The sequence below is a fragment of the Sebastes fasciatus genome, chromosome 1, assembly GCF_043250625.1.
Source record: "Sebastes fasciatus isolate fSebFas1 chromosome 1, fSebFas1.pri, whole genome shotgun sequence".
NCBI lineage: Eukaryota > Metazoa > Chordata > Actinopteri > Perciformes > Sebastidae > Sebastes > Sebastes fasciatus.
In genome coordinates this window covers 20,291,444-20,363,532 of record NC_133795.1, presented here as the reverse complement: position 1 = coordinate 20,363,532, position 72,089 = coordinate 20,291,444, and the positions used below count along the sequence as shown (strand labels likewise).

Sequence of the window (72,089 nt, the reverse complement as noted above, 5' to 3'; positions counted from 1 at the left end):
TTTCTTAAGTTGTTGCCATACTAGCTCGTTGCGAAGGAAGCTAAATATCAGTCCAAACTTGCGCTAAACTGGCATGGCCATTTTCAAAGGGGTCCCTTGACCTCTGACCTCAAGATATGTGAAAGAAAATGGGGTCTATGGGTACCGACGAGTCTCCCCTTTACAGACATGCCCACTTTATGATAATCACATGCAGTTTGGGTCACGTCATAGTCAAGTCAGCACACTGAAACACTGACAGCTGTTGTTGCCTGTTGGGATTGAGGTTCAAATATGAACCCTGTTGGGTTCATATTTGTATGCTAAATGCAGTACTTGTGAGGGTTACTGGACAATATTTGTCATTGTTTTGTGTTATTAATTGATTTCTAATAATTATATTCATATATTTTAATAAATTAAGCATATTAATCATGTGATTAATCGTAATTGAATATATTTAATACATTTACAGCCCTAATATTTGTTCATATATTTGTCATATAAAATTTGGTGTAACAACATCTTTATGGCACTTTCTGTATTTTGTCACCTTCATCTTAATGTCTAATCTGAGTTTGTGACAAAGGAAAGAGTTATTCCTTTTATAATGACTACATATTGAGAAAAGGAAAAAAAACACATAAAGGAGAAATAAGGTGGATTTTGCAGGTATTATTATTTTTACTCATGCAGCATTAAGGTCTGTGGGACTGCAAACAATGACGAAGTAAAGCCGATGTCAACAAAACGTAAGAGGGCACATTCAATAAATAAACACACACACACACACGCACACAAATAAGCATGAACAGTGAGCACATAACATACTGAAAATGCATCATTTCTGTTTCACACACAGAAGCAAAGTACACAGGTTCCCAATCACCTTCTGTTTTTCTCTTTCTCAAATGTGAACACGACAAATCACATGCGTAAACACACACACACAGGGCTGAAACAGGAAGCCGGTGCTTCCCCCTGCTGACCCTTTTCGGGTAATATTACAGAGAGAGGAACATGACAGGCAATATGAATTCACTGTGGTGTGTGTGTGTGTGTGTGTGTGTGTGTGTGTGTGTGTGTGGGCAGTATAACAGAATTACATAGAAAATATACAAAATACTAAAAAAAAATCATTTTAAATTTAGAAAACAGTTTGTGTACAAGTGCCTTGACACCCTCAGACGAGCTACAGCAGTTATGATGTCACACGCACACACACACACACGGCAGTGTCTTGTGATTTCAATATGTATTTCATGTAATAGACCTTAGAGAGGCCGGTGGGAGAGACACATAGAGAGAGGAAGAGAAGTGAAAGCTGAAGAAAGAAGAGGGACAAAGACATAATACACGGATATACACGTGCCCATGTGTACAAAGCACTGGCAGAGGAGCAGTGAAACTGCGTGATTGACAGCAGCAGGTTTGTAACACTGAGCCAAGTGTGATCTCATACAGGGACGCTGCTGTGTGAGAAACTGCTCAACTCTAAAATTCCCATCAGATTAAAGGAACTAAATATGGTCACGGTTATAACCAAACATGGAAAACAGGATGTAAGAGTTATTCCACCGACAGGATACGTTTGTCAGTGTTACATAAGATGTCGATCAAATCATACACACAAGGAACTTATTTTCAGATTCCTTTCTGCAATTGTCACAGTTGTTCAGTCAACCTGTTCTCACTCCCAACCCGTCAAATACCGCCGATTGGGCAGCATGTACAAATTGAATAATAGGGGCGAAAAATGAGGAATAACTTCCCATAAGATATCATATGAGCCATTTTACGAGGACACATTGAGTTGTTTTCTCTTTTTGACAAAATAGGAACTTTTACTCCCAACTTGACAATAAAATCAAGTTGTGTATCACTTAACAGCAAAGACAAGAAACCAGAAACTATTCATAACATGATAATACACTGTATATTATATACAGACGAGCCAAAAACAGAAGAGCAGACAGCAGCTACAAAAAGAGCAGACACTGCCATGTATCTTGCCAGTCAATATCAGCAATCAGACTTCATTATGGACACAGCATGGTGCCAAGAGCAAAGCAAAAGTGTTTTGTAAGTAGTTTTGTGCTATCTTATGTTCTGCGCTGTAGTTGAAGGGTTTTCTGCTTTGTGCTCTGCCTCTCTGAGTGGCTTTATTATGGTTTCATGATCAGATTTATAATGTTGCTGCCTGTTTTCTGTATTGTTCTCAGTGTCTTTGCGAAGTCAGCTGGGAGAAATCCGTGTAATATATAACTGAAGTGCTTTTGATGTGATAAGAGAGCCTTTCAGTTATGGTAATAGGCATGTAAACCTTTGATCTTTCCAATATTAATCACTTAATAATATTTTAATTTAATTACAGTTTTTTTGTTATGCAATAACTCACATCTTTTAAACAATCTTTAAAATAGCTTTTTATTAATGCGAGCACATCATTTTATTTCCAACATGTCTTATTACCTCCGCCAAGGCCGAAGGCCTAGGAAGGAGGTTTTCACCGGCGTTGGTTTGTTGGTTTGTTGGTTTGGATGATTACTCCAAAAGTCCGCGATGGATTTGAATGACATTTTTTGGAGGGGTGGGGTGTAGCAATCCAGATCATGATCTGGTTTCTGGAATTTTTTTTCATAACTCCGCTCAGCCTGTGTATTAATGCCACAGGCTTTAAGACATGCGCAGTGTAACTAATGACGCGTTCATGACGCGTACACCTCATCTCAACATAAACAAAAACACATATGGATGATATGTGGGGGAGAGTGACGTACATGAAACCTGACTTGGTCTGAGCTCTCCGAGTGTGCCTCTAGTTTTTTAATGTTATTGACTTCTATTTTTTTGATATTACTTTTGTGCATTTTAGTTCCATTTTAACTTGTATTGTTGTTGTCTGATTTTATTTAATTGCAGACCTGAAATGTTTTTTTTTTTTTTTTTTATAATTCCTGTGTCAACCATGTAAAGCATTGGTTCCCAACCTGGGGTCCGGGCCCCCCTTAGGGTAGCACCAAAGATCACAGGGGGTTCGCCAAGATTTGTCTGCTCTGAGTTTGTCAAAATTAGATTTGCTCATGTATAACTAAAATCTTAATAACACACTTACTGGATAATATATACAAAAGTATGTTTATGAAGCTACTTAAACATATGTTTAATTCATTCTTAGCTACTTAGCACAAAATCTAACAAAATATTTTGCTTCAATCCATATTTGTTGGCGTTTAGCCTTTCAAAAACAATATTTTCACTGTGGACAAAAACGTATTTGCTCTTCCGATTGACGCTGACAAAGGGAATCCCGTATCTGTATTGACGAGGCAGTCTAGCAGCAACCTAACAACACCATAAATTACATTTATTTAACCACAATAACAAAAAATCTATTTTGGCTCTAATGCTGATATAGTAAATAAATTAAATCATTAAAAAAAAAGATCATATCATGTATCTGCAATTGTTTAGCCAATCCATCAAGACATCATTACTTTATTTATGTTGATGAGACTGACGAGTTATGGTCATTAAAGAAAGTTGATTTAATTAAAAAAAAAGAATAACTCATTCAATACATTGAATCACTTTATTCAAATTGAGGATTTTGATCAAGGATTTGTAATTTATTTTAGGTGATGATGTATGTGAGGCTCAGTTTTTCTTAGATACAAGCAGGGGGTACTTCAAGGAAAACAGGTAGGGAACCACTGATGTAAAACACTTTGTAACTTTGTTTTGAAAGGTTCCATATGTATAAATTTTATTAGTATTAGTATTAGTATTATTATTATCTCTTGGTGTGTTCATGCAAACTCTAACATTACTGTGTCTGTTGCTTCATTAGTATGTGTCGGCCTCTGTAATGTGGTCGAACCGGTGAGCACCCGGTGTGTAATTATCTTGTGTTTATTTTTAGAGGATCAAGAAGCATCAGCCAAATACCACAGCGTTCATAACCTGAGCTACTTTTCAACCTGTCTTTACATGGGCCTGTATTTACATGCCCTACCTGCATGTCTACCTGTGTGCACTCTGCTAGAGACTACTGGAGTCTTCCACAAGCTGCAAGCTTGACTGCTGTGAGTGCTAACAAAAACCATGATGGTGACTTTCTTTCAAGATTTAGGGACTTTTGGAGCTAGTGCTGCTAGCTACTCTCATTGGAAAAGAGTTTTTTTCAGTTGAATCACTTTCAAAATGTAGCGTAGGGTGCTCTTGCTAGTTTCCCAACAATACTAACCCCTTGATTTAATGTGCAGTGAACAGCTTGCTCCCCTTTACAATTAACGTTCCTGGGTGGAAGTCAGTTTAAGCAAGTCAATGTCATGAGCTGCTGCTTGAGGCAAGACTAAAATCAAACAGTGTCTTTAAGTTTCATGACTATAAAAGTCATCTACTGTGAATGTCATTCTGTCCTCAGTTCTGCACCACACCCGCTGTATATACCTGCGTACGGCAAATAACATACACAGTGTAAATAAAAGGAAAGGAGTAAAAAAACAGAACCTGGAAATATGATGTAATTTCAGCCAGAAGAGATGAAATGAGTAGAACGAGAGGAGGGCGATGAAGACAGGAAGTGGAAGATCAATTGCTCAAATCAAATGCTCAATCATTATTTGTGTGTGTGTGTGTGTGTGTGTGTTAGTTTACTTATATCTTATTAATTAATTAAATCATTTTAAATCTAAACATAATCTCTCATTTTACACCAAAAGTCAGCTGTAGTTGTCATGATAAAAGACTGAGAAATTAATAAAAATAATAAAGACTTCAGTGAAATATGTAGTCTTTGGTTCTTTCTGTATGTCCTGGATCCTATTAAGATGCTCGTAGCCACCTGCGAGTGGATAGGAGGCTAATCTACAATCATTTCTAAGAGTATCTTAAATACTGACACTCCACAGCTTAAGAATGTCTGTATGATGGATTTTACCATCATTTTAGCCTCAAGACGCTGTTGGGAAACGAGGCCCTGATCTTTTTGTCAAAAACTTTTTCAACTTGAGTTTAAAATGATCCCATTTATCGATCATTTAGAGCTCTGTGGGGGATGACTTCCACATATTGATCCCCCAAAACTGAGACAAAAATAAGCTTTTATGAAAGGGAATCTTACATGTCCCCATAGATGCACATGCACTTCCATATTTCTTTGAAACATTGTGTGCATACGTCTGTAAATGTGTGATTGTGTGTTCTTGTGCTCCTCGTATTGTGAATACAAGCTTGAGTTTTAGACTATGGCTTGTTTCACTATAAGGGCAAAAGCATGTGGACACCCCCCGTCTATACGTACAGTCTGGAGCTGTTTTTCATGGTTTTCATGGTCCAAATATGGGAAAGTCTTACAGCATATAATGATATTTTTGGCAATTCTGTGCTTCCAACTTTGTGTCAACTGTTGGAGTATGACCTCTCAACGAGACAATGCCCCTGTGCACAAAGCCAGCTCCATAAAGAAATGTTTTTGGTGTAGCAGAACTGGACTGGCAGACTGGTTTCACTTCCAGGGCGTCACATACCAAGGCTTGGGCAGTGGCCCGAGGCGTGTTGATACCAATGCACAAGGCACCCTTTAGTGTCTGTATGAGACGCACCGGGATTTCAACTATCTCCAATGTAAACACATCCGTGTCATTATTAGATGCTCAGAGCAACAGACGGAGTATAACTATTGAAAAAAAAGTCTGCTAATGGCGGTAGGGATGGGTGGTGGATGGGTCAAACAAAGACAGGACTTTCACCCAGGGGACCAACATTTGTGTCTCGTGTGAAACCATAAGTTCAGGGTTTGGACTGATGATGTTATGTCACGTGACGTTATGTAATTATTATTACAAGAGTATTTATGTTAAGCCAAACCATGAAGTTTTATCTAACCCTAACTAAGTGGTTGTATTGCCTAAACCTAACCGCCACCGTTTCACTATGTTAGCCACACATTCAGTGTCAAGATATTATGCAAAAGGCTTCTGCCCAAACGGCAAAATATTATGAGTTGGAGTGAGCCTTGTCACGGCCGTTGACTTTACAGCATTTCCGGTGTTATTTAAACCCAAACCACGATCTTTTCCTAAACCTTACTTCGTAGTTTGTTGCCTAAGCCTAGTCAAGTTGATCTATTCCTAAACCTAATTAGGTAGTTTTACGATGAAAAGACCGGAGCAGAAATTGACAAGAGTTGCTGGACAAAAAAAGCATGAAAAAGACGTTGTTGAAAGTCATGCTGTACATCACGAAAAAAAAGGGAAATTTGTGTCTATGAACACGAATCAATACATTTTGTGACTATTTCACGAACTGCCATGATTCTGTCTTGGGCTTTATGGGACCTGCAGCCTGGTTTGAAAAGCTTGTGGAAGTCCATTTTATTTTAGAATGAGATGTCCACATACTAGTGTAACCTTCAGGTGTCCACATACAGTGTACTGTAGTTCAGGATCGATTAGATTTAGCTAACAATAACAATAAACTTAAATAGAATTAAGACCTTATAGGTTTGAAGAACAAATGTGGATTTGTTGATGTAACTTCCATTCAGGGGTTTCACCCTGCTCCCCCCTCCACCTGCACCACCTCACATCTAACTCCCGCCCTATCCTCCACCTCCCTCCTCTCTCGCTGGCACATCAATAGGAAATCGATGGCTGTCTGGGAGAGAAGGGGCGAGAGGTGGCAGCAGCAAAGCTATTGCTCCACCTGCTGAATGCTGCGTGCCTGGAATACCAAAAACCAGGGAAAAAGATGGAGGGGGAGAAGAAAAGATAAGTGTGTGGGGGGAGAGACAGAGAGAGAGAGAGAGAGAGAGAGAGAGAGGTGGTGCTTCAAAGCTTTCTCTCCACGTGGCGAAGGAGAAAAAGGAGAGAGATAGCTTATTGACTGAAGAGGATATACTGTACAAGGAGTAAAGATTATCTCTCCCTCAAAAGACTTCACGTCTCCATGTCTCTTTCCCACTGTTTGTCTTTCAGTCCCATATATCACTCGCTGTGTCTCCACAGCTGATGGGGGGGGGGGTATCAGAATTGGATTGCAGTGATCCCTGCATGATACCGCCTTTCTCTCTCACAAATAATGAAGGATGCTGGAAGAGATGGAGGGTGTGAAGGAGGTGGTCGCTGTTAGGAAGGGGGAAAACATTAAAAGATAAAAGGTAGAAGGCTAGGTAGGAAGAGAAGGAGAAAGAAAGAGAAGGATGAAAAAATGTAAGAGAAATAAAATATGGAAAGTGCTTGATAGAATAGGGAGAAGTGACAGAAAAGAGGAGGGAAAGGTTGGAAAATGAAGGGAAGACAGGTACGGAGATACAGAGGAATAGAAGGGTAAAGGAAGGGAGGGCACACTGTATATAAGAAGTGGACGTAGTCACCGTGACGTCACCCATTGGTTTGTGGACTGCTGTTTTGAAGCTTTGAGTTTGGCATTTTGGCACTCGCAATCTTGTTTTTTTTTGCAATCAGAAGTGACACGAGAGGGTGGAGCTAATGGTGCCCTTAAATGAGCTTGGGTTTACCGTGTTAACGATTACTTGTGGTGTTCACAATCTTGTAAGTGTAAAGTTTCTGAAAGCGCAGAGTTCTTGAGTTGTGACGTGTTGTTGACGTTGTCAGAAATGGGAGGTCATGGAGGTTAGTTTTTTTTGTGCATATTAAGTTAAAATATTGTAATTTTAGTTTTATGTTGTTTTTCTTTGTAATTTTATAATATCTCCGAGGAAAATGTAGATATTCGGAATTGCCTCATTTTTTTCCCCTCTATCATTATACCTTTGCATTTCCTGCATTATGTTACCCACTTGCTAGCTTACTAAATTGTTAGCCTCTGTGGCTTCATTTGAAGGCACCACATGTACAACCGAACGCTGAATAAGATGTTTTCAGGCAAGCAAAAAAGTTAATTAACTTTCATGAACTGAAAACACATTGTGAAAGGGTAAAAGTTCCAAAACGGAAACCGTGGTAGCGACCTGTCAATCACAAGGTAGCCACGCCCTAAAGCATCCCCTGCTTTATGGTCTATTGGACTCTAAATGGGTCCATAATTTATTATGTTTACCATGTTAACTGAGGTTATAAATCAAGTGAGAAGTAGGCTCATTTTCTCATAGACTTCTATACAATCAGACTCCTTTTTGCAACCAGAGTCGTCGCCCCCTGCTGGCTATTAGAAAGAATGCAAATTTAAGGCACTTCCTTATTGAATTCACTTTTCAGAGGATGCCCACTGGGAGGGAATGAGGGTCAAGACAAGAGGAAGGTAAAGATAAGGGCAGATAGAGGGTGGAAAGGAGGAATAAGTATAAAGGGAAGAAGGTGAAGAGGAATAGGTAGAAGAGGAAGAGAAGGAGGAAGGACAGGAAAGGGATGGACTGAGCAGAAACACTCAGGAAATAGATGGACAAACAATGATTGATGAGAGCGAAACTGAATTAGGAATGAGTATGAGAAAGGAGGTAATGAGACATAGATAAAAGGACACAAATAGGGGGGAAAGAGTAAGGAGTAAAGAAAAGAGGAGATAAGGGCAATGAATGTAGGGTTTTAAAGTAGAGGAGAAAGGAAGGAATGAGAGAGGTGGACGAGAGCAAGGGAGAAGACGGATGGACGCAGGGAGAGAAAGACCTGAGGGAGTGAGGGGGAAAACGTACAGAGTAAAAGAAAAAAAGCTGCATACTGCAGTATTATCACCCGATTTTCCAACCGCATGAAGTCAGACTTCAAGTTTTAATTTGTTTTTCCACAGAATTCTCAGAAGAGACGAGCAGACTTGGGAGGATTACAACCATGCAAGCATATCAATTGGCTTCCATGATGTTAATGACGAGAGAGAGAGAGAGAGAGAGAGAGAGAGAGAGAGATCTAATGTAGCGTCACTATTTTACAGTAATGACAGACTCAAACACAAGCCCAGTGGATGTAATGGATTTGGTTTGATGGGGACTAATGGAAACTTGCTAAAACTTGGGGAAATGAGCACAGTGAAGGCTATCTCTTTAAACATTTTTTTTTTCCCAGATTACCATATGTGAATCTTGTTGATGTGCTACACATCAGTAGACATCAAGGGGGCAAAGTTTCACAGGAAACTTGAAAGCACATATCAAATTATGAGCCGCTTCTTTTGATCTAGTTTACTGATGCACAGGATGTGCTGCAGCTATCCAATGTCTGTTATACCAAGGTGTACAAAATTCAGTTTCATGATGTAGAAAAGTGTTTCTGGCTCAGAGCAGGTGTGTAATCCATGTCTGTGTTTAACAGGTAGATCTTTTCTATTAATAATGGAACTTCCACTCCTTCTTTATCAGCCCTGATCACAGACTCCACCTGCAATGCGCTGACACTGCACTTCCACTTTAGCCTGCAACATCTCACTCAATAATTTACAACTTCACCTCCACTCTTAACAAGAAGAGGCCAAAGGGAAGCTTAACCCCGCTGGCTTAAAATGGCCCAGTCAGCTCTCCAGAAGTATTAACAATCACAGGGAAAGTCGGAGCTACACGGAATTAAAATTTTATTTAACAGATTTTCCTTTTTTATCACCCTCATGCTTCCTGCAGTGACTGATTTTGTTTTTCTTTTTATTGCATGAATAGGATGTACAACGCGTTCCCATCCCAACTGGTCACATACTGATGCTTTGTCAGACCACTCGGCGTCACTTTTCGGTAGCATGTAAACACGTGCGTAATGTTGTGAATTAAACAAAAGCACTCGCTTAGGATTAGGCAATAAAACTCTTTAGTTAAGTTTAGGAAAAAACAACATGGTTGGGCTGAAAACTACTATGTTTTTACAGTGCAAATTTGACTTGACATTGTGAACATGGGACAGGAGCGAATAGCTGATTGCAAAGTGAAAGTAAAACGCAACGCACGGGACATGAACAGCAGTCTCCTGGATGAAAGCCTTGTGTTGTTGAACCCATCTACTTCCCCTTACTATACCACACAACTTTCAATAATGCCTGCAACAAATTGCTCTAACCAAATGCAAAAAAAAATTTAACCACGTATCCGTGGTTTGCAGGACTGTGCAATGCCAACATTTTTTCCTGGCATAAGAAACTGATAATCAAGGTCCATTGAGTGTATTTTGGAGTATCTTTTAGATTTGATTACACTCTGCTTTAATGCCATTCAACACAACAGTGTGATAGCAAGAAGGCATGTGACTGTGATATATACTAAATAGAGCTGTCTACATTAACTAGATAATAACACTTTAATGCAAATAAGTTTTAACGCCACTAATTTCTCCAATGCATTAACACAACTTGCAAATTTTCGGTTGTAGCGGGCTCAGTGTTAAAGCTAGAGAGAAGATACTGGCATTATATGAAACTAGAAAACCTAAGGAATCAATTGGTACCAACCATGTCATATGTTGTCGCAAAGGAGGCTAAATTACGCTCCAAACTTGCGCAGAATTTGGGGTGAGGAAAAACTGGCAATTTTCAAAGGGGTCCCTTGACCTCTGACCTCTAGATATGTGAATGAAAATGGGTTTCCATGGGTACCCACGAGTCTCCCTTTTACAGACATGCCCACTTTATGATAATCACATGCAGTTTGGGGCAAGTCATAGTCAAGTCAGTACACTGACACACTGACAGCTGTTGTTGCCTGTTGGACTTGAGTTTGCCATGTTATGATTTGAGCATATTTCTACCTGTGAGGGTTTCTGGATAATATTTGTCATTGTTTTGTGTTGTTAATTGATTTCCAATAATAAATATATACATACATTTCCATAAAGCAAGTATATTCCCCCACTCCCATGTTAAGAGTATTAAATACTTGACAAATCTCCCTTTAAGGTACATTTTGAGGGGATAAAAAATGTAATTAATTTGCGATTAATCGTGATTAACTATGAATAATCAATACATATTTTAATAGCTTGACAGCCCTATTATATACAGTATATATATATATATACAGTAGTAAACAATAAGAATTTATGAAATATGTATAGTGTAGGCTACATGAGACAGTTGAATATGGTCAGACGTAAAACAATCATTTATCTATAAATAACATGAGTCTGGGGAGTAACAAGGGTGTTTGGTCTAAAACCCCTGACAGCTTTAAATGTATAGTGCAACATTATCAAGGTCAGTTATTGATTATATCCTGGAAATTGAAAAAAAAAATGCATCAATGTCAGGAAGGAAAACCATATATTACATTTCTGCAGGACGTCTGCACAGTAATGTGCTGCAGTTTGCATTCTAGGGCTTCAGTTGAGATGGTAAGAATGATGGACAGCTGGGGTTGTGCAGGCACACCACCATGCAACATTTCCTGTGTAGCTTCCCTGTTAGTGACTAAAAACGTCTGTCGTTAAGAAGCAAACTACACCAGTGAGAATCATTCTCACTCGATGTGGCTCGAACCGCAATTCATTTGAATCTGGCTGTGACACCCTCACATCCAGCGCAGATAAATCTTTGTCTCCTCTGGGAACGTGTATGTGTGTGTGTGTGTGTGTGTGTGTGAGGGTGAGACCATGCACTCGAGGGAGACAGAAGGTCCTTCATTAGCCATCTAATTATTGTGGAGATGTGTGACAGAGGGAAGAGACGAAGAGATAAACAGAGCTCTCGTTGAGCGCCTTTTCAAAACATGCTACTCCAGTGTCTGTGTAAATAACCACACTGTTCATACACAGTCTCACAGCAGTTCGTGAAAGTGACAAAATTGAATTTATTTGATTTGTGTACATAGACACAATTTTTTCTTTTTTCGTGATGCTTAGCACGACTTTCAACAACGTATTTTTCATGCTTTTTCCTACAAATGTCCAGCAACACGTGACTCACGTGCAAATTCAGCTCCAGTCATTTCAAAATATAACTACTTAGGTTTAGGAAAAGATAGCATTTTGAGTTAAAACAATACTGGAAGTGGCGCAACTTAAGTGCGGATGTTACATGACAAAAACTTCATAGTTAGCTTTAGGAAAAGATTGCGGTTTGTGTTAAAATGACTCTGGAAGCGGCTGAAGTTACGTGACAAAAACTACTTTGTGAGCTCCAGGAAAACTTTGCGGTTTGGGTTAAAATAACTCCAGAAGTGGGGTATCTTAAGTGCGGAAGTTACATAACAAAAACAAATTAGTGAGCTTTAGGAAAAAAAATGCGGTTTGGGTTAAAATAACTCCAGAAGTGCTGTAACTTAAGAACAGAAATTCTGTGTTTTTTGACCCACCTCCTCACTACGCGACTTGCACCACTTTCTATACTTCCCGGTTCACAATTATTTGGATTACATATGAATTGATTTTATGCTGACCATCACTAAAAAATTTGAAATCCGTGTCTATGTACACGAATCAATACATACAATTTTGAGACTATTTCACAAATTGTTGTGTGACTGGGCTGGATACACAATAGCATAAGTCTTTACATGTTTTTCAAATATGTCTTTTGAACATTTGAATGGTGGATTCTGGATTGTTTCAGTATTACGTTTGAAAATACTTTTTTTTCATAAAAGTTGCTGTGGTAATCAGTAGGCGTTATGATGGGGGATGCCATCCCCCTTGTTAGTAAATTGACCAAAATGCATGCCAATTGTTAACCTGCCATCTCCCCCCTCCATCCCTAAGTAGCAGAGAGAGTGCATGGGTAGAATATGTTTGTCTAGTCCGCCTGACTCATTGATCCTTTATCTGACTGAAGTTTGAGCAAGTTAGAAACTATGGCCCCGACTATGGCTCTGAAATATCAGTATAGCCTAACTGTGCTGTGCATTGATAAGTCCATGGTGCTGTCCGTGGTGCTGAAGTAGAAGACGGCTTTTTCTGAGTCCTGCCGTTCTGTCAGTTGTCATCTTTTTCCCACCAAAATTAGCTTTAATATACTTTTTTTTTTTAAAACACGGGAAAACCTGCTAAAAATAGGCAATAGACTCCTTCCCATTGCGAGTATGCTGTGCCATTGCACTGGCCTCTCTGCTTTATTGCCGTGTGGGTCGCGTTCTACATCACATTCCTGCCTTTTAGTAAGAGATATTGTGAATGGGGAAATAGAGTGATTTAATGTGACATTTGTGCCAGCCGGCACCCAAAGCAGGGTTAGTAAATAGTGAAAATTTTACAGCGGCTTCTTCTTTTTATATCTGTTACTTATTCAGTCTCTTTCAAACCAGAGTTGGTGCTTCTTGGAACAGTGGAAAGACCAACAAAGATGGTTTGGGTGAGTTTTATTTTGTTTCCGTCGAGTTTGAATGAACCGTGGTTTACAATAATTAGCAAGGTAAAATTATTGTTTCTGTCAATGGAGTCTGGTAGCTTTGATGAAAGCATATAACAGGTGTTTCCTTTCGCATCTAACTCTGTGAATTAAGGGTTTATTTCAACCAAACAAGAGCCGATGATTGTTGGAACAGTGGAAAGACTAGCAAAGACATTCTTTTTGTTTCTTTTGAGTTTGAATGAAGTGTGTTTCAATGATCAGCAAGGTGAAATGACTGGAGTCCGGTGGTTTTGAGGCGAGCATATTAATTGTGTGTTTTGTACTTTAATAAATTATAATAATTATCTAAATACACCTGTTGATTTAATTTATTATATTCACTTCAACATGTGGGGAATTGTAGCATCGCACCAGAAAAAGGGGCTAAAATATATGTGTACACCCGGGTGTCATGTTTGCATCACTGCCGATCCGACAGTGGACAATTCTGAAAAACCCAGGATAACATTCAATGCCAACATTTTAAAATGATATATATATATGTATATCCTATCCACACTTTTACTTCCCGTCTCTCTACATAAGGACACACTACGTCTTGCACTGCCACTCAACGTTGGTATTGGATGTAGATTGGAGGTGCCGGATCACCCAATATGGATGTAATTCAAAGGAATACTGAGCTAAATATATCACAACTGTTTGTCCACATGTACAGGCCACTAACAGCTGACAGTCCTTACATCAGCAGCTAATCCCTCCAGGTCTCACAGCAGTGAAAAGGTATACACTCTTTGCCATCCTGCCTCATTTTAAAGGGGGTTAAAAAAAAGTTAATAACACCAAATCTTCCCTCACCACGGCAGCAAAATCAGTTTATAAACTGCAGTGAAAATGAGGACAGTAATCGGCACCTTCCAATGCTATAACCTTTAGCAGCCTGATGTAGCAGCCTGCAATACTTTATCGTGGAGAACGAGACTGGAAGTGTGTGTGTGCGTGTGTGTGTGTGTGTGTGTACAGAGAGTAAAAGAGAGAGAGAGAGAGAGAGAGAGAGAGCATGTGTGTTCTACAAGGTGAAAAATGCAAACAGACAGCCTGACTGAATTGCTTCCCTGGACTACAGTATATGCAGTCTGAGAGCACAGCCAAACACACTTACATACACACACAAATACGCACACAGGGACAAAGCAGGTGACTTTCAGAAATTTAACAAGGTGAATAGTGAGCAATTTCTTTTTTCATTTGCTTTTTTTGCCATGCTATGATTTGAGCATGTTTTTTTATGCTAAATGCAGTACCTGTTAGGGTTTTTTGGACAATATCTGTCATTGTTCTGTGTTATTAATTGATTTCCAAGAATACATATATACATACATTTGCATAAAGCCAGCATATTTGCCCACTTCCATGTTGATAAGAGTATTAAATACTTGACAAATCTCAAAAGGAACATTTTGAACAGATAACAATGTGGGATTAATTTGCAATTAATGGCGATTAATTATGGACAATCATGCGATTAAATATTTTAATGAATTGACAGCCCTAAATACTATAAATATAGTAAATACAATACATTTTCAATTTCATTTATTATATACAGTATGTGATATAAAGTTATCCACAATAAATCACATGAATTCCACTAGAGTCAAAGGCTAAAATTGGCAGTACTGCTACACAAAAGCCCAGCTAAAGCTAAGGCTGGTCTCTCTTAGCTTTAGCTGGGCTTTTGTTCTGCATCATGATTAGATTTCGCTGTTGCCTCATTTAGTTATGTGGAATAAGAAACTGATAGCGTGGCTATCTCACCAGTTAGCCTTCACTTGATAGAGCTATCTTGCTTTAGCTGTCTAGTTGACTGTTTCTCTGCAACACAGGTGCAGTATCATGATCAAGCCTCTAATAGAATTGCCTGTCCACCAGAGGATAGTGTGTCAGTGTCACGTTTTGCATCGTCGAGGCGTGAATATTGCACACATACAGTATATGAAGGTGCAATACCAGCAAGGGGCAACCAAACCACTTTGTTAGGTTTAGTAAAAACATCATGGTTGGCCTTAAAATAAATACGTAACCTAAGTACAGAAAACATGTCACTATCGTAACTTACAAAACAAAACACCAGTCTCCTGGTTAAAAGTCCTGTGTTTGTTGGACCCATCCGCCTCGCCTCAGGCCCACCATAGTTTTTCTCCCTTTTTATTCTACGTCACTAACTCTGAGTGTAGCATATTCACATGGATGCATTTACATTGACGTCAGTACAGACTACATGGCGTACAAATGACACACCAAAAGCAACAACGGCATTCTTATTGCACGCTTTTGCCTTGCACATTACCATGCCATTCACACACGTTTTCATGCGACCAGGCTGGCAGTATAGGCCCACGTGTGACAGCAGTTCTCGATTAGTGTAGTTACTGTGGTTTGACCACGCTGTTAGCTGTTTAAACATTTATATGGTAAAATAATTTGGTAAAACATACTTAACATTGCGGTTTTAACTCAATTTGTTTTGTCTTGTCTTTACAGTGCAGCATAGGAGCTCAATTGGGTTGAGATCTGGTAACTGTGAAGGCCATATTCATATAAGTCAGTTCTGTTTATCACATACAGTTTGCTTGTTAGCTAATGGTGTACGTCAGCTATGAGTCAAAGAAATACAATGAACGGTAATACACCATATATCATGATATTACGATACGAGTGCTGTCCAAGTCTTAATACTGATAATAAATCTAACATCAGACTGCACGTACAACAATATGCACATAAAGCCTGCTCGTGTGCCCAAACACACTCAATGACACTGCTGCAAAAGAAATCATTGGCTTTTATAGACCCTAAGATTTGTTTACCACTGCCTTATACTGTTTTATCGATTTGGCAAACAGCTAAATTAATTAAAGCATGTCAAGTAGAAGCAGGAAGGTAAAAGGTTCAGAAAGACACATTTTAGAAAGAGCATGTTTATTGACTGCAACCGCAGCAATAATAGCATTAAGACAGATGTTATGCAGTAAATCTGTTTTACTGTTTTTGGACGGATTTTGTCAACACTATAGCATCACAACCGTGCTATATACAGTCACGAAACTTTTCAGGTTTGTAGTTGAGATCAAAATGAAGGCAGAATGCAAAGATGGGGCTGGTCCCATAGACAGCCAGCCCGTTCTCGTTCCCAGGTCGTTAAATACCGCGGCTTTGTTACAGCCATCGGTGTTTTGGTACCGCCACACTCGGCACCCTTTAGCGCCGGTAGAAAACACACTTGGGTGTTCCATTAACTATAATGTAAACCCATCTGCAGCGACAGTAAATGCTCCGAGAAGTGCGCTGGGAGACTGGTGACATAGTTTGAAGAGCAAAAGAGACACGCCAGGATTGTGTCATTTTCAATGTACAAATGTAGTAGTTTTAAGCCCAACTGTGTTGTTTTTGTTGCCCAATCCTAAAGTAACATCAAGAGTAATTATAGTGGTTTTGATGCCAAAAATAAAGTGACGCCATGGGGTGTGACAAAGCAGCGGTATGTGACGAGATGGGATGAGAACCTATTGAATCACTGTGACGTTACCCATTGGTTTGTGGACTACAGTTTTGAAGCCTCAAGTTTGGCAATTTGGCTGTCGCCATCTTGATTTTATGCAACCAGAAGTGATACAAGAGGGTGGAGCTAAGAACAACTGAACGCTGAATAAGACATTTTTAGGCAACCAAAATGTTAACTTTCATGAACTAAGAACACACTGTGAAAGGGTGAAAGGTCTAAGACAAAAACACAAACAACTCCCAGACCGGACAACGCCGTGGTACATACGGCATCCCCTGCTTAATGGTCTATTTGACTCTAAATGGGACCAAACTTAACTAAATGAACATCATGCTGTATTGAAGAAGACTTGAAACTAGCGTTTGAGACGATAAACTCATGGTTTTTGACGTCACTGCTGGTGTGATCCATTACAAGACAGTCTCTAATCATTAGATATGTTTCCCTATTGATGTGCTTTCTACTTGCCCTCTGCTTACTTTGTCTTCTGTTCACTTTTCTCCCCCTTCTCTCTTTTTCAGTGTCTCGTTCTTTGCGTTTCTCAACAGAGGACAGTCACATTGTCAAGCTTGACTGCCTAGCTAGCTGGGAACATCGCTTCACACCAATATGTCACTCAAGAGATAGAGAGAGGGCAGGGGGAGAAATATGAGTGAAGTACTGGAAATGAAAAATGACCCAGGGGAATGAAAAAGAGAAGAATCAAGACAAAAAAAGACAAATACACAGACAGACGTCACATGACAATAACACTGTGACAGTATGCCAAATATGAGCTCATGTGAAGGCTGTCATTCTAAAATGATACTTCCAACCCATTAGTCTAGATAGATAGATAGATAGATAGATAGATAGATAGATAGATAGATAGATAGATAGATACTGTAGATAAATAGATAGATTGATACACTGTAGATAGAGTGAGAAACAGAAAGACAGACACAAGTTTGATTCAAGTCCTTGGTGTCATCCATAGAATGAAGTTCGGCATTTTGGTCTTTGCCATCTTGTTTTTTTGGCACCAGAAGTACTACCAAACGCTGAATAAGACATTTTTAGGCGACCAAAATGTTACAATTAACTTTCAAGAACTGAAAACATACTGTGAAAGGGTGAAAGTTCTAACACAAAAACTCGGACAACTCACAGACCGGACAACGCCGTGGTAGTGACCTGTCAATCACAAGGTAGCCACGCCCTAAAGCATACCCTGCTTTAAGGTCTATTTGACTGGGACCATAATTTACTAAATAACCATCATGCTTTATCCTCTCAATTTTTAAAAGCAATCAATCAATCAATAAATAAATAAGTGAGGAATAGGGTTATTTTCTACGACAACGTATTAAATTTAAGGAACTTCCACATTGGCTTCACTTTTCAGAAGCGCAGGTTGCCCACTGATGTCACCATTATTTAAGCCCCGCCCCATCTTTCTTTGACTTATTTAGCCTCCAGCCTCAGTTAAAGCTCAAAGTACAAAAGGGCTGAGTACAGTAGAATATGGATCGGAGATACCCTCCGATCCATATTCTACTGAACTCAGCCCTTCAAATCAAAAATCAATAATTTTCTTAAAAAATATATTTTCAGATTAAGAGAAAGCACATTTTAAGATCAGACACACATTTTGTGGACACTGTGTTTCTTTTAGCTTGAAACTAGACTCGTTTGAGATGAACGACGCCTCGCTTGGAAAGTAGACGAAATCAGGCAGCAGCAGCAGGGGGCGTTGACAAAAAGCTGCTGTCAAGTCAGATAGTTTCCAGCAGCCTTCACTGAATTTACAGGAAGTCACAGAAAAAGTGACTTCCTGTTAGATCCGACCTGTAGGCCACTTGTAGTTTTCAGACCACGTTGGGATTTATTTATATTTGTTTGTAAATATATGGGTGCTTGTATCTGGCATTGGATCGTATCCTTTATTATGTTTGTGTCCGCCTTGTAAAGCACTTTGTAAATGGCACTCGTTTTGATAAGTGCTTATAAATAACCTTCATTATTATAATTATTATATTTATTATTATCAACCACACAAGATATGTTTGTTAACATGAGACTAATATCCTACGATAAAGTGTTAAATATTACAAATACACAGAAAGTTTGGACTTTCTTGGTGGAATGAAATAGCTACTTTGGAGACTATCATCATCACCCATGAATACAATTGAGCTCATTGGATCCACAAGAGTGTGAGCTTTACAGGGATATCCAGTGTATGCAATTCCAAGACTGTTTAGGGACCCCAGTTTGTAGAAATATTCAAATACACCATTTTAGTAAGTGAAAATAACAAAACTAAAAAAACTGCATAGTTTTATCCCAAAACTGCACCGGACTGCACTGCACTGGAACCAGTGGATAACTTAGGTTTTTTAGTTGTATATGATATCTGTACCTGAACCTGCTACAGCTTCTGAAAGACAGTAAAGTCGGTCAGGATTGCTGGCTTCAGAGGGGTTAATAATATCAATAAAGAATAAGATTTTATTCATTGAATTATAAAATCACCTTTTTCTGTGCTATTTCTGAAAGTTTCACTTCTGTCTAGGGTTAGGATATTCAAATTTGAAAGATCAGAAGTGCAGAAGATCAGGCTAAGGCCGGAAATATGGTTTTGTAGTGGGTCAAGGCACAAAATGGGACTATAAAGAACATGAAGGGTCTGTGTCATCTTTACAACCAGAGGCCGCTGATCCCTCCAGGCTGCTGAAGGGTATTAACAATTGAACACTTAGGTCCTCTTCAGGATCACTGAGAGTTTCTGACAGTGGGAGCTGGAAACTCAAAGTGTTTAACAGTGCAGATAGATTGTGCCCAAGGCGCCAGAGAGAGAACTCACCAAATTGAGTCCTCTGGAATTAATTTGAATTTTGCCAGACAGTCAAACATTAATGCATGTCCCTGTTTCAACTGAAATCAGTCTCTGTTTCTCCCTCTTTGTCTCTCAGTGTTGCCCTCTCTCTCCAGCCTGTTGAGGGCAGATAATTAAAAACACATTCAAATGAGCCAAAGATGGAAATTTAGCGTTGCACGGAACAAATCTGCACACACAAACACACACACACATGCACACACACACACACACACACACACACACACACACACACACACACACACACACACACACACACACATAAAGGACAGACAGGGGCCCAGATCCCACCAGACACTGATGTAATCAGTGACCTTTGGATGTGTCCACATTTACATTTAAACACAAGGTAGGGGTGAATTCATTTGCCGTTTTAGACAAGAGGGAAGAGGGAAAGCGAGAGAGAGAACAACAGAGGTGATGGATAGTGGCACGAGGGAGGGCGGCGTCGGTAGAGACCAACTGAGCAAGGAAAGCTGAAAGAAACAAACAGTAAGCAAGAAACACTGAGAAATAAAATAAGAAAAATGTTGAAATGTTAAAAAAAAATTGTTGTTGATATTTTCCCTCCTGTCATAATCAAGTTATTCTTTTATTTTTTTTTCAACTGTTCACCTCCATCCCTTGTCTTTGTATGTTTGAAAGAATTTGACTTGATAAAGAATGCCAAATCAATAAAGTGGAGGGGACATAGAGTGGAACATGTGTGTTTGTGTGTGAATTTTCGTCTTTACTAGGCACTGTTGTATAACTCCTTATTTCCAATTAATTACCACAAATAAAACTAAATATTAAATTATCGTTTTTTTTATAAACCCATACAACTTGCAGAGGAGTTTGCAGTATTGTTCCTACCGTCAGTGGTGTCTGCAGTCCTCCATTGAGGCTGCAGCAGGAGTGACAGTAGGCTGGTACGGTCTGGTACTCCGTACCACTAAAAGATTCAGAACCGGTAGGCAGTACCAGCAAGAGGGGACAGCTTCTACCTGTCAAAACCCAGATACAACCCGTCACTCACGATTGCATTTCCAACAAGAAAATACTTCTGCTAACATCAGGTCAATATCCAGTTGGTTACATCCACCGAGGAGTTTATGACTGTATTGGAAACTGGCTACTACATACTACTGACGGACGCAGTATGCAGTACACAGTACATACTGCGTTCCTCAGTAGTATGCATTACAAAACAGTTAAAGCTAAATATTTTGCAGTATGCTAGGCCAGGCTTGAACCTTTAAACCAGCACTTAAATCACTGGACAAAAAAAATAACTCGTACCACTATAACTCGTACCACTATTGCAATAAACAATACAACTTAGAGGTCCATCACCCCTTGTATAACAGTGGACTGTTATCCCTACAATTATTAGATTAATGTTAAAAAGGGTCGTGTTGTCTCAGCAGGTATCTCTGTCCCGTCAGAGGCATCACTCTGCTGCTCTGTAGCCGGTCTGTGAGCATTCCTGGCTGGCTCTCGAGCCAGCTACGCCCACGGACGATTGTGGAGCTTCAACTCTTCAACTCTAAAAATGCAGATATTCACAGGTTCCAGTTAATTTATAATGGCCATTTGTGTTCATTATTTCTGGAATACTTGGATTGAGGCTTATTGGCATGGGTAACATACGTTTACATTACTAAGCAACTATGAATTAAAAACAAAAATTGGGTTCTCTCTCAAGGTTCTATGGTAGAGAGGAGCTTTTTCGACATATTATACTATAACTTTTTTCGACAGATTATACTAAGACTTTTTTTCGACATACTATACTATGACTTTCTTTGGCAGGAGGCGATCCCAGCTGACATTGGGCGAAGGCGGGGTACACCCTGGACAGGTTACCAGACTATCACAGGACTGACACAGAGACAGACAACCATTCACACCTACGGGCCATTTAGAGTCAACAATTAACCTAACCTGCATGTCTTTGACTGTTGGAGGAAACCGGAGAACCCGGAGAAAACCCACGCTAACACAGGAAGAACATGCAAACTCCACACAGAAGGGCCCCAAGCTGGATTCGAACCTGCGACTCTCTTGCCGTGAGGCGAGAGTGCTAACCATCGTGCAGCCCATGATGCGATTAATCACGATTAAATATTTTTAATCTATTTACAGCCCTAGTAGATACTTAAAAAAATGCCATTAAACTTTGTTGAGATAATAAAGTGTACAAATGAAAAAAGGAAGTACTGTAGTTCCTACTTGTTCTTACACCACAGAACAAAGTTTTACTTTTCAAACAGGCCGATGAAATGGTCAATGATTATTGCAGTGAGTTACAGAAGCAAGAACATCAGAGAGCCTGGATGTGACATCAAGAATTTAGTCTTCAAGACGAAGGCAGGGTACTTCTAACTGTAGTTCACACTCTCTGTGTCACTGTCTGTGTATAAATCTTTATACGACATTTAAACAGACAGACAGGCTATTGTACATCCATCCTGCCAAGCATTTAGCTTAATCAAGGCACAAATGGCACAAATGAAAACAAACTACAGGACACGACTACATTAATCCATCTAATACATTTACACCACACACAGTCATTTTCAGATACTTACAGAAACAGTATTTCTCAATCTCTTATTCAACACTGACATCTTAGCTTTTAATAACTCAACTCCTTTTTTTCACCATCATTTGTCTTTCCTTTTAAGGAGTGGAGGGCCTGCGACTGTTCCTGACTTGTCAGCTGTGATTTACCGCACCATTATTGGACCCAAGTATAAAACACAGGGCTGATAACAAATGCATGGGAAATAAAAATCTGCAGGTGTTTGCACTGGTGGGTTTGTGTGCCTCTCCAGGCGAAACAACTGACGGAGTTCCCAAGACCATTTCTCTTCTTCTTTGACGATGCCACCAATCTCTTTCTCTCTTTTCATCTCTCTTGATGCCATCTCTTTTTTCAACCCCAATCTTTCATGGTTTCTCTCTTCCTTGCACTCTGTTCTCTCTCCAAAAGCAATGTGCATTCTTCATTGGATGATTAAGAGGAAGCAGCAGTCAAAAATAGACCAAGACATCACTGAAAAACCACAAAGATAATACATTTGCCAGAGGGGAAAACAATAAAACATTGTTAAAATATCTTTTTCAGTGTGTGACTTTGTGTAAATGCAATCCGTCTATTAAATTGGGAGGTTGAGTGAGGGCATGGGGGAATCAACTAGCATATTCTAACAAAGCATATTCATCTTGTTAATGTGTGTGTGCCATAAATAGTACCATGAAGTGTTGTGTTTCCTCCATATATTCAAGTCAGTACCTCTAAATATATCAAACTTTTCTGGGTTTCTGAGTATTAAGTTTTGTATACACATTTCACTCCCAACTCATCAAATACTGCTGCATTGTCAGTGCCGCTTGGTCAGTGCCCCTCTGCATCGGAAACTGACGCACAGGGTATCCGTTTTGCATTACGTTTGGACGGACCAGGTACAGCGTGTCAATATACACTTGTTACATGCATAGTGCCAAAGGAAGTTAGGTTTAGGCAACACAACCACTTAAGTAGGGTTAGGAAACGGTCGTGGTTGATGTTAACTTCAATGACTAGCGTCTCATGTGACTGCTGATACTAACGACTCACGTGACTCACTGAACTGACAATACTAATGAGTCACGTGACTAAAGACTGACCTGACAAAATAAGTCAATGTTACTTTTAGTTTCACATAGGACACGAACATCGGTCTCCTGGTTGAAAGTCTTGTGTTTGTTTGACCCATCCACCCACATTGTACTGTACTACAGTGTCTTTGCGAAGTTTTTAATGTTTAAACCCGTTCAAAGGTTATCAACCGGTTGAATGGGAGTTATCAGCGGTTATCAGGCTCATAGATATGGGATATAAGGGGCCTGCTACACCTACTAGTAGGTTCAGAAGGCCGTTATCGTCTATTCACATGGTTGATCACCGATACAAATGTAAGAAGACCATGCCGACCTCTAGTGGGCATAGTAATTTTGACGGGAGCAAAGGAAGAAGACAGGTTACGTAATATAAAGAGCGACAAATTCTGCATTGGGTGGCAGCAAGCCCCCAGGAAGAGCGCCTGGCTATCAAGCCAGTTGAACATAGTGGCCAAACCATGGAATTACAACTTCTGGGCCCATCACATGATGCCATTGGGCTCAAAAATACTTTTTTGCATAGACTAACTTTTGGAAAGACACGTCGGTAAATCAACTTCCCAGTACGAACACTTAAATAGCCCTCATTTAAATCATCAGGTCCTAAAAGTTGAATATTCAGTAATAGCTGAATCTAGAGTTATTTTGTTCCCGCAACCGAGCAGCTGGAGGCGAGGTTAAAGGAAACGCTAGTGCGCTGGCTCTATGGGCCCATGGATGTGGAAGATCCAGGTTATTTTATACCCAGGAAGTTAACATTTTTTGCTTCATGTGCCATTGAGCAAAATTAACAGGGATGAACGGGGCCCCCATCTTCAACGCTGTATCCAGTTCTCTTTATACTGGGTGCCAGTCGGGGGAAATGCATGGGTCAAACAAACATAGGCCTTTCACCCGGGAGACCACTGTTCATATCTCGTGTGAAACCAAAACTCAATGTTGATTTATTTTACTTAATTTATGTAACAAGCGTATTTATTTAAACCCAAACCATGATAATTTCCTAAACATAACCAATCAATTATGTTGCCTAAACCTAAAGTTGTTTTATTTCAATTCACACCATTAAGTTTCACTTTCACAATGGGATAGGTGCAGTTTGGCCCGTCTGAAACATTTCAGTGGTAGTGGTAACCACTGATAACGCCCATTCAATCAGCTGATAACATTCAAAATGGGTGAATGTTTCCATTTTGATTTCTGTCAATATGCTGTAATGTTTCTTTACACAGGTGTATAGTGTTTTTTATGATTGAAGTCTATTTTCTTCCGTTTTACTCACATTACTACAATGGTTGTGCATTGGGATCTGAGTGCTGCCAATATGCATGTGACCTACACTCAATACTGTGCCTTACCGCATCCTGTGTAAACACTGGTTGAGCACTGAAGCTGCTGTTGTGTAGATGTTGTGTTAGAGTGCGAGCATATGGCTACTTTATTGAGGCAGACCCCGAACACACCATATTCAAAGAAAGAGTCAGTACAAATGATGAATGGGTTAGGTTCTCTGCCAGCACTACTTATAAAGTGTCTTGGAATCCCATCATTTAGATTTTGAGCTTTTGTGAGGGATATAATTTAGGTTCTTCTAAGTAAAATGAAAACAAATTAACTATTTTAATTTGTCTCTTTTTAATGGAGTTCATACTGTAAATTAACAATATATCAATGACTCGACATAATCTTGTCATTGACTGTATGCCAGAGATCCTCAACTTGGTATCATTAAATACCTTTCTTTCTTAGAGTGCTTTTCGTTTCATGACAATCAATAAAGCCTTAAATCACATGAGTCTTAGCTCGGCATTGCTGCAGAGAGGTCCCTGCAAATCATCAAGGTGTTAAGAAATGTTGATGGGGAGGAACATACACTGAGGAGGTGGCGGGTAGTGGTGCTGCCAAGCCTGTTTAATTCTGGGATATCTGTTTTCATACTATGCCATGTAACATTTAAAAAAATATGTAAATTGCATATAAAAGAAAGACAATATGTACTTTGCAGATTTTGTGACAAAAATATCTATAAGGCCTGTTAATTGATTAACAAAATATTTAATTAATTAATTATTCTGAAAGGTATGAATGAGAGGAGTGGATCTGATCTATGCTGCCTCTTTCAAGCTTGAAAGGAGTCTTGTCTTCAACTCTTGTTGTTTTGTCTCAACTGGTTCTGCACAACGTGATTGGTTGATGCCTTTATTTGCGGTGCTAGTTCAGAAAATCGCAATACATTCTCACTCCCAAGTAGTCAAATACCACTGCTTGGTCAGTGTCTGTCGGCATCTGAGACCGACCTACCCCTCTTGCGTTACTTTTGGACGGACCAGGGACGGAGTGTCAATATACGCTTGTTACATCTATATCTTGTCTTTTCAAAATAAACTTCCATTTTCACAGGAAGTTTGGTTTAGGCAACAAAACCACTTAGGTAGGGTTAGGAATCTGTCGTTGTTGATGTTAACTTCACTGACTGGTAACTCACATGACTCAGAGGGCAGACAGTATTGACGAGGCACGTGACTAACCACTGATGTGACACGATAAGTCAACTTTTAGTTTCACTTGGGACATAAACACCAGTCTCCTGGTTGTAAGTCTTGTGTTTGTTGTGACCCATCCACCACCCCTCCCGGTGGACACTCCAATATTAAGACTACATAATTTACTGCAACCGACAAAACGGCGGTAATTGACGAGTTGGTAGTGAGAACTTGTTGGAAAATCGACCTTGTTCGGCAAAAAAATGACGATGCTTTTTCCTCCGGGTAATATTCACAGCGTAACATTCACGTTCTCTGTGATATCACTCATGACAAAAGCAATAATTCAGAAAAAAAACATTGACGTTCGAATTAATTGCACAAAAATAACGCCCCCAAGGTGTAAAGGCCTTAAGAGTCGCTCATTGGCAAAAATAACAAAGGCTTTGTTGGCTGAACTTGGCCATTTTCTTTTCACAAAAAACACTGGGATGGAGTGAGATAAAAGTCTTGAAGAAACACAATATCAGTCTTGTTGTAGAAATGACAAAAAAACTTAAAGAAAAAACCTTGACATGTCCCTTTAATGAGCCCACTGTGTCCGGAGGCAATGCTCCAAAGCCACAGATCGATAGCAGGGGAGATGGGTCTGACAAGGTTGACTCACTAAGGTTAAGACAATCACAGCATTTTTCAATCTGCAGGCCAGAGCTCACTGATCTTTAGAATGAAACGGGGACTTGTCTGCTCCTTCAGAGCTCTTTGTTACTTGAATGGTTGTTTCTGCTTTTTCCTCTCCTGTGCTTTCTGCTTTACTGTCATAGCCCTCATCAAAATCTCTCACTTGCTGCACTACTGTGACACTCTCACAGGAAGCAGACTGACATGAAATAACATGGAAACAAATTCTTTGTTTCTCTCTGTTTTGCCATATGAAGCTTAAAGTGAAAGTTCAGACAGGAAGACCCTCTTTACACTCTTTCATTCACAACCTTTCTGTCTCTCTCATCTCTACTGGCTCCTACTCTATCAACTGACTGTGTTCATTCTTAGATAACCAAACAGATTCTGCTACGCCCTCTCTGAGCCAATCATATCATTGCAATCAAATTTTAAAACTGTTCTCCTCTCTGCTGCTGTCAGTTGTCATTTCAGTGCGACTCGATGCAAACGGCAAACTCGCACTGGTTAATGGGTCCTCGTTCACACATCATGGGGTTATGCCGGCATAACTATAAATATTTTACTTTCAAAAACTTTTCTTCCATGTCTAATATCTAATTCTGCTTAGGAATCCACAACTGCAGTAAGGCAATATATTTTGTAGTGTAGAAAAACCTCCTTTGTACACTACTTCTTTTGGAGGGAATATACCCAGTCTCATCACGGCATCACTACCCCCTTTGATATACTATGTCACTATGGAGTCTAATCGTCAAAGACTTTGCATTATTTTTCTATCATGCATCATGTAATAAATTATTGTTCATTCTATACGGGGTCTCTCCTGATTGAATTACAGTTAACCAACCAAGTCTCTCCATCAATCTCAGAATCTCTGTACTGCTGACAAAATTGAAATCTGTTAACTGCAGAAATAAATTTCCACCAGTTACCTGCAGATAACTGTTTCTTTGTCAGTCCTCTTATCATCATCAGAGAATGAATCGTATCATACTTCATGCTGCCTAAATGGGATTACCAACTGATGAAGAATTTCATGTCAGGGTATAATCACCCAAAAGCTTCAACTTGAAATTACAGTTATATTCTCTCTTGGTAGAAAACTGTCACTGAGAAACATTTTTTAAAACTCTTTGCTTGATGCGCATTTATCTCCAGCATATTAGAAAATAATCTTTGGAAAAAACATCATGAACATGTTGTGATGCAGCCCAGTCGCACAGCATTTTGTGAAATAGTCATGAAATTTGTTATATTGATTCGACTCGAATTTCATATTTTTTTCATGATGGTCAGCACAAAATGAATTCATATGTAATCCATGTAATTGTGAACCAGGAAGTATTGAAAGCTGCGGACAACGCGTAGGCAGGAGGTCGGGGTGGATGGGTGGGTCAAAAAACACAGGACTTTCGCCCAGGAGATTGGTGTTCATGTCCCGTGTGAAACCAGAAGTCAATGTGGATTTATTTGTCACGTAACTTCACTACTTTTTAAGTTACAGCGCTTTCTGAGTTATTTTAACCTAAACCATGATCTTTTCCTAAAACTAACTAAGTAGTTTTTGTCACATAATTCCGTACTTGACCTAAGTAGTTTGTTGCCTGAGCCTTAAGCAATAGATCCTTGGCCTAACTAAGTAGTTTTTATTTTGAAAAGACTGGAGCAGGAATTGACACATGTTACGTTGTTGAAAGTCGTGCTGAGCGTCGTGAAAAAAAGGGAAATTCGTGTCTATGTACATGAATCGAATAGCTAAAATGTCATGACTATTTCACAAACCGATGTGAGACTGTGTTGTGTGATGGACTCGACAGGACAGTCACGTTATTATCGCATTAACTTTGACACCCTAATAACAACATAACGTAACAACCGTAATAATGTAACTACTGTTAATAAACAACATTACATGAAAGTCCTAAGGGCGGTTGTTAAGTAACAAGCGTAAAGTCAACATTTACTTTTGGTTTCACACCAGACACGAACAGCAGTCCCTGGGGTAATGTCCTGTGTCTGTTTGACCCATCAACCACCTCTCCAACCTGCCCTTTGTGGACTTTCATGCTTGTTATACTTATTATACCACGCAACTTTCAATAATGGGCACTTGATGTACTACGTTGTCTGCTCTACGCGTCGCTTGTAGTACACTTGCTGCAAAGACGTCAACATTCAACATATCCATGATTTGCGGAAACATGCAGTACCAACTCTTTTTTTCCTGGTGACTGGGTTGAAATTATCATGGGCAATGCAGCTTTTGAAATTGTTAAAGTCAATGACAATTTCATACTTTTAAGTTTTTTGCAGTGAATTTCTGTATTAATTGAGGACAGATGCAAGGCAGATACATGATCACATATAGGAATGATCAAATAATGACTAGATTATTTCTCTTTAAACCCAGGGACACACCCTGCAGGACTACAGCATGACTGAGCTCCGGTTTTCTGCAAGCTCTTTGGACTTCAGATGGTCTAAGAATATTCACTGACATGCCAATCACGTGTATCCATAAAACATGCAGGCCTATATACATGAAAGATCTGCACCCAATCTTCTTGTGTTAAGAACCCCTCGCTTCTTTTGTACAGCCATGTGGTATATTGCAGCTCTTGTAAATGCCAAGATGTGATTCCAGGAGTGTTTCTGTGAAGAGGTCAGGGTGCAACATAAACAACCAGAGTCTGTATAGTATAAAAAATGCATGGATGTGTGTTGTGTTTTTGTACTTTTTTTTCCTGCTCATGCATTTTGTATATCATAGTAGTCACTTGCTGTCCAAATGTTTTGCTGTGGGGCAATAAGATATACCTTATCTAATCTAATCCTCTTTGCTTCACTTAATCTTTACTGTGCTGCTTCATGCTGTTTTATGTTTGTGTGTGTGTGTGTGTATGTGTGTATGCAGTGGCATAAGAGGTTTTAAAGGGGCCAAGGTTGAACAACTGCTGTCAGGCCTCTATAACTACACGGTCCCCTTTAACCCAGCTGACCTACATCACAAACTGGTTGGAAGGCAATTCAGTTTAATGACAGGGGCATCATTTTTGTCATGATTATTTTTATCTGTGAGTATAAAATTGAAAGAGCTGTGCAGGGATACTGTTGTATTTGGAGGTCGAAGATGGTGTCTTTGTGTGCCCGCTATCCACAACGGAGTCAAGAGTGACCCTGTTTCTCATTTCACGATTTTGTGCCTCCTCGCTCCTCCAACATGTGACTCGGAAATTGATCTCAGTGATCCATCTTGCAGTACATCCAAATTCCTAAAATGCGCCATTGTGAAGTGAATTAGTAATAGTAAATATAGCCTATAAGTTGTTATGAGTACTGTTCAGCTCATCCGACAGAGATCATGAAATACAGCAGTAGAACAAAACAATGGACAGCTGATCCAGCTGTGCCACATGTCATATTTAATTGACGTTGCTTTAAAATGACGGCTCCAAGGCAACGATGTCTCATTTGTTAAACGCCTGTTGCCTCGACTCCTCTCTCCTCGTGTCTCTTGAAAGGAATCGCGTAGGTACAAGGGAACAGTGTGTAGCATTTAGGGGGATCTATTGGCAGAAATGGAATATTAATAAGTATGTTTCTTTTAGTGTATAATCACCTGAAAATAAGAATTGTTGGGTTTTCGTCAGCTTAGAATGAGCCCTACATGTCTACATAGGGAGCGGGTCCTCTTCACGGATGTTTCTACAGTAGCCCAGAACGGACAAGCCAAAACACCTGTTCTCACTTCCAACTCGTCAAATACCGCTGTTTGGTAAGTGCCCCTCGGCCTCGGAGATCAACACAAGGAGGCACCCTTTAGCAACAGTGTGTGACGAACCGGGCTTTCAACAAACTCCAATGTAAACCCAACTCAACTCAACTGTTATTCAACGATCAGAGAAAGTGACGTAGTATTAACAGCGTGAGAGTCTATTCAGGGCGGGCGGAAATGGTGGTAGAGGTGTCAAACAAACACAAGACTTTCCACTGCCGGCCCCGTCCACAGCGGTACGTTGCTTTGCTTCCGTGCTGGTACTGTCTGTATCTCCAAATTGGGGGCATACCGACCATCATCTACTGTAGGTAACACACTGACTATGGATAAGTACCTCATACAACCCCACTTCAAAACACCCAAACTATCCCTTTAAGGTTAAAAAAGTGTAAACATTCCAGACTGTAGAGAATTAATTAAAATCTGCAGCCATAATTTCACTTGTGTATAATACTATTAGATTTTAGATGTTTTCCAATGAACAATCTCTATATTTTTTATATTTATGGAAAGCAGTTGGTATTTATTAATTTATCATAAGGTAAATCATTGAAGTTATAACTAAACTGAATGCTAATTTGACAGTAATTAAAGTCAAACTCAACAACTCTTGATTTTCCCCAGAGTTACTTTTGTTTTTTTGTTTTGTTATTTGTCCTGTTACATTTTTTAATTTTGTGAATAAACTCAGTGCTTCTCTTGAAGCTTTTACTTTTTCATGTTTATTATATTTCTTATCTCTCCGGTACAAATTTGTGATTGTTGTTTCTCTTTGTCATGTGTATTTCCTTTGGATTTCATCATTGTGTTTTTGTTCTTCCACTTAAAATTTTTTTTTATCACTTTAACTCCTTTGAAATCAAGCACTGTCAACTTTGGAAGTCAGCATTTTTTTTCTCCAAAACCAGCTCATAAAGCCCTGAGACTATTTCAACTTTGAGCTTTCTCTGCACCAACTGGATCCATGAATGACTTAACGCTTTAAATTGAAATTATTTTTAATTGTTTTCACAATTCTGGCACCTTAAAATGTGTCTTCTTGTAATTTCACCATGCCAAACATCCTCTCCCTCCCTCCTCCTTTTGCTTTCATTATCTCAAGGTTACCCTCTGTTGCTCAAAGGGTAAAGCAGCAGGGCTTTGTCAATTGCATGTCTATTACATAAGAGCGACACCTCAGTGGTGCTCTTATGTAAGAAACATATCATCGACCGGGCCGAATGAATTTCCTCTCCCTCCCCCGTCTCAGAGGTGCTTTACCCAGCAGGGGACACAGCATCAAAAACGAGAGAGAGGGAGACGGATAGAGACAGAGTCTCCACAGCGCAGGAGAATATCCTGGTTCTGGTTTGTCTGGCTTAAAAACAAGTTCTTATCGTGGAGAAACCAGACAGATGGCACTGACAACTGGCAGATAGACACACGGACTGACAGAAAAAGAAAAGCAAGAAAGGAAGGATGAAAGAAAGAAGGACGAAAAGACGGAAGGAGACAGAAAAGAACAGAGATAGACGGACGCCTAGGCAGACAGGGGTAGGGGTCTCAGAGATAAAAACCCACTGGATGTTGCTACTTGGACGGGTCTACTACTCTCTCCTCTGTCCCCCTCCCTCCATCCCTCTCTATCTCTCTCCCTGTGCCTCCTCTAAGCCCCTGCAGCTACACGCTAGCTTGTGCAGACCATCTGGGAGAAAGGGGATTGTTTTTGCAGAGGGACCCACGGTGCCAGCTTCCCACACTGACTGATCTGGGGGCTTTGGAAAGCCCTACTCCCCCAGCTTCAAACACAATAAACAGAATGGATGAATGTACGCCATTGTACTGTATCTCGAGGGGGGGTGAGAGAGTGGGATTTTTTTCGAGCTGGAGTGATAGCAAGACACAGATATAGAGGCTGAGGAGAAATAACTGAGAATCTGAGTGACAGCTGCATTGAGACACAGCAGCACTTCACTGCTGTCTACACGGACATAAATTTGAAGTGTAACATAATCATTTCAAAAACATTATAATAAAAGGGAAATTAACAAAGATGTTTAGGCCCATTATTTTGTTTGAAAGTGTTGAACCAAATCTCACAGGAGCTGTTTTACAATTTCGGTGCCGTTATCAGGCCATTCAATAAGCGTTATCAGTGGCTATAAGCACCATAGATGTGGGTCATTAGAGGCCTACTACACCTACTACGTTGTAAAGTGAAACTTAAAGCAAAACATTCAAACGTGTTGTAAAACTGAATGAAACGTTACATTTTGAACACAAACAAAACGGCTTAGATTTAGGCAACAAAACTACAACATCTAAGGTTTAGGCAACAAAACTATAACTTTATGTTTACCAAAGAAAACAGTTAGGTTTAGGCAATAAAACTATAACTTCTTTAGGTTTAGGCAAAAAAAACACAAAAAAACAGGTTTAGGCAGTAAACCCCTTTTGGAGTTTCACACTGTTTATACTACAGCACCTGACTTCCACTTCTGCTCCTGTCATAATTACTACAGTCGCTAGAGGTTGCTGTCGTTTTCTTTTAAACCTTCTTTCAGTGATCTACCATGTGAATAGATGATACAACCTACCAGTGGGTGTAGTAGGCCCCTATTGACCCACATCTATGGGGAATATAGCAACTGATAACGCCTATTTAATAGCCTGGGCGTGAGTGGGGTTTCTTCGAGCTGGACTGATAGCAAGACACAAATATAGAAGCTGAGGAGAAACAACTGAGAATTTGAGTAACAGGTGCAGTGAGACAGAACAGCAGTTCACTGCTGTCTACACGGACATCACATTTGAAGTGTAACATAATAATTTAAAAAACATCATAATAAAAGGGAACTGAAAAAAAGATGTGCTCATCATTTTAGGCCCATTATTTAGTTTGAAAGTGTTAAACCAAATCTCACAGAAACTGTAATGTGCTGTGATCTGAATAGGATATCTGATATTTAGGTCAAAGATCTGGGTCATTAGGGGCCTACTATGCCTATGTTGTAAATCGTACCCATATTTTTTGCAACATGTTCTAACGTGTTGCAAAACTGAATGAAACGTTAAGTTTTGAATAAAAAAAAATGTCTTTTTTAGGTTTAGGCAACAGAACTACAATTTCTTCAGGTTTAGGCAAAAAAAAACAGTTACGTTTAGGGAAAAACATTGTGTTTTGGGTTAAAATAACTACAAACTTGGACTGTCAAAGTTAACGTGATAATAATGCGTTAACGCAAATTCATTTAACGCCACTAATTTCTTTAACGCAACTTGCGATTTTTAAGTCGTAGCGGGCTCAGTTTCAAAGGTACTGTGGAGTGAAAATACTCGCATCATATGAGACTAAAAAAACTAAGCAATCCATTGGTACCAACCATGTCATATTAGCGTACAACACTACAAAGTTACGCAAAATTTTGATGAGGAAAAATTGTCATGGCCATTTTCAAAGGGGTCCCTTGACCTCTGACCTCAAGATATATGAATGAAAATGGGCATCGGTACCCAAGAGTCTCCCCTTTACAGACATGCCCACTTTATGATAATCCCATGCAGTTTGGGCCAACTCATAGTCAAATCAGCACACTGACACACTGACAGCTGTTGTTGCCTGTTGGGTTTGAGTTTTCCATGTTATGATTTGATCATATTTTTATGTTAAATGCAGTACATGTGAGGATTTCTGGACAGTAGTTGTCATTGTTTTGTGGTGTTAATTGATTTCCAATAATAAATAAATACATACATTTACATAAAGCAAGCATATTATATATATCCTAAATAATTGACAAATCTCCGTTTAAGGTATATTTTGAACAGAAAAACAAGTGTGATAATTTGTGATTAATCATGATTAACTGTTTTAACCAAATGACAGCCCTACTACAAAACACAAAGACAACCACACATTGTTGGTTTCACGAGGGATGTAAACTCCGCTCTCCTGGGTGAAAACCCTGTGTTTTGTGTCCCATTCTTTGTCTCCAATATCCACGCCTAATGGAGTTTCACACTGTCAATACAACACCTGACTTCTGCTTCTGCTCCTGTCATAATTACTACAGTTGCTAGAGGTCGCTGTTGTGATCTTTTATATCTTCCTTCGGTGATGTGAATAGATGATACATTTTTTAGTGGGTGTAGTAGGCCCCTATTGACCCACATCTATGGGGCTTATAGCTATTTAATAGCCTGTCTAATCAGTTGAATATTTGGTGTTTGAGTTCCTGGTGCATCCAAGGTGATGTAAGCTAGATAAAAAGCATATCTTTCTGAACTGGATGTTTTGTCTGTAAAAAAACAACATGTACCTAAAATCATATCTTCCTATCTTGTATCTATCTTGTCCTCTGGGTATCTTTCAGTATACTGCTTTGATGGATGTGAACTGATTATCTTCAGGGTTATTAAACTGTCCACTCAATTCACAGACCCAATATTCTCCAGTGCGTGTGGAACATCAGGTAATTTATCTTGTTCAGATTTGATATGAAACATTCTGGAAACCTTGTTTCAGTTTTACAGGGGTATCATTACAAGGCCACAGAGAAATAACACCTGATTTCTGCTGCTGACTGATAAAGCCATAGGTGTGCTGTCTCACCCTGATACCACGGCTGCACACCTGAATCTCATTTTGATGGGAGATTGTGCCTGGTGGGGATGAACGTGTTTTGGGAGATGAGATGTTTTCAGAGGGGAGATGAGATGTGAATGAGGTGATGAGTTTAGTGGAGGAAAGGCCTTTAAATTTGAACACACTGATTGTGTGATCGAGGTCTAATACATGGAGTAAGCCTGCCCTCTGCTGTAGGCGTTTTGTAATAACGTGTGTTTATCTGTGGAAAACTGCAGCAGCTTAAAAAGTTCAAAAAGCATAACTGGTATGAAAGGGAAGTATTAATCGTTTTATGGCCACATCCAGAAAGAAAAAAATATATACATATATTCTCTTAGTTTTAGGTATAGGTCATAGATTTTTCTCCATCAAAGTGAAATAAAATACTAATTTGTTTCCAGAAGATGAGCGGGAACACTGATGACATCAAGCCTGTGAACTGCACAATCAAATTTCCTAAAATAAAGGTTCTTTTAGTTTTAGGTATAGGTCATAGATTTTTCTCCATCAAAGTGAAATAAAATACTTAAAAAATAAATACATACTAAAATAAAATAAAAAAATATGAATGAATAAAATAATAATAAAAAAACTAAGGGTTATAATAGAACAATAGTCATATAATATGCAGTGCAATCTGTGTAGAACCACATAAAAGCTGTTCATCTGTGTTTTGTTGCAACGGTTTTTGGGTAAACATTTCTTCTGGTTTTCTACAAACCATCACTGACATGTATTTGAGGCACAATAAGTCATGTGTAGGTTATAAAACAGAACCATTTCTTGGGTGTAATGCAAGTGAAGAGAGTTTGCCACATTGTATATGTGTTTATGAGAAGAAAGTGTTCAATGTGGTTATAATTTAGGGTACAGTGTTATCTATTGCCAGTGTCATTGTTAGGGAGTTGTGCCAGTGGACTGCCAGTAGGTGTTGGTGTCGCTACATAAGCTGTGTATTGGTACGTGTCCACAGGATCTGTCCTTTCCACGCTTCCCATTAATTTTCTCTGTAAGCAGTGCAATGCATTCTGGTAGCGTGGCGGCGCGATTCAAGAGACGGAGCGTCAGGATGGCCGTTGTTCATTTGCATAAAGTTGAGGTATAGTCTAGTTTAAAAATCACAGGCGACCTGCCGCCTCTCCACACTCCCCAAAATCGTTTAAAATAAACGTGGCTAAACAAAATAAAGACAGATTCAGCAACTGCATGGCTTATTTCTCGCCTCAATTTTTTTCAGAAACACATTTCGGTGAACTATTTTTCGTGAAATAAGAAAAGACAGTTTCCAAACAAGCCTCAATATTGTTTCTAGTTTGAAAGCTGGGAGCAGCAGCCCATGGAGGGAAAGCGTTCATCCAATCAGGTGCCGAGTGTGTTGTGTCTAGTGGCAGCCCACCAAGCGTCCAATGCTGGGAGGCGACGCGTGCCCTCGCGATAAGAAATGCCCCGGTGGACACGTATCATAATGGTACATGTCCACTGGGGTGTTTTTGGAAAGGGCAGATCCTGTGGACATGTCCCGTTAGTGAAGGGAGCGTCACAGGGAAGTCTCGCGTGAATAAGTGAGATAATGAGGCTCTCAGTCTGGAGCCGGCTCCCATCGTTCACTTAAGAGAGCCGGCTCTTTGAACCGGCTCGTTCGCAACCGACACATCACTAGTGCTGCTGGCCCTTTAAGACTCTCACTGTCGTCTTGGTTACAGTCAGGAAGCAGCAAACAGCGTACAGTAGCTTTAGCATGTCAACAAACATATATGTGCCACTTTAAGCGTTTCAGTCTTGATATTATCTTAACTGTTCACTTTTACAAGCTGTGACTCCTCTCTGGCAAAGAAAGGTGAGTGCTGAACCAACACAGCGTCACTTTATGGATTTATTCGACCCCTTATTTCACCAACAATGCAGACTCATCCGTTAGCTGTCGTGCTATCACCAGTCTGTGCACTGCTAGCTCAGGGTTATTAGTATTAGTGTTCACAGGTTGATTTGCAGCATCACGACAGTAATATGTCACATTATAAGCCGTCAGTGTTGCTGGTCAGTTAAACTACATGTTCCTGCTGTCTGCTCCTGATCATGTCGCTGTCCGTGGTGCTACTGTAGCAGAGAGAGAGGACCAGTCAGCTGGACAGAGAGCAAAACAACAATGTTAAACTGGGTTAGATTTAGTGTTACATTCATCACAACACTTTACAGTCAGAAGAGTTTACATTACATGTTGGTCCTTGTTGTATACTGAGATAAATTAGCAGACTGCAGTAAGGTTAGTAAAAAAAATCTAATGTCCAGTCTAGCTCTATGTATTTTATTTATACTAGCTAAGAAACTATACAGCCAGTTAGTCTGATCTACTATAGCCCTGTTACATCAATGTAATATAATAATAATATATAGCTATATATATAATAATATAATAATATAATATAAAATATCACCATAGTTCGCCCCTGCTTTTTTTTTTTTTTTAAAACTGAGATTATCATTTTTATTAATGTCATCATTTTTCTTTTCCTTCATTGGCTACTAATTTGAAAAAGAAAAAAAAGTAAATCAATCCGTAGAGGAGGGGTCGTGGCGAGCCAATAAATGAATAAAATGGATAAATAAATAAATAAATACTTATCGATAATTTTAATAATTTGTGAATAACATGATCAACAAAAAAAGTAGGTTACATGTCATTCTTCTACCTCATTGACAAATCCAGAATCTATGAATATGTAAATATTGTTAATTTCAAAAGTTTAACTGCTGGAAACAAGATTCAATTCAATTTCAATTTCAATTTATTTTTATATAGTGTCAAATCATTACAGAAGTAATCTCGAGACACTTTATATATAGAGCAGGTCTTAGACCTACTCTCTCTCTCTCTCTCTCTCTCTCTCTATATATATATATATATCTATATATATATATATATAGATATATATATGATGTCTCCTACTTCACCGAAAAGTCCATTCTCAGTGTTTGTGACCTGGACACTTTAAGTTTCCACATCACACTTGATGTGGAAGTTGCATACTGGTTGTGATGCCACAAATCTTGCAATGGTTTGAAAGGCAAGCTAGTAATCAAAATGCAAGAAGCACAAGAACACACAAACACACACATGGGGTAGCATGCAGAAAAAAATATGCAACATGTGCAAGCAGCTTGTGCCAGTGCATGAGATAATGAGCTTAGTGGAGAAGAGGCCTTTAGATTTTAACACAGCACCCCTCACTGACTGTGTGATGGAGTACTAATACATGGAATAAGCCTGCCCTCTGCTGCAGGCTTTTGTAATTACATATGAATATCTGTAGAAAACTGCAGCAGTTTAAAAACTTCAAAAAGCAGAGCTGATATGAAACGGAAGTATTAATCGTTTATGGCCCCATCCAGAAATAAAAATAAATAAATAAATATTCTCTTAGTTTTAGGTAAAAGTCATAGATTTTTCTCCATCAAAGTGAAATAAAATACTTTAAAAAATACAAAAAGATGAATGCATAAAACAATGTAAAAACAAATAACAAAGGGTCGTATAGAAAAGCAATAGTCACATGATATAATGTGCAATCTACGGGAAATTGTAATCGGTAGTTTTGTTAAAAAACCCATTTGGATAGATACATCAACAACACTAAGACCTTGTTAGGTAGCAGGACTTTTCAGGAGCACAGCCAGTTGCAACAAGTGTTTACTCTGACCACTTGAACATATCTTTAGCCAATTTAGATAAGGTGTGTCAGTTAAATCAAGTGTGTGACTATCTTTTGTTTCCAGAAGATGAGCGGGAACACTGATGACATCAAGCCTGTGAACTGCACAATCAAACCTCCCGTCTACCTGCAGATTGGAGATACCAAAACCGACGCAGCTTACTCTGGTGTTTGTGTTGTAGATGTAACACTCCCCTTCGGAAAGCCTGTCAATGTAAGCTACCACTTACCACAGAAATCTGTTGATTAAATGCACAATACATATTCAGTCTTATCAAAAAAATGCCTTTCCTTCCACCGTTTGTAAAGGGGAGACTCGTGGGTACCCAGAGAACCCATTTTCATTCACAAATCTTGAGGTCAGCCTATCTTCACTCTAGCTTTAAATCTGAGCCCGCTACAACCTAAAAATCACAAGCTCTGTTAATGCGTTAAAGAAATGAATGGTGTTAAAACAAATTTGCATTAATTTGTTATTATCTTGTTAACTTTGACAGCAGGTGCATAGCTGTAGCTCGAGCCACTACACTGATCTTCATTCTATCCTATGAAGCAACACTTTATAGAATTGTGACCTTAAAGGTTCTCTTCATCTACTAAGATAATACTGGACAAGTAGTTGTAAATTAATTATTAAGTCATGCCTGCTACTGTAAGATGTGCTCACATTTTCTTAAAACCTGCAAAAAAACAAAATGCAAATGTTACTATTGGTTTTCTGAGTCAGATGTATATGTGGTCAGATCTTCTGACCATACATCTGACCCAAGAACCTATAAGTAATTGTAGAAGAATGCACAGCATATCACTAAAGAACTATGTAATCTCTTCCTTTTGATTTTCTTGGCTCCAAGCACGCCGTTAAAATAAACACTTAAAGTACCATTTTCCCTTAATTTATGCAACATCCATGTTTCTGGTGTCTCCCCGCGGCACGGTCTAGTAAGCAGAATATACACACAAATACAAAGCATTTCTTTAAATATAAAGCTGTATTTCTGGCTTGAGAGAGACTTCCAACATTTTGGGCATTGACCTACTTTTTAACATTTAGTCCTAATTAAAAATCATGTTTTAATGCAGAGTGACTCCTCATTAGCGCCAAGCTTCAAGCTTCAAAGGCGTCTGCCTTGAGCGAGTTTATGCATGAAGGAATTATCTCTGCCAAGCATTTGTCTTTAGGTTTAAATGTTAATTCTGTGATTTGGCAGACTCTGTGTTTCTTAAACAATAGGTTAAAACCCAATATGGACTGGAGGCGTGTTTTTTCTGGGAACCAATATCCTTTTATTAGTCTCATATATAGTGCAAGTGCTCTTCATTTTTAAGTTTAATTTTATCCAGCAGGTCACCAGAGAACTTAGGTTTATTTGTACTGACAGCCCTGTTATATGTACTAATTTTAAGTTGGTTCCAATGCTAAAAAAACAACTCAATCCAACCATTATTATGAAACGAAATTAGTCTCAAAACATTTACGCAAAGACATGTTCCAATCTACACACAAATATCAATCAGATTGAACACATTTAAAACAGTTTTACAAATGCACACATCACAACCTGATAAAAATATTAATATTTATTCACTGGTGACTACTATTTGATAAAATGACCCAAACAGCCTGGTTGTAGCCTTGAAGTTTAGCTAACGTTAATTATCAGAGGATGAACAGTGCACCAAACTAACAGACGTAGATTACGTTATCCGACGTTACCTGAAATATTGAGCTTATTTATTGAGCTTATGTTATATCCATATTACAACGCATACACATGTTGCTTTCAACAGTTGGTTTAGCTTATACTCACTTTAAAGGATGAGTCAACGGGATGTCCCACAATGGCGTTCACTCCTGTTTCTACCTCGCAGTAGCTTATTTAAACCATATATTTACACTTACAGGCTACTGTATTGAGTATATAGTTGGTAAATGTACGTGTGCTAATCGAGGGTTGACAACTTATCCACTTTGAAATTACACACGATTTCACCGAAAGCCCGGATGTCCCAGTTTTCCACCAGCGCTTAAACGCAGGGTGCATTTGTGGATCTGCGTGGAGCTGAAGACCTGAAAATATTCTCACGCAAATGTAGTCTGATCCATGCGTATCAGGCAATCCGTGCGCACACAAGAAGCTTTTCGAAAGCGAAAATGATCAGACCTGTGAAATTGAAGTTCAAAATGTATACGTAAAATATGAATATTTAGTCAGGTTGCAATGTGTGCATTTGTAAAATTGTTTTACGTGTATTTAATTTGTGTGTAGATCAGAACACACATTTGTGAGTATCCAAAATTACGCACAAATCGTTGTACACATTTATAATTTTTTTTTTTTCATTTGTAGATCATGTAATACACATTTGTGACCATTTTGAGACATACACTATTCTTATTCTCAAATAGGTTTTACCACATGATCTAGATTTGTAGTAAATATAGCAGAATGATAATGTAGCATGTACCAATTTGTACAGTTTCTATAAACCATGATCACTGTTTGTGTTTCAGATTGAGGAAATCACCTTTAAGAACTACTACACAGCCTATGTGACTGTGCGTTTGCTGAGGAGGAGCCCCGGCCAGGACGCCCCCGCTAAGTGGTCCACTGCTCTGAGAGACCTGCCTCTGATGGACAACCCCCACACCGAGGCAGGCTCCCAAGACTACTGCTCCATCCACAGGACACAGGTGGGATGGAGCATGTGTGTTTGTGTGCTGGTTTGTGTATGCATAAGATACACCACTATTAGTTTGGAGTATCCTACGGTCTGGTGTCCTTAATTCACCAGGGAAACAGGCTCCTGATTGTCAGGTTGATGGTTTCTGGCCTAACCATTCGGAGCAATTTGGGTTCTGCGTCTGAAAGACCCCCTTTATACCTGGCATTAAAATCCATCTCGAACTCAGATTGTATCTAGTCATGATTTAACCTGATCCGCAAAAATATGCGTTAATCAACCACCCAAGCCCGACTTGCAAACCACCAATTTTATGCATTATAGTCGCACAATTGTCAGGACTGAGGACAGAGACAAGGACAGAATGCAGCGCCGATTGCTATGTGTGTGTGTGTTTGTTTTAGAGAGAGTGAAGCTGCACCCAATTCGACTGTTATCAGGCCATTAGGCGTTACCAGTTGCTACAAGCACCATAGATGTGGGTCACTAAGGGCCTACTACTGTTGTAAAACTTAATTAAATGTTACGTTTTGAACACACGTTTTGTTATGTTTAGGCAACACAACTTCAACTTCTTTAGATTATGGCAACAAAACTACAACTTCTATAGGTTTAGGCAAAAAAACAGGTTTACGCAATAAAACTACAACTTCTATAGGTTTAGGCAAAAAAAACAGGTTTAGGCAATAAAACTACAACTTCTTTAGGTCTATGCAAAAATAAATACTTATATACCTAAGTTTCAGGAAAAACATTTTGTTTTGGCTTAAAATAACCATGAACAAAAAGACAACATGCTGTTGGTTTTACACAGGATGCGAACACCCATCCACCTCCCTCCATTATGGAGTTTCACACTTTAAACTACAGCACCTGACTTCCACTTCTGCTTCTGTCATAATTACTACTGTCGCTAGAGGTTGCTGTCGTGTTCTTTTGTACCTTTTTTTGGTGATATACCATGTGACGAGATGATAAAATCTACTAATGGGTGTAGTAGGCCCCTATTAATACACATCTATGGGACTATTTGTCCACTCCCATGTCGATGAGAGTATTAAATACTCAACAAATCTCCTTTTAAGTTTAATTTTGAACATATGAAAAGTGTGTGAATAATTTGTTAATAATTTGCGATTAACTGTGATGAACTATGGACAATCATGCGATTAATCACGATTAAATACTTTAATCGATTGACAGCCCTTCCCAAAACGCGTTTTAATGCCATGTGCAAAGGGGGTCAAGGATACTTCGTCTCGTGGGAAGGAAAAGCTGGGGAACCAAGAATCCTGTGATAAGTGAACGATCTTCTAATTGCAGTCAGCACACTCTGAAGAGCTGACTATATATGGGACATGAGGACATGTACGAATGTGATATACTACTGAAGGGCTGTCCCTTGACAGCACTCGGATATTGCTTGTTCCTCTAGTATGTGAGAAAGTGCACTTGCAAACAATAGCAACATTTTAAGATCATGATAAATTGATCTTGTGTTGGTGGTCCAAAGTTGTGTTCAGCCACAGCCAAACACTTTTCCATGCGAAAAAAAAATTCTCACCACTCCTTCCTCTTATATCCTAGTGAACATTAAATGATAACCGACTATACACAACTGCAGCTGAACTTCACATCCGATCTGTAAACCAACAGATCCAATTGGGCATAAAACTAACACAGCCTGTCAGAGCTTAGTGCCGTTTATTTTACCTCTCAGCTGGCGTTGCACGCGAGCCAGCCAACTCTGCAAGAAAGGCTCCATAAGCATTGTAATGTTGATATGTGGAGACAATACAAACTGAGTTATTTATCACTTCTTGTTTATTCTCATTGCAAACAGAGCCAGATGGTGGATGGTGATTTAATTTTTGTTTACTTCAGATGGTCTGACATAGTTTAAAGGGTAATGGTAATAATGTGTTTATTCACTGTTTATGGGTAATTGTTTGTCATATTTTAGCGTTAAGGGATTCTCAGTGTATTCTGTTACTGCAGTAATTATTTGTATGGGGACTGGAACTGAACAGGAAGTGAAAAACTATTTTTTTGAAAATGCAAAACATTAGTTGTTTCTCTGCCAAATGCCTCTCCAGTATTGTTTCCCTGTTAAAGCGGGGGTTTTCCACTTGTCACATTGGCTGGTAAATTACAAATTATACCTGCCAAAAAACTTTTTAGAGAGCTTCCTTGAATACATCTCACGTGGCTCCTGAGTGCGACCAAAAATCTGTGACTCAACATTTTCATTGGTTGCTCCGTTGTGTCTGACATTTAGGAAGTCTGTCTCTTGATCCCAAAGAGTATAGAAGCCATTTTGGACTGAAAAGGACAATGAGTCTGTGGTCATGAATGTGTAAAGAAACATCTGTAAATTAGAGGATACTTTTTTTTTTCATGTAAATCAACTTCCCAGTACAAACACTTAAATAGGCTCACTTAAATCATTATGTCCTAAAAGTTGTAAAATTCACTTAAAGCCAAAAGTTATTTTCCTCGGCATAATGAACGTGCATCAGACCAACGGGACTGCACCGCCCTGCACGCTCATATGACATATCCGGTTCTGTAATAATGGATACATTGGCTTAAATTCAATACATCACATCAATACAGTCATGGGCTGTAAGCTGTAAGCCTGTACCGTGGCAGATGTATTAACGTCTCTGTTCCCAAACAGCTGGCTATCGGAGACAGACACATTAAAATTATGACAATAGAAATTAAATAATTTAGTTTTTCTTTTGTTCGGCACTTTGTAGGCGGACGTTTAACTGGCATCATTATAGTAGTTGACTCAAATACACTTAAAAATGGCGGAAGCATAGCTTTGCTGCTGGGCGCTGATGTTACAATGGAAGGTATAATTGACTTTCACTTCTTTGGTGATGCTGTGACGACGGCGACAGCGCAGAGGAGAAACACTTGCAACGCTGAGCAGACTGGGCTTTTTTGGGAGGGGACTCTTAAAGAGACAGGCGCTAAAATGGAGCGTTTCAGACAGAGGGTGACTACAGGTATATTCAGACAAACCGTATGAGAATAATAATGTCTTGTTTTAACATTAAAACATGTAAACATGCTCTAGTAGAAGCCCAACATAAAGAATGAACCTGAAAATGAGCACCCTTTAAAGGAGGTTTCTATTTAACAATCAGGTTTGATTTATTTCAAATTAGCCCTAATGTTTTTCTATATGTTTTTCTCATTTAATTCCCTGATCCGAAATACTTGAGAACCCCTTTTTGTCTGCCCATTAGTCATGTTATTCTTTATTGGTGTTTGTATAGATGCAGGTGGAGCCGGATCATGTGGTGTCTGTGAGACTGATCCTGAGACAGCCGTCCTCTGCCTGGCTGGCCTTCAGCCTTGAAGAGATCAAAATATTCCCTCATATGGAGCCGGTTAGTTTTGTGTTTTTTATTTTTTATTTTTAGACAGACAGTCAAAAACTCTGAATACATTTTCTATCAAAGTAAACAAGCATTAATAACAAACTTGATGAGATGGCAAAGGTGGAATAATATACTTAATGAGGCTTAAATGCCACTGAGAGTGGAGGTAGTTATTCAGTAAGGTAACTGCTCCCCTAGCTTTTATGTTGCATCAGGATAATATTCCAGGGACTGCTTGATTTGTAGTGTAATTATGCTTTGCCAACTCAGTCTGTGGTATTATTATTATATAATAATAATAATAATACATTTGATTTGTAGAGTGCTTTAAAAGGTGCTCACAGGCACTTTACCTGTTAATAAAGAGGGGAGTGAGGGAGAATGTCTAATGTGTAAAGTTTAGTTTGACAGCGGGTCATTATGCTTATGTAGTAATGTGTTCGTCAAACTTGCACCCTTTCAGCTGAATATTAATAATGAAGCCACATCAGGAACAAAATAAAACCCTATGTATTTTGGATATAAAGAGACAGACGTTTAGGTGTTTTAGTTGCCTGTTGCCTTCTAAGTTTAAAGCCATATCAGCACAAAATGATCTATAGGCACTAAAGATGAGGTGTAATAAACATTTAAAAAAAAAAAAAAAGATAGAATAGTGGTGGTGGTGATACTGGTGTAATGTTGTGATGTAGTGTAAAGCATATGTTGTGTGTGTATGTGTGTCAGGGGGTGGGGAGTTGAATGAGATTCCGGGGTGATTATAGTGATGGCGTTAAACACAACACAAATAGTTTCAGAAAAATAAAAGAAAATCATGATAATAAAAATAAAAAGACGGTATTGCAAACCAAATAAAATTTAAAAAAAGAAAGAAAAGAGAACTTGCTAATACTACCACCAGATGGAGTCCAAGTGAGGACTTTTCACGTCCTACATACAGTGGATTTAACAGACAGACATTTAAATTCTAGCTAAATTATTGTATTGTAATGCAACATTTGACTCATCTGCACAATTTAAATGGCTTGTAATGCTCCTCCTTCTAGGACCCAGAGAAGGAGGTTTCCGATTGGCTGTCTGACCTGACGCTGGTTGACAAACACCCCGACCTGGAGGTACAATTCTTTCTTTTTTGTGTGTCTGACTATTTTTATGTCTGTGAAAACGGTGTCATACAATGATAATAATGATTATTATTATAATCATTATTAAGGAACACAATTTATTTCATTAAAAGTGTATCAATATATTATATTGATACACTTTTAATGAAATAAATTGTGTTCCTTTACTAATTCTTATTTGCAGGCTAAATTTAGCATTTAAAAACCCCATTGGATTATGTGAAAAATGCATTATCACAAAGCTGAAAACTAATACAATTTGCAGCTAATATAATTCAACAAATTAATAATTCAAAACAATTAAAACAATTTTGAGACTTTCATTTTTGTCTTTGGTTACATTTGTGCTGGGCAGGAAGGACTTGGACTCATGACCTCAGCATTTCTAAAATCCTAGCCACAGTGCTGTGTGTATGCAAATAAATAAGTAATCTCTATAAACCAATACTGCATTCATATGCATTCTGGTTCCTGTTTGTAGTCCGAGTAGTATTGACCATTGAGGGGGCTTTGGTTGAAAACAGATAAACAGTCCATGTGGACAGCAAAAGAGGCCGAACGCATTGGCTGAAATGCAATCTGGGAACCCACCTGCTATTAATCTTAGCTTTTTATTGGTTCAAAATTAGCTTGTAAACTGGCTACTTGTGAAACAATCCAGTCATACACGTCATCTCTGAGCTCCAACTCCAGTCCCACATCTCAGGTTGCTAATCGGACAGTACACAATGAGCATCGCACGGAAAAGGAAAAAGGAAGCTACAACGGAAGCCCAGAAATATAGTCACTTGCCCCCAGAGGCTTATCCGTCGTCAGACCGATAGCCGATGGGTTCCCAGATAAATAAGATAAGTAAGTGAATGGCCTGCAGTGCACCGTGGCTTCCTCTGCTTGACATCTATTTCCTGTATGTCTCCAAGGGCCTCCCAGACCCCCAGACTGTATCATCCAGTATCCAGCAGATGTGGGCTCTGACTGAGGTGATGCAGACCAACCAGACTACAGCCTCCATCGGACGATTTGATGTGAGTCTGAAACACACTGTTACGTTCCCTAAAAAAACAAAACATCTGAATGACAGGGGTTGCTACTGGGAGACTAACAAAAATAAACTGCACACAGAAATAATAATAAAAGGGTTCCTTGGGTTCTAAAAGGAAACTATGGGAATATAACTCCCAACAGCCGCCAACTAAATCTACCAAAAATGATAGACCAACAAAAAAGGTATCGGACCAATATGAAATGTAAGTTGGGAGTCACTGAGGGGGAACACTAAAGAGAAGTAGAGGCTGGCTAAAGATGTGCAAACTCAAAATCAAAACACACAGAATCACTAAACACAATGTAAACACAGAGAGCCAACTGAAGGTGTTGACCCTCTACAGACACACAACCAATTGAGCAGGGTGCAGCCGACCTAGTGTTACAGCAAACAAAAAGATCGGAGTCTTGTGGGGTTGCAGTTTGTGAAACAATATCTGGACAATATGTGTCATTGTTTTGTGTTGTTAACTGATTTACAATAATAAACATCTATGTACATGTGCACAAAGCAGCATATTTGCCCACTCCCATGTTGATAAGAATATTAAATACTAGACAAATCTCCCTTTAAGGTACATTTTGAACAGATAAAAAAATGTGTGATTAATTTGCGATTAAACGCGATCAAATGTACACGCCCATCTGGTGCTGAAAAGAGATCTGATCAGCCAGAATAAGTGAAAGCACCTGTGTGAGTGTTCAGAGGCTTTATAAAGACATGAATGAAGGGACAAAAAAATCACCTTGCTTTGTTTTTTGTTGCTCCAGGTGGACGGATGCTACGACATCAACTTGCTCTCCCTGACGTAACGTGACCGGCGTGTTCTTACGTATACATTGAGCTCACTTTGTAGGAGGACTAATGACAAAAAAACTATAAAAATGTATATTGTCTGTATAAGAACCATTGAGAACAGTTTCAGAGAAGAAAAATAAAAAGTATAATGTATGATGGAACATTAACAGTGGCTAATGAGATCATGATTTATTGTGATATGCTTTTTAAAAATGTTTTGGTCTGCTCAAACATTGCTATGCACTTAAGCGTGTACTAGGGCAAAACGTTTGAATAATTTTCAGGAAAAGGTACGTCAATGAGAGTAAACCTTTTAACTGCACTTACTGATGCAGTTATTTATTGAGCTATAAAGTATACTTACTCAGCAGTCCTGCTCTAATCCTGCATACAGTGTGGTATTGTAATACTTTAAATAGTCTTGTCTTCGAGCATCAATATTTAGCTTTCTGCATACTGCAACCTACTGAAACCATTAGACGACTTCTCCTTGTAATTGGTTGACTTATGTTGAGGTCCATGATGACAGGCTGCAGGATGGTTTAATGAGTCCCATTCATTGTGAAAATAGAGAGTACAGTATACCATCAGTCTGTGGCTCAGGCAACACTCTGAATGTGTCAAAATATACTGTATATTGCATATATGTAATGTAATGCCATCCACTATGGAACACTTGGTGGTAGCAGTGGATTATTTAAAGAAGGCATATCATGCTCATTTCCAGGTTCATACTTGTATTTTGGGTTTCTCCTAGACGTCCTAATGTCTTTTCCTAACCATTTTTCCTTGACCTTGATGGAAGGCATCATGAGGTCAAGGAAAGATGTGAAGGAAAGTTCATAAGAGTCCATGTAATATTTATTTATGTTGATTATTTGTTTATTGACAGTCTGCTATATGTTTACTGTTCATTGTATTCATTGTTCTTGTTTAGTTTTTTACTTACGTACATTATTTCTTACATGTTCAAAATCAATAAATAATTAAAAATAAAGTGAAACGAAACGGTTGTTGTCACTGTCCACTCATATTTATCAACATTAATCCCAATTAGTATATAACTGAATGCAAATTATATGCAAGATAAGCATATTGTTTTCGTGAATGACAGAATGGTGTGTCGATTTAAGTGTTGTGACCGCAAGGAATTGTAGGATGGGATTTTTGACTGCAGCCTGAGTCTGAAACGCTCCGTTTTAGTGTCTGTCTCTTTAAAAACCCCTCCTGAAAAAGCCCAGTATGCTCTGATTAGCTTGCAAGAACAATATGGAGCACCTTTGCAAAGGTAGTTCTCAAGCTGTGGGCAGTATATTCTAATGGGCCAGCATGTGACATGGGAAGGGGAGCCAAATCTGAATGGCTTGTTGAATCACATGTTTTCTGATCTACACAGCCCTTGTCTTATTTCACAGTCTGTGTGTTGGTAGGCACTCAAGATACTCAAAAGTATGTGCACAAGCACTGAAAAAGCAAGTTTTTCATGATATGTCTCCTTTAGGAGGTGTGTGTACTGTATATGTGCTGTTAACTTGCAAATGAAATGCATCATGTCAGCGAGGGTCCTCATAAGTATTGAAGTACACCTGTGTCTGTGTGAGTTTAAATGAAAACTGAAAAGGCAGAAGTGTGCTTTCTTTATGTTGTGGTATTCGCAGCTCTTGTTGCCATAATAAAAAAATAATAATAATATTCTTGTCTTTGCTGTGCAGTGCATGACTGAGCAGTTATCAAACATTATTATTAACTTGGGGATTCATTGGGGAATATGGTACATAGACTCTATTTAGCAGGTGCTGCTGAAACAAAAAAAGAAAAAAAACTCTCAGAGGTGCTTCTTAAAATACATCAGCCAGTGTTCTTATTGTAGATTCTCATGAGGTTCCCTCAACAATGCTGACTGAAGGAAAGAGGACAAGTGGTTCTTCTTCTTCCTCTTGTTGTTTTACTTTGCAAAGAACCGCCTAGTCTTTGTCACAGGCTGTCACATTAAATGCCTACAAGCATGTTACACATTTGATAAGACCCCACACAGTTAGAACATCCTGGCCGGGTTTCAGGCTGAATAGAACATCAGTCTGAAAGGTAATCCCTGATTTGCACTCTGCTTAGCTTGGTTATTACATTCTCTTCACTTTCCACTAATGGCTGGACCACACTAGAAGATTTTTCAAATCTTAACAGATGTTGAAATGTGAGAGATACCACACATAACCACATGTTATGTTACAGTTCACAGTTTTGTTCCTATAAGTGTGAAGAGCAACGATTTGGCCAAAACAGCACACCACACACTAACAGATTACATTCAAAAGTCACGATTCCCAAACTGGATATCTTGAAAAATGACTCGTGGTCAAACTTGACTTTAGTGTAAACAAACATGGCAGACGACGGGCAGGAAGAATAAGCGATGTTAGTTGTTGTACTACTTTGTAGTTCACTTCCCTCTCCATTCAGCCTGCGCCATCATCCACGTGTATTTTTTGTTTATGTTGAGATCAGCTGTACGTTGCGGAGCATCGTAAAACACTTCATTCAAACTGGACAGAAACAAAATAAAACTCACCTAAACTGTCGGTGTTACTCTTTCCAACAATCACCGAGTGTCCTTTGGTCGAACTCAACTGTAATTTCACAGAGTTTAATGTGAAAAAACGCCAAATCTACCTAAAAAGCCTTTAAAGCAGAAGTGTGTTTCTTTCTGTTCTCTACCTAAGAGGCTGTATTGTTGATGTCCCCTGGAGGCCCCTTTGGTCCTGAGGAGGAAAACAGGTTAATGGCTGCAGATTTTCCTCACAGACGGATCATGATGAATGGAGTATACAAGCTGAATTGGACCGTGTGTGTGTGTGTTCTTGTCCAGCTATCTTTGTGAGGACCAATTTGAGTTTTAGACCTTCAGAGTGAGGACATTTTTGGAAAGTGAGGACATTTTGGCTGGTCCTCACTTTCGGACAGACTTTCAAAGGCCTATTTGAGGGTTCAGACTCGGTTTTAAGATTCAGGGTTAGGGTTGGGGTCAGGCATTTAGTTGTAATGGTCAAGGTTAGGTTAAGGGGCTACAGAATGCATTATGTCAATGAGTGTCCTCTCAAAGACAGAAGTACAGAGCTGTGTGCATGTATATGTGTTTGTGTGTGTGTGTGTGTGTGTGTGTGTGTGTGTGCGTGTACAGTGGATAGGCTGAATTTCACATTTAATAAGATTTGCTATTGCTCTTAAACTTTTTCAGCCTAACCTGAAGTGGATCTAATATGTTCTGTATGCACTGGCCCATATCATTAAATAACCATGCAGACATGCTGTTGAGGTGGTTTTAAAATACTAGTCAATACGTGTAACTCAAAATGACTTTTTACAATGCATAGGTCGTCTCCTTTGAAATCATGACCGTGTATCCCGCTGCAGCTGCTCAGAGATCACAGGCTGGCAATACAAGACATTTCTACAACACTCTACAAGACTTATCAAACTGAAAAAAGGAGTTTTGTACCGTGATATATTAACTCTTTACTAGGGGTTTCTATCTGGCCTCTGCTTCATTTATTTATGCTGGTCACCAGTAAAGGATGATAGAGGACATCCATTATACACATTACTTTGTGCATCTCATAATTTAAGTTATATTATTGCAGTATGGCTGTCTGTATTTGATGAGTGTGGGACTATAGATATAAAACAGTAGATGCTATATTACTTAATAATAATAACTAATGGGATAACCGTCTACCATCTCACCTGGGTATTGTTTACAATTGCCACCTATGGGCAGCAGCTGGCTATCAGCTGTTCAGCACCTAATTGCTTTTCCAAAAAAGGACGAAAGAGACCAGGGAGGCTGGCATCACTTTCCACACGTCAGTATAGAGTTGATGTGATATATTTTTTTATAGGACTGTCAAAGTTAACGCAATAACAACATTTTATCGCCTTGGCGAAGGTAATGAGATGACAAAAAATAATCCAAAGTCAAGTATGTACATTCAATATAAAAACGGTCAGAAATATTATAAAGTAAAAACACTATTACTATTTCTCGTGTATTGATTTTATAACTAAAATATTGAAGTCATTGCCAAACAAACATTGTTTTGGATAAAATGCACTTGGAGTGTTGTTTTAGTAGTGTTAAGGCCTCGTCTTTTAGAAACAATTTGGAAAGAAATACCACCACAGCATTTTATTATGTTTTTAAAGGCAGCATAAGAGTTTTTTTGGGTAAAGAGCTTAATACAAAACAGTTAACCTGCCAGTAAAGACAGAAACACAGTAATGTGTCTGTTTGTGGTACCACATACTTGATAGCTTTGAGTTTTTCATCACCTCCTGTTGTCTGTTGCCTGAAAAGCCCTTTGAGACATTACATGTGATGGGCCTATTGGGCTTTACAAATAAACTCTCCCCAACTTGCCTTCAATCCATAGCTTCCAGCAGAGCTGCAGATAGGAAGGAAGGTTAAGAAAAGTAAATGCGAGGAGCCAGAGAGAAGGAAATTGTGTCGAAATTGAGGCAACAAATTGAAAGCGGACAGGAGACTGTCTGTGCACACACATACAAATCAGCAACTACAAAACTGTGTAAACCACAAATCTGCAAGTGTACTTGACATTTAAATTCATACACCCGGCCCCTCTTCTCGCACCCTGCATATTGATGTATTCTGGAGCAACAAAACATTTGTTAGAGAGCGAGGCCAGTGTGAATGCAGGGTGGGGAGGGGAGAAACTGTGTTTATATGGGAAAGAGAAAGAAAGACAATTAAAGAGACAGACGGACAGAAAGACACAGCAGACGGGAGGATCTGTACCTGCGGCGGCGGAGTGATGAATCTGTTTGTTTTTCACTCTAATAGAGCACACAAATCTCCTTCAACCACAGCCAATGCAGCACAAAACCCACAAACCTCCATCTTTCCCTTCCCTCTATTCTTACATTCTCCACATTAGAAGCAATGTGCATATTTTAACATACACGTTAGCAATTTACCAGCTCATGTCGGGTACACACTTCACAAGAATCATGCAGATTTTGGGCCCGATTTCCCCTCTCCCGACGCAAAGCCCAGATTTTTTGATGGTTCTAACGATTATCTTTCCAGATATTTCTGTGGTGTGAGGTATGTTAACATCCACGATCTGCTCAGAAGTCCATCCTGGCAGCACCAATTTCAAATCCTAAATATTAAACATGTTAAATATTTATGATCAGATATCCTGTTGTGTGTGAGGAACCCCGAGGACAGCTGGTAACGCTGTCACGTGGGAAAAAACGATAGCCAATTGAGAACCGAGCTGACTGAAGCAAAAGGACAACCACCACCATCATGGCGGCCATGGCCAATGCATGAGCTAATGCAAAACGCCATGGATGTATTAAGAGAACTGGATACAGCGTTGGAGGCAGGGCCCCGTTCGTTCCTGTGAAAGTTGCTCAGTGGCGCATGAAGCCAAAATGGCTCAACTTCGGAGTGGAAAAGTACCCGGATCTTCAGGCGATCTTCCGCATCCATTAGGCCCATAGAGCAGGCGCAGTAGCGTCTTCTCGTTCACATGGCTCAGTCACGGGGTTAAAGCCATCATGCTGTGGTCATTGCTTGCTAACTCCGCCTCCCAGCCCTCGCTCCAATGGTATCACGTAACAGACACGGAAGTTGTAGTACCGCTGTTTGGCCACTATGAAAATTGTAATCAATAACCGGTGCTCTTCCTGGGGGCTTGCAAAACGTGAAGGATAAAGTAGTAGTAAGACGGACCTCAGAAATGGAAAACAAACATGAGTCTTTATTTAACATGTTTCTATGACTTTATCCATCCATTCTTTGTGAATCTTCAGTACAAAGTAGTGCAAAAACTAACATTGCTAATTCTTCCTGCCCGTCATCCGCCATGTTCGTTTAAACTAAAGTCACGTTTGATCGCGAGAGATTTTGTGAAGTATCCGTTTTTTTGTTTTTTTAGGGTATCTTGTTGTTCATGAATGTAATTTGTTAGTGTGTGGTGTGCTGTTTTGGCCAAATTGTTGCTCTCCACACAATATAGGAACAAAACTGTTACATTTTACATAGCATGTTGTTATGCGTGGGGTGTCTCACACAACGGTTAACATTTGAAAAATATTTTAGTGTGGGCCAGCCTTTAGTTTCCTGACTACTGCTACTTGTGCTTTGAGTTTTACAACACTCAATAACTAAACGGTTGTGTTTGCTACATTTTGTTAACTGTCCAACAAATCCTCATAAACACTGAAGCTTGTCAGTGTCTTCCATCGAATCACACCAGGTTAACACTCTTGTGATAAGACATCTACAGTGTTTGGCTGCGTTTACCTATTAGTGAGCCATCTCCATCTCAACCCACTCTTCCCACTGGCTGCAGTGGTTTGTCCATCTTTGATTTGTCTTTTTATGTCACTTTCATTCCCTTCACGTTTTCCATGAAAGAGTTAGGGATATTTTGAGTTCTATTAACAGTTGAGGAGTTGAACTGCGGCCGAACTAAACAATTTGTAATCAAGTTCCCGACACTGTCATTTATTTTCTGAGCTTGGTGACCTATTAAAAATTCCACCGCTGAACTGCACCGATGAGCACTCCTTCTGGTCCAGGCGCTGACTGTGTAATGAGCTGCAGTCTTATTAAATAAAGGGCTGAATGCATTTTGTGGTCACAAATTCATTGAGAACTGCAGCGCACATTAACGCTGTTGTATTAATAAATCTGTCCGAGTATGTGTAGTTGTAACATGTCCTCACTCCCAACTCGTCAAATACTGACGCTTGGTCAGTGGTCCTATGCTTCAAACTATGACGCTCTAGGTACCCCTTTAGCGTCTGTTTTGGATGGGTCAGGGATGGCGTGTCAGTTTCCACTTGTTACATGCATAGTGTCTTTTCAAAATAAAGTTCTGCGTTCACAGGAAACGTGTAGTTTCCGCTCATTATGCGTGCATATTTTAGCAAACCATTGACAGCCCTATATAAAAAAAAAAAAATCCCTGGTGTTTGGTAAACACAAGTATGCTGAGTAGAGGTTGGGGATTATCTGTGCTAGTAGCCCAAATCCTTAAACTCCACCTTCACATCCTGGCGTTGTAGTAATCCTAAATTAACTTGGACTGAAGAGACTTGGAGAGAGTTTAAAATCCCTAACGGGAGCATTTTTGTTGGTCTCATTTCGTTTTGTTGGAGGAAACAGGATACTGAATCTCGCTGGTGTCTCTTCCCCCAGTTCGGTGCAGTTTGTGTGTTATTGATGGTGAGTTTCAGAGTATATTCAATAATGTAAATGACATTTCAACAGTTTAGACAAGAATGGCCTTTCCTCTTGACAGCTGAAAACAGTACATCTCCAGATGGATGTTATTGGACTGAAATGTGTTCTGTTGTGTTAGAAAATGTTGTCTCTCATTAGCTCCCTCTCCAATCACTCCCTCCCCTCCACCCATCACTGCCTTCTCTCTCTCTGCCCTCCACATTCAAAATGTGATTCGATTCTCGAACATTGCATAATTTTCCAAGTTGAGTGATGAGCGATGCCGCTTTTCACCCCGACGCCATGCATCATTCATTCAGATGAGTCTGTGACAGCAGTGCCATAGCCTCTCTAATACCTGATGGCAAGAAAAAAGACACTTCATGCTGTGAATGGAATACCTTATGCTACTCTATCCACCTCCACACAAAATGAGCTCACAGGAGACAGATGTTTTTTTTTTTTTTTTTAGAAAGGTGCTTCTTAACGTCTTTGGGATGAAAGTTAGTTGAAAGTTTTTTTGTCTTTTTGCTTTAAGTCAGGTGTGGTCCAGATTCAGAAAAGGTTGACTGTGGTTCGGATGCAAACAGAGGCTCGGGGGTCCACTTTATGCAAACTAGGCTACAGTCAGCAGCATGTGTGAAAACATGTGGGAAAAAAGGGGCCAGCAGCTGGTTAGCTTAACTTAGTATAAAGACGGGAAATAGGGGGAAGCAGCTAGCCACGCTCTGTTTAAAGGTCACAAAATCCACCTACCAGCAGCTCTAAAGCTAACTGATTTACACATTATGTATTGTTTATTTCATCTGTACAAAAGAAATTAGGCTGTCAATCAATTGACAGCTAGTTTTGATTAATCGACGAGTTGGGAGCGAAGAATGGGTTGGTAGGGCTACTTGGCTGAATGGACCAGCAGCTGTCAAACAACATGGAACTAGAGTGCATCTACAACTAACTGGAAATAATATAGAAGTTATGTACAAATGACTCATGTTGTTGTTTGGACTGTCAAAGTTAATACGATAATAACATGTTTAAGGCAAATTTGTTTTAATGCCACCAATTTCTTGAACGCATTAAAGCAATCGATCTTCCGTAGTTGACTTGACTATGACTTGCCCCAAACTGCATGTGATTATCATAAAGTGGGCATGTCTGTAAAGGGGAAACTCGTGGGTACACATAGATCCCTTTTTTTTTTTTTTTTAAATGGCCATGCCAGTTTTTCCTCCTCAAAATTTATTCTAGCTTTAAAACTGAGTCTGCTACAACCTAAAAAGCGCAAGTTGTGTTAATGCATTAAAGAAATTAGTGGCGTTAAAACTAATTTGCGTACGTAATGTTGACAGCCCTACAAAAAACAAATTGTAAAAATGATAGGTTGCGATTTTACGTGGGGTAATGTGTGAATCCAGGAAGTTACAGCTCCAGGTCAAGAAGTTATGAAGCACATAACCCCCTTGTGAATGAAAAATTGTCATTTTCACACTTCTGTTGTATGTATTTAAAGGTACAGTGTGTAGGATTTGGCAGCATCTAGTTGTGAGGTTGCATTTTGCCACCATCTGAAACTTCTCCTGTGTGCCCAGCGTGTAGGAGAACTACAGTGACTTACACGAAAACGTGAAAATACATTATATAAATTACATTAGTAATACATTAAAATACATTAGTAAAAATGACTCTCCTAGCCACACCATTAAATTGCAAACAATAATTCAAAAATATAACGTATATGAGTACTTTTGCTTTTGATATTTTAAGTAAATTTACTACCGACTCGTTCTCACTCCCAACTTGTGAAATACAGCTACATAGATACACCGTTTGTTAAGTGCCCCATGGCATCGGAAACTGGCGCATGCAGGCACCTTTTAGCGACAGTATGTGATGAACCGGGCTTTCAACTAACTCCAATGTAAACCCACCCATGGCGTTATTTGACGGTCGGGGTGGTGGTCAAACAAACACAAAACGTTCAACGTAAAACTAAAAGTAACGGTGACTTGTTTTGTCATGTCAGTCTTTAGTCACGTGACTCGTTGGTTTCGTCAGTCCCGTGAGCCGTGGATGGGTGGAACAGAAACTATCCTGAGACACTGAGGCGGATTCAGCTGAGCTAAGAAGTTTGGAGGAAATGTGATGTTCAGTCTTGGATGACTTTGGCTGAACTTCAACTGTCTTAGGACATGAGTGGAGTTTTCTGTATTTTTTTTTTTATTTTTGCTGAGGTGGCGCCGGTGTTATCTGCGGAAATATACTTTGGAGTTCTTAAATTAGCCTTTACAGGAATTGGGCTACTGAGCATGACAAGCTGCTTTGTCTTTTCTTCCCTTCTGAATTACACACCAGAACAATTTTGTGATTAATAAATATACTCCAGAATGTTCTGAACCCATAAGTCATCACTTATTTTTTATTATATGTTTTTTACAGCCTCTATTACTCATCTTTACGACTCAGGTGAAGGCTGAGTTTCTGTCTTGGGAAGTTTAAATTGAGTTTATTTTTCTCCATTAAGAGTTTATTATTCCTTCAGAGTGTCTTGCATATTAATCTGGAAGCTATTTGCACTTCTCTTCCTTGCTGAAAAATATAAACAAATAAAGAATCAGTCAAACTCTATGAATCAGCTTTGAAGCAAATCACACAAACAAAAACACATCACTTCTGTTCCAATTATGAGAAGGAACAATTCACTGCATGTGCATGGCCCCGGAGGAAGACAACATTATTACGTTCATCATTTTAACTATGTATTACTTTGCCTCAGCAGCATGCTGTGTCACACTAACTGCTCTGGAAACAAATGTTTGATAGTGGATTATTTGTAGCCTATATCTAAAACAGAGAAGCTTGTTGACTCTGACACAACATTCATTTCCACAACTAAATGGGGTTATTCGATAAAGAGGAGACTCAGTGTGCTGAACCATATGGAAGTATGAACATACTCAAAGGTGACTGCCTGTTGTTTGGGCGGGGAGAAAGACTGACGAGATGCAAGGAAAGAAACACATTTTCATTTGTTCATTCCAAGCAGCAGACTGGAAAACAGCACAATTAAGGTAAATAAAAGATAAAAGTCAGTCTGAGTGTTGAAAGACAAAAAGATTTAGAGAGATGGAGAGGGAGAAACCACCTGGTGTGTTCGTTCAGCCCGGTCTCATTTCCACGGCGTCTGACATTTTGTCTCAGCCCTCGGTGTCTGATACAAGGCAGCCTTAAGTGTCTGTATGAGACGCACCAGGCTTTCAACTAACTCCAAAGTAAACCCATCACTGGCATTATTAGATGCTTAGAGGAACTGCAACTGCTCCAGAAGTCAGGTAATGTAGTGCGCTTTAAAGTCCACATAAGGAGGAGGCCGGGAGGGATGGTGGTCATTAACACAGGACTTTCAACCAGAAGACAGCTGTTTGTGTCCCGTGTGAAACCAAAAGTCAATGCTGTAAGTACATACAGTAACAATATAACGTAATAACGTAGCGTAACAACGTAACAATGTAACAACGTAACAAAGTAACAATGTAACAAAGTAACAACGTAACAATGTAACAATGTAATGTAACAACATAATGTAACAACGTAGCGTAACAACGTAGCGTAACAACGTAACAACGTAACAAAGTAACAACGTAACAAAGTAACAATGTAACAACATAATGTAACAATGTAGCATAACAACGTAACAACATAACAACGTAACAACGTAACGTAACAACGTAACGTAACAACGTAACGTAACAACGTAACGTAACAACGTAACGTAACAATGTAACGTAACAACGCAACGTAATATAAGTAATGTAACAACACAACGTAACATAAGTAACGTAACATAAGTAACGTAACATAAGTATTGTAACAACGTAACGTAACATAAGTAACATAACAACCACCCATAGCGGACTATCTTACATAAAGTTGCGTAACAAGCATAACAACGTTACGCAGCAAGCGTAACGTTGCGTAATGTAACAACATAATGTAACAACGTAGCATAACAATGTAACAACATAACAACGTAGCGCAACAACGTAGCGCAACAACGTAGCGTAACAACGTAACAACGTAACAACGTAACAAAGTAACAACGTAACAAAGTAACAATGTAACAACGTAATGTAACAACGTAACGTAACAACATAATGTAACAACGTAGCGTAACAACGTAACAATGTAGTAACGTAACAATGTAACGTAACAACGCAACGTAACAACGCAACGTAACATAAGTAACGTAACAACACAACGTAACATAAGTAACGTAACATAAGTAACGTAGCAATGTATTGTAACAACGTAACGTAACAACGTAACATAACAACGTATCACAACAACCACCCATAGCGGACTATCTTACATAAAGTTGCGTAACAAGCATAACAACGTAACAACACCACTCCCACCCACTCTTAGTGGACTTACTAAAGGACTGCTTGTTATTGTGCCACGCAACTTTCATACCACATGACTCAATAACGGTCACTTGATATCCTACGTCACTTGCTCTGTGCGGCGTTTTTTGTCCAGTATGCCAGTTGTTTCCCTGATGTAAAACTTCATAACTTTATGAAGCTGTAAGTAGCACAATAACCATCACCTACAAGTTATTAATCTATCATATACAAGACCTTATCCCCTGGGTTTTCTATGTAGGGTAAGAACTGAAAGCCATAATGTCAGTCATCATATTTATAATTCAATTCTACCCTAAAGTATATGTATATTTATTTAGTATATAGATGAACAAATATGATGGACAAGGCATCTAGAATATTTCTCATATAAGGGAGCAGCAACACAAAACCTGCATCTTAAATTTGATTATTTCAGTTATTTGTTATATTATTATTGTTGTTATTATTATTGTTGTAAAGGGACATTCGAGGTAAAAGCTGTGTTACAGAAGTTGGGTTTTCCCACACATTGGACCCAAAACAACCTTGGTTACCACTAGATGGAGCTGCTGTTCTACACACCACCACCACCTGCACTCCCAGCTTCCTCCTCATGTTTTAACACTGAGGGGTCTCTACTGTGACATTTTCAAAGGATAAAATCTTTATATTTTTCTGATCACCATAATCAAGCAATGCTAGAATATGCCATAAGGCAGGCAAGGTATAAGGAGCCTCAGCCTTACTAAACTAAATAATCTACATTGCTGTGTCAGAGCCATGGTGAGGGTCTTAAGAAAACCACTCTGGACCAAAATCCAATTTCCAAAGCTGTGATGGACTGTCAGAGCGATGCTAATTGCTCTCTCTCTAACCAATAGACAGAACAAAGACTGGCAATCAAAGTCTACTTTTGTCACACTCATTACTGCCCATTTATTTCAGATGGGTTTTCACCCCTTAAAGCGTCACAGCTGAGCGTTAACGACATTATGTGGGGCTGCTATAAATACTCCCAGATTCCAGGGTGAAATTTGATGTAACAGAAATATTTTGACTCGTGCAAACTGCTGCTGCATCATGTCATTCAGCTCCGCCTGCCTGAATGTATTCAGCAGCCAGGTAGATCTGGGATCAGGAATAAGCTGCTGAGTTTGGACGGTGATGTGATGCATGAATACAGCAAAACAAACAGTAACGGGATCTTTCACAATGTATAACGCCATCCAAAATGAGCAGTTTACACTATCCAATAATTCAAATATGCAAGAAAAGCATGAAAAAATGGCGAGATTAGTTTCACTCTAAGCCTCTCCGAAGCAGAGAAGCACATCATGAGGATATCATGAGGCAGCAGTTTCTGCTGTATGCTATGCACGCTCTGCAGTGAAACCCCACAACGTACAACAACACCTGTGACCACAGATGCAGCCATTATTCTCACATTATCCATTGTACGAGATGCAAGATCATGTAGCACACAAGGTGGGTACACATAAATTACTTTTATTTATTATTATTAAGCAATTTAGTGTAATTGAAGGATCATCTAAAGGAATTATTGAAATAAACAAAAAAATGGAGGAAGAACAACACCAGGTACAATTGGTGCATTATGTCAAGACTTGGGCTGTCAAAGTTCACGCGATAATAACGCGTTAACGCAAATTTGTTTAAACGGCAATAATTTCTTGAAGACATTAACACAATTTGCGATTTTTAGGTTATAGCAGGCTCCGTTTTAAAGCTAGAGTGAAGATACTGGCATCATAAATTGCTCCCGGAGGCATAGCCATCGGTGTGTGAATGAGTATTTAGATTAAATCCTGATGGGCAAAGTTGGCACCTTAGTAGCCTCTGCCATCAGTGTATGAATGGGTGAATACTGACATGTAGTGTAAAGCGCTTTGAGTGGTCGGAAGACTAGAAAAGCGCTATATAAGTCCAAGTCCAAGTCCATATGAAACTAGAAAACCTAAGGAATCCATTGGAACCAACCATGTCATACGAGTTAAACTACTACTGGCTACTAAATAACACTCCAAACTTGTGCTAAATTTTGACGAGGAAAAACTGGCATGGCCATTTTCAAAGTGGTCCCTTGACCTCTGACCTCAAAATATATGAATGTAAATGGGTTCTATGGGCACCCACGAGTCTCTCCTTTACAGACATGCCCACTTTATGATAATCACATGCAGTTTGGGGCAAGTCATAGTCAAGTCAGCACACTGACACACTGACAGCTGTTGTTGCCTGTTGGGCTTGAGTTTGCCATGTTATGATTTGAGCATATTTTTTATGCTAAATGCAATACCTGTGAGGGTTTCTGGCCAATATTTGTCATTGTTCTGTGTTGTTAATTGGTTTCCAATAATAAATATATACATACATTTGCATAAAGCAGCATATTTGCCCACTCCCATGTTGATAAGAGTATTAAATACTTGACAAATCTCCTTTAAGGTACATTTTGAACAGATAAAAAAATGTGTGATTCATTTGCGATTAATCACGTTCAACTATGGACAATCATGCGATTAATCGTGATTAATTGTTTTAATCGATTGACAGCCCTAGTCAAGACAATAGCTGTGTGTCCATTCCCGTATTTTTATGTGCATTTTGAAATATCTCATTAGAAAAGCTGTATGGTAACGGAAAGTTCGATAAAACTTCTTGAATTGGCCAAAAAAAAAGAAATGTAATGCTCGCTTGAGTTGTTTTTTGTTTTTCTTGAAAAATAACTGATGTGCTAAATCATGGAAACGCCTTTGCTCAATCAATTCTGACACAAACTTTTAAAGCTGCAGTGGGTAAAAAAAAAAACGTTCACTATATCCTGACAGTAGTTCATGAGACCTGTAATCTGATAAAAACCATGTGCCTCTGTGTCCTCCGGTGCTCCTAATGGCATCTGCAAGATTTCACAGACCAGAGGAAAACAACCAATCAGAGCTGAGCTGGAGCCTTCCCGTCTCTGAGCAGCTGTCAATCAATCACAAACTCTGATCAAACGGTCAAACTAGGCAGCGCTGATCAAATATGAATTAACATTCTGTTACTGTAATGCCTATTTCTCGCCTCAAATGTGTTTTATAAACATCTTGTAGTGTACTGTTTAGCTGTAAAATGAGAAAGTTTGTGACCCTGCAGCCATGTTGAGATCAGTTGAGGAAATAACAAGCACCACCCACCAGCAAGAGCAAACTTTCTCATTTTAGAGCTAAACAGCTAAAACTGTACAACGCTATTTACACATGAATGCATCAGTAACAATAATTTTCAACAATATAATAAAGATAATATATCACTCAAAGGTAGGCCTGCACGATATGAGGACAATCTGCGACGTGCGATATCATTGTTCCATATTGAGATGACGATATGAGTGAAGCTGATACAGAATGAAGAACACAGCCATCAGTCACTATCCGTGATTCACTGCCTGTAGGTTACTGCTGGTAGAGAGAGGAGGGGCTGCTTTGTCTCAGCCAGCAGAGAAGTCTACAAGAATGTTAAGATACGTGGCAAACTAAGCTAAAAAGTTAGACTATATATAAAATGCTTTTTTTTTTTTTTAGCTTGTGTATCCGAGGGTTACGTTGCCTCTACTTTGTGATAATAACACGGAGGCTCCGTAGTCTGTTTCAAGATGGCAAGACCTTGTTAATAACAGTGCTTTACTGCTTTCGTTCCGCCGTTCACAATAAACTCCCCGGACACATTTACTGGACCACTGCTTACTAGAGGGAACTAAAGTCATTCAGAGCCTTCTCTAAGAGGCAACTCAACAAAAAAAATTCTTACAACAATTCTCTGTTAGCCAAGCTGTGATTGTATAAACATAGCGATGGTGGATGAGAGACTGCGGAGAGAGCAGATTGAAATATGACTTTTCTACATGTTTACATCATGTTTATGCTTGTCGAACAGGTGTATTGATAAAGTATTTGCTTTGTACTTGCGAATGTTTTATTGCACTTACTTACAGTAACGAGAGTTAAAGTTGTCGTCAACTCGACTTCACCTGGTTCACGTCCGTCTCCACCGCGACCTCTCTGATCAGCTGTTCGCTGACTTTGCCGTGTGTGTGTGTGTACGTGGAGAGCTCCTCCACAGCCCTGACAAAGAGCAGGAGCCAGCAGTGAGGATGCAGCAAGATAATGAATACTAACGTTGCAGCCCGTAGCGGGTTTCGCTAACCATCCCTAAATAAAAAAAAATGTTTCTTAATCATCGCAGCTCAGAACGTCTTCTGCGATGTGTTTATCGCGCATGTTCATATCGCGATGACGATGAAAGTACGATTGATCGGTCAGCACTTCAGAATGAGTACTTTTAGTTGTGAAAGCCTACTTTAAGTACATCTTGTTAACAATACTTATGTACTTTGACTACAGCAACATTTTCGCCTTGGACTTTTTCAATGTTTTAAAATGTTATTTCTGGTTTTACCACCACTGATGAGTACAGCCTCAGATGTAGGTGTGAAGATTCCTGTTATACACACTTCATGTGGTATCAATGAAGCACATGCTGCAGGAGCATTCACTGTGGAAAATTGGAAGTTTTACTTCTGTGTGTGTGCACAACGCCTACTGTAGCAGTGGCCTTCACTGCACTTCATCAAAGTGCAGCGCAGTCACTGTTGTAACGGCTCCGCTGCACATCATTGCACTTTGGACGAAGGGCACCGCGATGTGACCAAGAAGAGGAAGAAAATGCCAAAGGAGAGAAGATATGTATCGGCCGAGGGGGTTCACAAAGCCTGATCCTGACCTTACCCTAACGCTGCAAGAATCATTCAGTCCCAAGCAAAAAGATTCCTGATACAGAAAGCCGGTGGCAGTTTATGTTTCCTTCCTGAAGAACAGAGCACTATACAATCATTTTTACAAGACTCGCCACCTTTTTCAAAACACAACATTCTTTTGAAGATAGATGTTACTTATGGGGGGGAATAAAACAGATCTACGTTGGAAAAGTAGAACTCTTCATTGTTTCTGAATGCTGCCTAAGATCGCCATATGTCTCCATATATGTTGATTAACTTCACCGTGATCTGCAAATCCCAAAGCTGGCTCTTTTACTTTGTTTTCCTCTCTCATCCTTGTATCAGTGTGATACCCCCACAACCCCCCCCCCCCCTTTCCGGCTTCCTAATGTTGTGTGCCTCCACACGGCTTTAGGGAGGGGATCATTCAGTTGATTGACTTTGTGTTTTCCTTTCCTTCCATTGGGATTTGCAGCAAATAGAGCTCGTAATCGACTGGCTTGGTCTTGGAAAGTGAGCTCAGTTACTATACAAGTGGTTGTGGTGTCTGAGCAGTGCTGGATGGATGCTGGTTATGTGATGGTGGTACAGTAGTTAGCGTGACACTCTACAAAAAAAAAAAAACCTGAGCACCATTGTGATTTGTAAGTCTCAAACGTGTCCCTGTCCTTTAACAGTATGTATCAAGTGCTTCCCAAGCAGAATGCAAGATACAACAGATTCAATATGTTGCATGTTTAGACAAAGATCCTGCACAATGTTACACTTTATCCATAGGAAGCGGTGAATGTAATCTTTCTGGCAAATACAAACTGCGTCCTAAACCAACCCTGTCTCCTAGAAATAACGTTTATGTAAAACAGCTTAGTTTTCTTACTAACATCATAAGGAAATGTCATGTATTGGATGGTTAGATTAAATAAAAAATTCAAATTAAAAAATGGTAATTTACAATGCTATTTTTATATCTAAATGTGCTCAAGAAATCATATAAATAAAAAAAAAAATCAAATTAAAATCAGTGGGCGACCCCCGGCTCTGAAAGGTGAAGCCAATGTGGAGGTGTCTTAAACCTGCAAAACATTCAACTCTTCTTCAATACAGCATGATGATCATTTAATAAATTATGGTCCCATTTATAGTCAAATAGACCATAAAGCAGGGTATGGTTCAGGGCTTGGCTACCTTTGATTGACAGGTCGCAACCACAGCGTTGTCCGGTCTGGGTGTTGTCTGTGTTTTTGTCTTACAATTTGAACCCTTTCACAGTGTGTTTTCAGTTCATGAAAGTTAATTGTAACATTTTGGTAGCATAAAAATGTCTTATTCAGTGTTCGGTTGTACCTTGCTCCAACCTCTCGTGTCACTTCTGGTTGCAAAAAAGATGGCGGCGGCCAAAATGCCGAACTCCAGGCTTCAAAATGGCAGTCCACAAACCAAGGGTGGCTTCACGCTGATAACGTTGACTTCTCATATTCAGTCTATGATTAAAATGCAGGATTTCCATGAGTTACGTTTGAATCACCACACCAATCACCACACACCATGAGGAAGAGAGAAACGGGTTTTGCCACTGTTAGCTAGCTATTGGATGCAGTGTCAAAAAAATTGATTGTTTTTTGAAACGCAAACGTGACATGGGAGACAACCCTGCACCAGAAAAAAGCTCCACAGCATGTGGTGTGGAAAATATGACCCTGGATACATTCAAATTGGATTCATAATGGCAGGCAGTTATGAGTGAGGCATGTAAACATAATATTTATTTGGGTCATTTCTGCTGACAGAGGCATAACACACTTTTACAGCCCAGTTAATTTTTCATCCTTTTTTTGTATTTTTTTTTTATTCTTTTCTTATTTATTTGGGATGGTGGTCCTTTTTTTAACAATCAGAAGTGGGGTTGAGAACCCCTGACATATTTGACAGACTTGACTCACATGGTTATGCTTATAGGCACTCACAGAAGTGGGTTAATATTAAAATTATGCTGGTCTCGCTTTATTGTCATTTAACCAAACCCACAAACCTTCCCTAACCTGTGACCTTAAGCAAAGTGTTTTGGTGGCCTGAACATGCAAAGGACTCAAGATATGTATTCCCAACCCTGTTTCCTACAAAATTACATTCCCATCTAAGTAAACTGCATTCTCAATTATGTTTCAAGGGAAACATATTTTCTCCCAGATTATGGATTTGCATTTATATAGCGCTTTTCTAGTCTTCCGACCACTCAAAGCACTTTACACAACATGTCAGCATTCACACACTGATGGCAGAGGCTGATAAATTGCCAACTTTGCCCATCAGGATCTAATCTAAATACTCATTCACACACCGATGGCTATGCCTTCGGGAGCAATTTGGGGTTAGGTGTCTTGCTCAAGGACACATCCACATGTGACCTGAAGCAGCCGGGTATCAAACCACCGATCATCCGATTGGTGGACGACCTGCTCTACCCTCTGAGCCACAGCCGCCCACTGCAACCAGATAACGGTTGAAGTTTTAAACATGTGGCTAACGTAAATTGAAATAAAACAAAAAACACAACAACACTACTTAGTTAGGTTTAGTAAAAAAAAACATCAAGGTTTGGCTTAAGATGACTAAGTTTGTTACATTATTCAAAATAGGAGAACGTTGACTTTTGGTTTCACACGGGACACCAACAGCGGTCTCCTTGGGGAAAGTCCTGCGTTTGTTTGACCCATCCACCACTTCGACTTTCCACCCGCCCACCAGTAATGGTTGTTTGAGGGCGTGCCAAAGTGGTCATTATCAAATTTGTTACGTGGTGACATCACCAGGTTACAGAAGAAAAGGCAGGACTTCAAGCATTGCAGGCAGTTCATGAGCAGTGTTTCTGTGGGGGAGAGTAACTCCCTTTGGCCTGGACTTTGTAACTTTGCAGACCTTTTACATGCACAAAAAAACTATATAACACATTAAAGGAAAGGGGAAAAGCACAAAAGCACAATAGGTCCCCTTTAAACATAGTGAGCTGGGAAGATTTGGGCTTGAATAGAAAATCAAACCAGGTAAAGTCAAGGTTATGAATAGACATCGTTAATATCTTGAAAATGACCAGAGATTGCAGGTTTGATCAAAGTATGGACTACATTTGTACACATATGTTACTGTTGATGCAATGTAAGCAGTACCCAAAGCTGTATATGTACATGAAAGGTTCCGTGAATTGGAAAAGTTTCTCGGTTTAAAAAGACGCATATAAAGTTTCACATAGAAAGCTTCAGACACAACAGCACAAAGTGTGCATATAGACTCATCGGCAGGTTACCTGCTGTATTTCAAGAGAGATGTGAAGAATACCTGTGGATCCATGGGGCTTACTTACACAAATAGACCTCACCTTTAATGGATTTCTAGAGCAATATTTAAGAAAGGTCCTGGAGAATCAACGCTGCTCTCTGACTTGCTTCAAGCGCCGTCCATTGATCTACGGCTGTAGAACTTATTGAGGCACTGCAGGACACACTAGAGGAATACAGAGGTGATTCATCTTTTGATGAGCTGTGGCAAGGCACTGTAGACACAGCAAAGTAGTCCAATGCTGCAGTAAAGATTGTTTAAAAAAAAAAGGCTACAAAGAGGCAGCTCAGCACTGTGAGGATATGTTATGGAATTGACAGTTGGGCAGCATACTGTAGACTAAAAGAAGGGCTCAAGGGACAGGTTCAGGAGTTTATTCTATCCCAATGTAATGTCATGGCAACGCAGATATGCAGAGAGATTCCAGCAAAGCAAGATTATGTGAGATTATGAAGGGTGCATACAGTAAACACTTAACTCTGGGTAAAAGGTTTATATCCATTAACCATCCATACCCTTAACCAAGTAGTTATTACTGTAACCACCATGTGGCTGTGGCTCAGGAGGAATAGGGGTCGTCCACTAATCAGACAATATAGAAAATTACAACAGTAATACTATTGAGTTAGCTATGGTGAATTTATAATGAAATTACAGTGTTTATATAGTGTTGCCACAGTGTTTCCTGTAGTATTTCTATGTTTTTTCGGACACTATAGGAAATCACTACAGTGCCGGGCCACAAGTAGCGGCCCCAGCTCCAGATGATGAGCCACTGAGGGCCACGTCAGCCACAGGCTCATGGTATTCCCCGGCATAAGTCCATCAGGACTAGGGGCTAAATAGAGGGCTGCCTCCCGATTGCCTCATGCATCAGGGAAAACTATGGCCAAGTCGTGTCCCATCGGTGGATTTTTCAGCGCCTAGAAGATATCAAACAACAGATTTTTCAGTTAGATGTAGACAGACTAAAAACACTACAATGTGATGCATTATGTAAAATAACAATAGTCACAAAAGTTTATTTATGGAGGTGAACTGACCTCATAATAAATACAATAGTTCACCTGATATTTTTTTGAGACCTATGTTGAGTTGAGGCGTCCCTCCAGGCCCATCATTCTTATGACTTCCCTGTGGAGTACAAAACATGTGAATTTATTGCATCCCTGATCCCAGACACAATATAGTTAGAATAGAATAGAAAGCTTTATTGTCATTGTATTAAATACAACGAGATTCACAGTTGCCACTTCTGGTCAGTGCTTTAAAACAAATACTTTGACAAGACTAAACTAGGCAGATAAAACATATAACAGGTAAAACACACACAGTTATAAAGTAATAAAACAGGTAAAGTAGACGTAATAAATAAATATAAACAGAAGTGTTACACTTGAAGTATAAAATATAAAATATAAAAATAGATGTAAACAGAGGTAATTGCACTTGTAAAATAGGTAGGGTAGATGTAATAAATAAAATGTAAACAAAGTTGCAAAGTCGCAAAGTTCTGTTCAATATTAATACAAGGGCATCTCTCGTTAACGTGACAATGTCAGATCATATTCAACTGTGTCTCACATGCAAAGTGAGGGGAACAGCTTTAGTGTGATAACTTATAATAAGCATAATACATAATAAATAGAGCACACACTTAATAGGCACGTGAACAGTTGTGATAGCGTGACATTGTATTGATTATCATAAAATGCAGCAAAATACCACGGTCAAAACAGGCGTACAATGTTTACCTTACCCCCAGGCCTTCTTAGCCGTATGCCTCTTCCCTGTGAAGAGGTGGTCATTTTCAGTCCTGTGTTTGATTACACTTTGTGCATCTGTCCCTGTTAAATGAAACATATTTCATACATATCAGAAAAGGGAAAACATTAAGCAATGTCACACATAATTTTCCTCACATCATATGAAGAACAATTAATGATAGGTTGTGGCGTTACTTTTGTTCTGGCGTAACACACTTATGTTCTAACACAGGTCCGATGAATAATGGATGCTCTACAATACAAACATTAGGATACGATGTCATGACATAACTAAACGGATTGTGGATGGAATAAATGTAAACACATGTTGCATTAACGTCACATTATTTCATAGAATAAGGATGAAATAACATTAAATACCGGACACTTAAACTTGTGCTGTTTTTGCGCCATGGTTTGGTTCGCTCATCGCTCCTCGACCCTCGGTCTTCAAGAAGGCGCACCAGAACAACTTCTGGTCCAAGCAAGGAGCAGGGAAACGACAAATAAGTGACTTGGGATGTACCCTTTGAGTAGTCGCTAAGACTAGAAAAGCGCTATTAAAGATGCACAACTACATAGTCAGTTCAGCGGAACAAAACAATCCCAATCAGCAAAGTGATTCATAATTTTCACCTCAGTTTTGTGGAACCATACAAAGAAAACCTCGTACCAGCATTTCTTCTTGTGTTACAAGACCTTTCTTTGTTTTAAGTTATTCTGTCTAAAAGACTGCATAAAAGGCTTAATTTGAGGTAGTAATACGAACACCGGCGCCCTTCTTCTGAATAACTCCTCCTTGCTCTCTATCTCAGTATAAGCCACATGAAGAGGAGACAGACAATTTAAATGCATATCAATGTCGGGTTAGACGGTCAGGAATGATGTGGTGCAGTTCGGCATGAGGCACAACTGGTTAAGCAGTTTCCTTCGCTGTTGCTGTGGAAGCAGTCAAGAGGCGATGCATATTCAATCAACATCCTGCTTTGTAACTTTAAAGCATGAGCCAAGCGCCTCATATCTCAACCATAATGAAATTCAGCAACACGAAGAGAGTATATATGGGCCAACGAAACATCGTTCACTGCTGTGAAGAGCTGCTGATCGCAAGCATCTAGGGGACGAGATCAAATCAGACACACCTGAAGTGTGTATGTCTAAAACGGAGAGTGTCAGTGAGTGTGTGTGTGTAGTATTTGGAGATCCATCCTTGCATATATGTGCTGCTGCATGTGTGTGTGTGTGTGTGTGTGTGTGTGTGTGTGTGTGTGTGTGTGTGTGTGTGTGTGTGTGTGTGTGTCTCAAAAAGAGCAAAATCAGCTCTCTTCTGCTATCATGAGGCTGCTGTCAGATCACACAGATCTTAATGAGAGAGCATCTCTGCCCAGAATGTTAAATCCCCCCAATTTGCAGCGAGTCGAGGTGCAGAACCTCCAACATCCTGGTGCAAGTTACAGAGTGATTTTGTCAGTGATTTTCCCCGCTTGTCTTAGGATGGGAGGCGGAGAAACACAGAAAGTAACAGATAGAGACAGAGAGTGTGTGTTTATGTGTGTGAAATAGTATTTGTTAAAAAGGCTGCAACCCCCCATAAACGATTTACTGCTGTTTATCCGTTCCTTTCACTCTGTCAACAGCTCTCCTTTTGCATGGGTGTCTAATCCCCAATTTTCCATTGATTCCATCTCAGCAGACAATATAATCTGACTAACACAAACATATATGAATCGTATTAAAGAAAAAAAATCAAACATTAGGAAGAGAAATGACATGTTCCTAGGACGGTGTTAAATTATCTTTAATAAACTTATTTGCATATTTAAACTGTTACTGTGTGGACTTCCCTTATTTGCTATGCTCTCGAACGAGCTGGGCATAACACAAGTGTGTGGCAGGATCAACCAGGTAGCCCTCGGGATGCAGGTGCCGGTGCGAGGACGCCTGCCCGGCCCTGTGTGCTGGGGATTGTGCTTATTGGGGCCCCGCCCACTGTGAAGCGGGAGCGAGGTCCAATATAAGGCATCGGTGTTTGGTAACGTTATAGTGAGGTTTGAGAAACGACATGTTTTCCGGAGGATCGGCTGGCAACCACCAAAAGTTGAACTGCCCTTGAGAGACTTGCTTCCTATAAGTATAGGGATGCATGGCTCTGACTAAGAGCATCATCCATGCTTGAGGTGGGAATGGTGTGATTATGTGAACAGCTCAGGATTCTGATTTTTGCTTCATGTCCTTTAGGTTAGCAGAGGTAATCATGCATTATGTTCAGAGCCTACACATTTGACTGGGGTTATGCAGCCAGTTGAGTGGACTTTTAAAATGTCATCTTGAGCAGTATCTTTCATTGTATCCCCAGAAAGAAGAAAAAAAAACGGGGCAGAGAGTGGAAGTCTTCGTGTCTACTGTGTCACAGGGTTCCCTCTCTCTCCACTGCTGCTGTCTGACACCGCTTTCTTTTCTCAGCAGGCAACCAGGGCAACTTGTCAAAGCACCAACTGACAGCACTGTGTTACTCACATCCTCGCCGCCTCGCCATCCCTGTCACTGTGTCTGACTTTATCTTAGACTCTGTATCTGCCTTGGTCTCGGTTTATTTTACCGCTTGTGTTTGTGCAGGCCAACTATTAGGAATTATGAACAGGGGGGGGAATTTTCCAAATTAGGCAACTTACCCACTCCAGCACCACCACCACCACCCAACAACCCTCAGCTCTAATACCAACACAACACAACACGATACCAACACGTCACGACTGACATGACAAATTAAGTCAACGTTAATTTTGGTTTCACATGGGGCACAAACACCGGTCTCTTGGTTGAAAGTCTCGTGTTTGTTTGACCCATCCACCACCCCTCCTGCCTGCCCTGAATGGACTCTCACGCTATTAATACTCGGTCACTTGCTCAAATAACGCCACATGTGGGTTTATATTGGAGTTAGTTGAAAGCCTGGTTCGTCACA

The 72,089-nt window shown here is 39.5% G+C and overlaps 1 protein-coding gene across 2 annotated transcripts; it reads left to right on the top strand.

The window, feature by feature from the left end:
• The first annotated feature begins 36,512 nt into the window (after positions 1–36,512).
• Positions 36,513–49,255, top strand: nicn1 (nicolin 1). Of its 2 annotated transcripts, none has more exons than XM_074636643.1 (7): positions 36,513–36,673; positions 38,611–38,760; positions 41,062–41,241; positions 44,522–44,635; positions 45,673–45,741; positions 46,671–46,775; positions 47,566–49,253. In XM_074636643.1, exons 2-7 carry the CDS (start codon positions 38,614–38,616, stop codon positions 47,605–47,607), a joined length of 657 nt encoding a protein of 218 aa, XP_074492744.1. In that variant the 5' UTR covers positions 36,513–36,673; positions 38,611–38,613; the 3' UTR covers positions 47,608–49,253. The 2 variants fall into 2 exon arrangements, with proteins under 2 accessions (XP_074492744.1, XP_074492755.1); XM_074636654.1 differs by having other exon boundaries at positions 36,520–36,673; positions 38,614–38,760; positions 47,566–49,255.
• Positions 49,256–72,089: the final 22,834 nt, after the last annotated feature.

Coding starts and splice junctions, on each gene's coding strand:
- nicn1 (XM_074636654.1), top strand. CDS start 38,614: ATGAGCGGGAACACTGATGACATCAAGCCTGTGAACTGCACAATCAAA. Junction 38,761..41,061: donor CCTTCGGAAAGCCTGTCAAT/GTAAGCTACCAC, acceptor TTTGTGTTTCAG/ATTGAGGAAATCACCTTTAA. Junction 44,636..45,672: donor TATTCCCTCATATGGAGCCG/GTTAGTTTTGTG, acceptor TCCTCCTTCTAG/GACCCAGAGAAGGAGGTTTC.